General features: G+C 37.1%; 1 protein-coding gene across 1 annotated transcript; it reads left to right on the forward strand.

Moving 5' to 3' along the window:
- Positions 1 to 13,059: 13,059 nt before the first annotated feature.
- On the forward strand, positions 13,060 to 46,643 carry LOC150089780 (uncharacterized). Its single transcript, XM_090390098.1, has 6 exons — positions 13,060 to 13,165; positions 13,487 to 13,551; positions 24,175 to 24,303; positions 30,545 to 30,634; positions 31,712 to 31,801; positions 46,638 to 46,643. Exons 1-6 carry the CDS (start codon positions 13,060 to 13,062, stop codon positions 46,641 to 46,643), a joined length of 486 nt encoding a protein of 161 aa, XP_090246224.1.
- The last annotated feature ends 20,197 nt before the right edge of the window (positions 46,644 to 66,840 follow it).

Genomic DNA, 66,840 nt, shown 5'->3' on the forward strand with positions numbered 1-66,840 from the left:
GAAATTTTTGCCGAATGAAAACATGACATCCCCCATGGTTCTCAGCGGGTTTGTACACAACTTACCAACTTTCTGTCCTGGTTTCATTAAAGACAAGCTAACATCACTGGTCATTATTGAAGATCCATCCTGTGCTTGTGTGAGGCTGGAAAGCTAGCACCCTCTTATGTACGATTGTCCCCTGTACGAAGACCTTCGTTCTATTTTAATAACCAAAATAATGTACTTATCCAGAAATCAGGAATTCCACCTACTGGCCAATATACATGAGTATATGGCATTTGCAAATTTTGCTCAGCGGCTCTTTATAAGACGTAAAAATAGTCTTAACATCCACCCTAGGAACATAAATGACGAAGAGAAATCACTTAATAGGGAATAATATGCACTCAAGTGCTGATATCGAGACCAACCAATTGTGACAAATACCAGGATGCTATTAAATACCTTGACCTGACTAAAAACCCTAAACAATACCACACACTGGTAACCTCCAATTGTAACAAATACCTGCACCTGACTAAGACACCGAAGGGACTTGGTCGCCCAACCGTGACCTACACATTTGCATTTTCAACAGTTATTGGACGTGATTTTAAATTTGATCTGAGGGTTGTGGCGCAACAATGAAATTCCCTTTTTTGAAATTGAATGAGATAATTAAGTTGCACTTCAGATAATTTAATCAAAATGAAACTGCATGGTGGAAACTCCTGGTGCCGTTTGACACGAACACATTTTACACTTTACACACACACACACACACACACACTTTCTCTAAAATTGCAAAAAATAGATATTTATTTATAACTGAATATTGTTGTTCGAACTACCATTTTTTTTTTAAAGATTGCTATTTTGTCATTTATTGCTTATATACAGTTCTTTTAATACCTTTTAGATTGGGTAAAATTTATTATTACTGTTCTTAAATAATTCCGATGTATATTCGTTTATTTCGGTCAACAGAAGGAGTACAGCTTTAAAGTTTTTTTTTTAATAAAATTAAATAGATTTAATCGTAATATGTATGCTTCATTCTAAGCTTGATTCTCTCTATTTGATAGCTGTGTTAGGGTTAACTTCCTTAGAGATAACTGTCTTACAGTTATCTTTTCTCATACACTAGAATAATAAATAAATAAATTTCTGCAGCTTTCCCCTCCACTACAGGCTAAATGGGTTTAAATGTTGCCTTACATGTAACTTTCATTAGGCAGTTTTTAAACTCCTGTTTTTTTTTTTTTTTTGATAAAATACATATTTGTATGTTTTTGAACAACAAAGGGAGGGAGGGTAAAAATATGAATTGTCCTAATAAAACCCAAGAATGTCTGTTTTGTTTTAATAATCAGTTTCTACTTTTAAGATTGTGAAATAAAATCATAACCGCATGACTTTAATAAATATTGTATTTTTTAACCAGTATACACGTTAATTGTCATTATTGGAGAAAATAAATAAATATACGCTAAATGATTTAAATATACACCACCTCAGTCCTCTAATATTTTTTTTCATAAGTAGGTTTATCTATAAATAACGACTATGAAGTGTAGAAAATAATAATAAAAAAATAACTACTCTGAAAGACAGCACTTCAGAAAGTCCGTTCAAATTACTATAATTACTTACCTGAACTAAATCTGGACACATTAGAACAATGGAAAATTATAACGGATTAATATTTATGTGTAAGGTTTTAAAAAATACGATTTTATATAACGAATTGCTTTCATATATTTTTTTACAAAGTCCCTCACAAAATTCTAAGATCCTATATATGTTAATATTTCATCTAGGTTTTCGAAACGAGTGTAGGCACAATGGTCCTGCCCTCTGTCGATAGGAACATTGCTTTTAGATTCGTTGTACACTAATAATTCGGATTCCTTTTTGAACAAAATGATTTGTTAAAATATGTGAAAACACTGTTTGATATAAATAGTTTTCGAAATTATTGTTTAATCACTATTTTAAATTTATCTATATTACTCTGAGATCTTGATAATGCATTACTATAAGGTCATTACATGACTATGAGAACTTGATAATGCATTTAGTTATTTAAAATACTGTATAAGATGATATCTATAATACAAAAATTGTATAGCATTTTGCTGTTTTGCATGAAATAAATAAAATAATCTGTGTATTTAATATAAAATAAATGTACATTGTTTGGCATATTTTACAGCAAAGCATTACGACATGACTTCAAATTTCCAGTATTAAAAAAATAATAAATTATTTATTAAATAATAAACAATGTGCTTATTTATATTTATAAATAAGCATATATATAAATATCGGTTATAATATCATTAATTAAATAATTAAAACTATATTATGATATTAAAATATAATTTTTAATTTAAAATATCATATTTGTATTCATTTAACCTTGAAATCTTAGTTAGTTATTCGTGGGAGGTTGTAAAATATCAGTGGTTAATGAAGAGATTCTCATTTTGGAAAGTCATAATTAAGGCAGCGAATAAAATGAATTACTGTTTTTGTTTTCAATAATGCACTGAACTTTAAACAGATACAGTTAGAAGCATTATTTCAAATTGCTATAGAGGCAATCCTCGCACAACACGATACTTATATAACACGGTTTCCCTCTAACACGGTTAGAGAATTTCGAGAAACCTCGCATTAAAGGGTATTTTTGAGCTTTTGTGCGTGGAAAACCCTGCTATTATGTTGGATGTAATTTTTCAACATTTACACTATTTCCGAATTTTTTTTTTTTTTTTTTTTTTTATGAGAACCCCAAACACGACAGGTATTAGAACCTATAGTACTCAGTACCGTGCTTGGGTTGGAGGTTGGGAAGACGAAAGAAGATATTTGTTGATATTGGACTTCAACTCCTGTAGATTGTAATTTTCAGGAAATACGTATGAAGGAAGGTTGTTCCAGAAAACGGCAGTTGAATGAATAAACGAGGAAGATGAAAAGTTGGTTCTGTGGGTTTGAAGTTGGACAGTAAATGGATGTTGGCTGGTGGCGGCACGTGTTCGGACTGTTTTCAAAGAGAGAGCGGGATTTATAGAAGCCAATTCAGAAGAACAGTGGCCATGGAAGTATCTGTAGAAGAGGCATGCAGCAGAAACAGTGCGTCTATGAGAAAGCGAGTGGAGAGACTCTGTTAGAGCTGAATCATTAATTAACCTAACTGCCCTCTTCTGAATGGAATCAAGAAGCCTGAGAGAGGTTTTGGGGGCACCACCCCAGATGTGGGAACAATATTCCATGGCAGGGCGAATTTGCGATTTATACAGAGTGAGCAGCTGTTTGGAAGAAAAGTAACGCCGAGAGCGAAAGAGAAAACCAAGTTTCTTAGATGCAGAGGAAGCAATATTTGTAATGTGCTTGTGCCAAGAGAGATTAGAAGTCAGGGTAATCCCCAAAAGAGATATATCATTTTGCCTAGAAATCGGAGTGCCACTAAAGATAAGCATAGGAGCAGAAGAATCCTTTTTGCGAGATATAAGGCAAGATTGAGTTTTGGAAGGGTTGAAATGAACTAAGTTGTCTTTGCCCCACTGGAGAATTACATGAAGATCGGCATTTAAGGAATTGGCAGCAGATTTTCGAGAACTTGAAGCTGATTGAGCTGGACAAGGTTTTCAAAATGGAAAGTTGAATGAAATGTGCTATCATCGGCAAAACTATGGATAGGATTTCCAGTCAATGGAAGTAGGTCATTGATATACAAGAGGAAAAGAGTGGGGGAAAGAACTGAACCTTGGGGGACAACGGCATTAGTGGAGAAGTTAGAAGACAGAGAGCCATCTACCATCACCCTCAGTGAGCGATCAGAGAGAAAACTGGATAACCAATTACTAAAAACAGTTGGCAAACCATAAGATGGAAGCTTGTTTAGAAGACCTTTATGCCAAACACAATTAAAAGCCTTTGAGATGTCAAGAGCAACTACTTGTGTTTCACCGAACCTTTCCATTGAATTAGTCCATAAATGGGTAACATAAGCCAGAATATCACCAGTGGATCGACACTGACGGAATCCATACTGGCGATCATTGATCAGACGGAAGGTTTCTAGGTAGTTTAAGAGTTGGCGGTTAATTGATTTCTCCATTACTTTAGAAAGAGTAGAAGTAATTGCAATGGGACAATAATTGGATGGGAGGGATTTGTCACCCTTTTTAGGAACTGGCTGGATATGAGCAAATTTCCAAGCAGAAGGAAAAATACCTTTCGAATAAGAAAGTGAAAAAAGGCGGCAAAGAATAGAAGTAAGTTCAGGAGCACAGGTTTTGAGAACAAGTGGAGAAATACCATCAGGACCTGGAGCTTTCTTAGCATCAAGATTCATCAAACTCCTTCTGATATCCTTTTGACGGAAGACCACAGGAGGCATTGAATGGAGCGTGTTAGGAATGGTGGGACGTGTTTTAACAAGATCATTAATACATGAGCTCGAAGAAAAATGGGATGCTAGCAGGTCAGCTTTATCCTTGGCTGAAGTGACAACAGAACCATCTGGTTTGAACAGAGGTGGGAGCAGAGATGGGCAAAAGTTGCGGCCAATAGCTTTGGCAAGAGACCAGAATGCTCGGCTACCATTAAGGCAAGAAGCAAGTTTTCTACTCTTAGCCTGTTCAAAATCTAGTTTGGACTGGTTAATAACTGCTTTACAATTGTTGCGAGCTTTGGTGTAGGCAGAAAATGAAACTGAAGAATTAGAAACAAGCCAATTACGATATGCAACATTCTTCTCTTGAACAGCCTTAGCACATTTATTGGAAAACCAAGGTTTAGATAAAGGACGAGATTTTAAAGTGGAGTGTGGGATAAAGGATTCCATTCCTGCAAGAATAATTTCACTGACATGATCTGAGCAAACGTTGACATCAAAAGTTTTGAAACAGTAATCAGACCAAGGAAAAGAAGAAAAGTAGTCTCGCAGGTCATCCCATTTTGCATTCTTGTAATGCCAAACAAACGAGGTTGGGAATAGCCATGAGATAAAGGTTCCATTGGAGAAGAGACAATCACTAAGTTGTGATCTGAAGTGCCTAAAGGACCTCTCACTTCAACCTTGTACTTAGAAGGGTTGTTTGTGAGAAAAAGATCAAGCGTGTTGGGCCCATGATTGGGATTGTCCGCTATTCTTGTAGGTAAATGTACCATCTGTGCAAGGTCATTAGAAATTGCAAAAGCATCAGCATCTCGACCTGCTGGGTCGGTGTGACTAGAAAACGGAAGCCAGCTGGTGTTGTGAACATTAAAATCACCAAGAAAAATTACCTCACTGTTAGGAAAGTTGGACCGGAGAAAATCAAGTTGCAAAGACAGGAAGTCAAAGAGCTCCAAGTGATTAGTGGAGTTGGGAGAACGGTAGAAACAACAGATGAATTTTACACAATGAGGTAGAGAGATTTTAAACCAGAGAAGATCAAAGAGAGGAGATTCCAAATTGCCAAGTCTCTGACAGGGAATATCAGAACGGACATATGCACAAGTACCACCTTTGAGGCGAAAGGAATCATACAGAATTTGGACATCTGAGATGAGCAGTAGTTGAATCAACTGATAACTGAGATTCAGTCAGAAAAAGTACATGGGGTTTGGAAGACTGCAAGTGGAAATGGACATCGTTGACATTGAAATTGAGACCACGTATATTTGTGAAATGAATTCCCGCTGTTGTCTCGTTAATGAAAAAAAAAAAAAAAAATTAGAAATCTCTGTGTTTTATTTGTTCGGAAATCCCGTTATTACGTTCTGTGCTATATCCTGTGCTTTTTGAACTTGTGGAAAAATCTAGATTTCAAAGTTTTATTACAATTGGATGGCACACCGGGCCATGCAAAAGATTTCAGTCATCCAAACGTTCAAGTTATGTTCCTACCGCCACAGTTGTACTAGGTTAATACAACTTCTTTCATTCAGTCATTAGATCAAGGCATTATATCTACCTTTAAAACTCATTACAGCAGAAAATCGTTACAATGGATTTTGGAAAAAAATGATTCTGAATCTATTGAAGTAATGGAGGCATGAAAATATTTCTCAATTGTGGACTGTTTCAGAATCATAGATTTATCGCTGAAATAAGTAAAAACCTGGAATAATTAACTTTAAATGCGTGTGGAAAAATGTATGACCAGAGTCAGTTTATTCAGGAAATATGGTCGAATCTGCAGAAAACTGAATCGGTCCGAGTAGAACTTGCTACGTCGGTAGGAGGGGAAGGTTTTGATGATATGATTACTGAAGCCCTCGTGGGTAGAATCGCCCTTTTCCCCACACGGGGTGGAAAAGACCTCAGTTCGAATTCCGTCAATGACGGGAGGAATTTTATTGGGTCTCTTTCACAAAGTGGCTGAGTTAGTTGGGCTCACGCGAGGGTAACATGGTTTTTTCTCCCGGAAAATCGGATTTTGCGTCCAACAAAACAGAAAATCGACCTCGGAACGCTCAATTTATACACAATATACGAAGAGAAACATTACCTTCGTCGCCGACGCTCTTAAAAAATAATAATAACAAAAAAAATATGTGATTACTGAAGACGTTCAAGAATTACTGGTAGAAAAAGAGGCTGGCGAAGCGGATTTGGTGGAAATGGCATCGGACACCGATGCAATTAGAATTTTATTTTTTAAATGCAGATTCTTGAATGAAAAAATCTCAAAGTTCAAAAGGGAGCTTAAAAAATGATTAGTTCCATATGATGAAATTCAGAAAGATTTATCAAGCAAAAGCTAACAAAACCAGATTTCTGATATTTTAAAGAGAGTAGAAGTTACACGAAATCTAGAATGGTTATTTTTGTTAGTTTTGTTAACATTTTGTTAACGAAATAGTATATTTTTGTTAGCTTTTGGAACGTAATCCTCTTTTTGTACTTTTTCTTAGTCCCGTATAACACGGTTTCACACAACGCGACATTTTAGAGGAATCTAACTACCGTGTTATACGAGAGTTACCTGTACTCAATAAAATTTTATTGATTTTATCCATTATTTATGTTTCTTCTCTTTCTCCTAATAAAGTCATCAAGCAGAACACCCTGTTCTTCTTGGATTACTTCCTTCTTCGTTTGCCTTTCGGTAATCCTCACACTCGGAATAGGATTAACCGTAATTTGCCAGCTATGAAGACACAATTTCATCAACCGACTCCATACTCTTGCCACAGATGTCATCTCTGTGGTGTTCATCACAAAATATAATTTCTCCTCGTCCTACAACGGTGCATCAAATAAGTGACGTTCCCGCAGTATCTCCGTATGTCCGACAAACAGAAACCGTGAACTTCGACCTTAATTTAAAACCTGGAGAAACGCAAAAAATGCAGCATAATTTGCTGAAAGGATATGCTGTCAACATCTCTGCTTATTCTCAATATCCCCGAGGAGTATTTTTCTATATCGCTAAATGCAGAAAAATGTAGCGGATTGTATAGACAAAAACTTAAAAAGTGGGACAAATCAAGTGGAAATGACCTCAGCCTTAATAAATTGAAAAACAATTACAAAGTAGCAGGAAGAACAATTCACGAAGAAGGAATATTGCAAATGAAAGATGCCATGAAAAAGCAATCAACCAAAGGATTGATCTGCAGAAAGAATAAAAACAGCGACAGAAAAGGAAAGAGCGAATGACAAGAGTGTGATCAGCAATGCCATAGAACAAACGGAGCACCTTCGAAACAGGATGAGAGAAGCCGTGGACGAAGGTTGGTCAAATCTCAGAGATGCAGTGCGTAATGCCATCGACGAACATGAGGAGCTCAGAGATGTCGTGAGGGTAGCATTGAGAGATGGAATGTCAGACGTAACCGATTTTGTAACGCACATCTTAGGCGAGCATTCTGAACTGTGGAAACAAATAAAAGAGACGCTCCATGAAAACCGAAACAGTTTACAGGAACGCATCTCGGAAGCATTTCAGAAGAAAGGTGAATTTCAGGAAAAAATAAAAGAAGCGGTGTTGGAGCAGAGGACACGTATCAGGGAAATTACAGAAGAAGCGGTGGAAGAGAATTTGTAACTCCGAGATTCCATTCTAGAAGAAATTCAAGAAGGATGAGCAACAGTGTGGGATCACGTGCACAACGTTGTGAACCAAGAGCAAGACCTCCGTTAACAGATAAGGGAAGTACTGAAAGACAGAAAAAAGGACTTGAAGCATTTAGTTAAAGAGGAAATTGGCAAGAATATAGAGCTTCGGAAGAAGATAAAGAAAGACATTGCAGGTGGTAGAAAACAAATTCGTGATGCTGTTCTTGATGCTGTGAACACAGAGCTACACGACCTCATTAAGCAACAAAGCGTCCTTGGGTCTGTAATAAAATTGAAACTGCAATTAGACGGCAAAAGGGGTTGAGAGAAGCGATACAGGAAAATATAAAAGAGAAACGCTCAGATCTTGTAGATTTCATACGGAATGAAATTAATAATGACCTCCGACTTCGAAGGAAAATAAAAGATGCCGTTCTGGAAAGACGTCTGCAGATTCCTGAAGGATTAGAGGATGCCCTGAGGGACGTTGCTGAAATGCGAGACCTTGTAGGAGTCAAAGTACATGAAAAATGGGTGGACCCGCGTGATGAAATTGAAGAATTCCTAATTGAAGACGATGACCTTGAGAACAAAATAGAAGAATTGATAGCATTCGAGTACTCCACTAATCGGCAGTTAGGGAAAGAAGAATTCAAAGAAAATCGAACTTCGGAATAAAACAAGGGAATCAGTTTCCGAAAGATTTTATCTGCGTGAAGCGATTGTCAGTGTCATCAATCACACTATAGAACTCCGAGAGCTGATACAGCAAAATGTGGAAAGTGAGTGGAATAATGTGTGGGGGATGGTGGAAGATGCTGTAATGTGCCGCATGGAACTGCAAGAATAAATTAAGAACATTCTGAAAGAAGGAAGATAAAATCTTACAGATTTCTTTAATAAAGCCATTACGAAAATGCAGAACTAAGGAAAGAGATCAGAGACGTTGTAATCAACAAATCAAAACTAAGCAGAGCTATCAGAGATCTGATAGCTCTGCAAGTTCTTGCAATAGATCGCATTGCGCACCGACATCATCTTGTTGCAAAAAAAAAAAAAATATTAGTCCAGCTCTTTATCAATCTCTCAGTATAGTTATTAAAACTATCAAAAAATAAAGTCACATTGCAAATATCATCGCCTATTCAGAAAGTTTTGTGTGGAAAATGAAAAACAGTATGTGAGGCTTCTTTTGCATACAGTAGTCATATGGCTTACTAAAGGAAACTGTCTACAAGATTTGTAAACCTTTTTGATGGGATAATATTTTTCTTCAGAAAGCGAAGAAGACACAGATTTAGCAAAGGAGATCAGAAAACGCAAAAACAACATATACTATATGGTATTGTGCATGTTGAGAGTTTAACGGCTCAGCTGCCGGGCCCCTTAGCGGGGCCCGACGTTACCATACCCAGCGACGACGCTGGCTGGGTGTACCAATAAGACTAATTGTACTCTGGCAGGTCCTGCCACTTACTTTCCTGAGATTTCAGTGGTTTGGATTTTTTGAAAACTTAATGAATTATCACTTCAACTTCAAGAGAAATTAATTACGGTGATAGACTACAAATGCGTATTAAACGCCTTCACTGAAAAACTGGAAATATTTGAAAGCAATTTAATAAGAAAACAATTTCATGGTATGCAAGAGTTAGCTGAAATCAATGAATCTCTCACAGAGAATGATCTTAATAATTATTCAGATCATTTGTGTTCTTGAAAAGGTGAAATGAAAAATAGATTTTCAGATATGTTTTTTTTGAAGTGAAGCCATGGATGTTAGATCCAATTGGATACGATGCCGGGTCTGCCAATGAAGAAATTCAAGAACTCATTGAATTAAAATGTAACAAAGAATATAAATATATTATATAAATTCGAAAAAGGTGGAATAGTTATCAAAAACAACTAAACTTCTTTAACCAACAAAATGGTCTGATATGGCCAAAGTACTTCTTGTTTTCCGTTTTATATGGTTGAAAGTGGATTTAATTCAGTAAATAGAACATTAACAAAGAAAAGAAGCAGTATTGATATATGTTCAAGAGAAGACATCAGAATTAAACTTACGAACAACATACCGAACACTGAACTTTTAGATAAGAAGCATCAGGCTCAGGAATCCCATTGAATGAAAAGAGTAAGCATAAAGTATATTCTTGTTTAAAATTTCATGGGGGCGAACAGGAAACAATGAATAAAAAAGCCCCTTTAGTGGGCGATAATAATAAAACACAAAGGTTGAGAAACATTGGTCTAGATGATCCTGCAATGCTTCTTTAACCAGTGACTCCATTATTTTTTTTCAAGGAACAGAAGTTAACCTAATATGTCTATAATTACTCGTGTTACCCTTTGATCCCCCATTTGTGAATTGGAGATACATTTGCACATCTCCAGTCCGTGGGGACCTCCCCTTAGTCTAATGATGCCCTCATAATAATAGCTAAGGGTTTGCTTAATTCTTTTGTCGCCTCCTTTAATATAACTGGATAGATCCCATCCACCCCAGTCGCCTTTTTTATGTTTAACTTCAACAATTTCTTCTCCATTTTGCTCTCAGTTATGACAAAATCATTTAACTCCCTGTTAGAGATTGGTGAACTTCTGGTATTCCCCACCCTGAATGCCTCCTCATGGGTGAATATAGATGCAAAATAATCATTCAGTTTGGCAGCTATCTGAGCAGGATCATCTACAGTCAAACCATGGATATTAAGTGGACAAATCTGATTCATCCCCTTCCTTTTAGAGTTTAAAAGTTAGTTAACCCTTAACCATTACCGTATGATTTCAGGAACGTCAATACAAACATTCTGCCTGAAAGACACATTTTTTTTTTTGTTAAAGCATAAAAACGAGTACATATAATGAGAAGTAAACGTCTTCACTTCATGTCATATGCAATTCTTATCGATTACCAAACAAAACAGAAAACACCAATCATCAGTTTTTTTTAATTGCTTATAAATACAAATTAATATAAACTGATTGATCTGAAGGAGAATAGACAATATAGTGAAGGGAATCAGCGTTCACCCCCCCCCCTTTTTCACTCGATTCAACTGCAGGGCAGCCCATTAGAGGTTAAGGATTAAGATTGATAAATAAATAAAAAACAATTAAAATCAATTTAAAAGAATATCTGAATTCAGCACAGATGAGGAGGTACAGGCAGTAGGACGGGCCAGTGCTTCCTTCTTACCCTGAACCAACAACTCTGCTAAAGAATGAATGGACACAAATTTCTTAACAGTTATTTAAATTTAAATCAGACTTAAAGTTAAGGCAAACTGAAATTTGAAAATCAACAAAAATCAAACTAAAAGAAAATCTAAATGCATAATAAAATTCGTTTCGAATTTTATGCTGCTTTTAGATTGTTTTTGATGAAGCAGTGTTATTTTCATTTTTAGCATTATATAAACGTTTTAAGTTTAAGATTATAACAGCGCAAGTTTAAGAATAATGCAGAAATGTTAATCAGATTTTGTTGCAATAGATATACAAACAACCACTTCCGGATGTATATATTCCTGCGCCGTTACTAACACGGACGGGAAATTGCGCTCCCAGATAACTCTAGCACCCCACATCCCGAGATCCCGATATCACGGGATCTCAGGAACACGTGCAATTTGCAGACATAATATCTACGGCGCAAAGTCTAAGTCGCCAATGTTTCTAAAAGCTTACAACAACAACAACAGAAAACGTCGGGCCTTGTAATATGACTAATAAGAATGAGGTATTGTAGCAATAAAGGAATTAAAGGCATAAGAAATAACTGTACTTGTGTAGAACGATTAGAGGATTTTTTCGCTTAACTTACAAAATTAATTGGAATTGAATTATATGTAAGAAAAATTATGCGTTTTTAATAATAATTCTGATACGAGTTAAGACATGATTTTTAATCTAATTGAGAGAATATTTTTTAGTAAAGGAAAAAAAAGTAAAACATGACATTGAAATTTAAATGAAGGAAATTGCCAATTTAATTATAATGACTATCAATTATTATATATCCATGTAAATAGTTTTACTGGTACAATAAATGTATTATTTTATTTTTTATAGGTCTGCATATAAGTGCACACGAAATATTCAAATCTTGCTCTGTATAAATCAATTATTTCTATGTTCAATAAAAGAACAGTTCTTTTAATGTGAGAGCATGTCATTATTTACTGAGAACACTGTATGGAAGAATTTCTTGGAGGTTGCAATTGAATAATCTCCACATTTCGTGGATTTGAACTCCATGGGGATAGAATCCATTAGACATCCTACGTTGACACGTTACAGTTTTTATTCTATCTCCGATTAGAGTTCAGTTCTTCCAAACATCACTCATCAATTCTTCGATGGGGGCCATTCCATTAATATAACTTGATTCATCATTACATGTGTAATAATTACGTAATATACTGAGCCAGTATTATGAAAATTGGCTGAGTATATTAAAAAAAAACAAAAAAAAACAGCAACAACAACAGTTTCTGATAATAAAAAAATACCTTCTACGCAACCCTCGCCTGAGACCTTTTAACTGGGCCACGCCGTGAAAATGTCCATAAAATCTTTACTGTCATTGATATTCTTTTAACTCGGGCCTTTTCCAACAGATGTCAGATTGGATGGTGGTTATATCCACAATGCTACATGCAAGGAAATATGACGTAGCTGTTGGCATAATTAATTGATCTATTTAATGTGAGGTAATTAATCTTAGTTTCTGCATTGATATTTGAAGGATAATGCCGTACTAAAAAAACAAACTGGAACAAACAAAATACGAAAATAAAAATTATAGAAAGATAATAAGTATCGTTTAAACTTCCTGTCAGTTATGATAAAGAGCTATTAAATATGTTGCACTTTTATTTTTACAGGAAAACAAGCCAGCATACTGTGACCTTCGTCGTATTGCCGTTCAGTTAATTGCCATTCTTATTATATAAAAGAAAGAGAATGTATATTCTCCCTGTTTTCAGAACTGTTGAACAGAAACGATGAATGCCACAGTGATATTTTTGGTTCTCCTCTGCACAGCTTTACCTCATGACACATTTTCAGACATTTTAAATTTCATTGGAACTTCGCTGTGCAAGATATGTGGTGAGTGCAGTTTTCAAATTGATCTCTTCTTCCTTTAGTCGATAAGAGAATTAAGTCAGATTTAATTACTTTATATAATTTTCATATAAAATTTATGTAATTTTTCGCTGTTCTGTTGCTTATAGAATTTTCAAACTACCGCTGAACACAACGTGTCGGATTCCTACTAAGAACATAGCTACACATGTTCTTTAACTACATCAGTTAATGAAAACAAAAAACATTGCTGATGTGTGTTATTTTAAATGAGCATTTTAAAAAATAATAAATATTCTGCGTTTATAAATTAATTACCCATTAACATTTAATTTTTATTTTTAGCCCTTTCTCCAAAGGGGACTGGAAATTATTACTTATGCATGAACCGTGTGGGACCTCATATGGAGGTAAGTGGAAAGAAAAATAAAAACGGTTTAAAGCTTTCGATGAATTTCTGAAGTTATTATAGTTGTTCTACTCAAATGATACCGACGAATACATTTCCTGTAATACCAGAAATTTGTGAACTACTTTGTATCTTACATCTCCGCAGAATACATTAATTCTCCCTGAAATTTTACTTTCAAGATTCATTACTGATGAAGTACTTTAGAATAGATCCGTACAGCTAGCAACGTCGGTCTAATTTCTACCCATCCACACCTTATATTTGATATAGGCCTGAGCACAAATTTTGGTCTTTACGGGAGGTTTTGTTCATTCCATTGTGGATTTATGTGATCTCTGGATAACGATGATACATGTATCTCTTTTTTACCTGTAAACTTGGATTTTTCAATCAGGTTTCCACATCTGCTTTCAGCTCTTCATAATCTTTAAAATGAACTCCAGGAAATGAGCCTTGAACTTTCCGAACAAATAATTGCTCTTAGAGTTACATCTTCACTATAAGGATGATGATTTGATTATTTAAATCCACATTCATAAGTTTTAGCCTGTGCAATCTGATCTTTGTGCACAGGGGCATTTTCATGGAGAAGCAATCCCGGTGGTCAAACTTTCCCCGACTTTTTTCCCGAATTGCAGCTTTTAACTTTGACATCCGGTTGGCATATTAGTCCTCTGTTACTCTGATTGTAGTGCACAGTTATCAATAATCCATTGGTGTCCCAGAAAACTGAGGTCAACTGTTTTCCAGCTGATGGTTAGATTCGACAATTTTTCATCATTTGAGATCTCTTTTGCTTTCACAGAAAGCAAAAAACGCCTGAGTCCAAATTAGAACGAACGCTTTCTGGGTTCTAATTTGGGCTCAGGATCATAAATATGTAGCTAAATTTTACCATCAGTTACGAGTCGCGATAAAATCTATTCTTAATGGCAAGAGTTAATTGTAAATTCCTTTTTGATGACTCCACCCTCTGATCTTTATCATGAATGGAATAGTGTCTGAGAACCCATCTTGCACGAACTTTGGATATTCCCAAATCCTCACGTATTGTTAAAATGCTTCTGTAGGAAATGTTAAGTATGGTTTTCAGTTCGAAACACTTTGATTCTTCTGTTCTCTAAAATTTTCTATTCAACAAATGATATAATTCTGAGTTGATTGCTTCAGATGGCCCACCAGCACTCGGATCTCCTTCAAATGATCCCTGTCCTCTTTATGACCTCTACCGACCATTTTACAAGACTACCATAACTGGCTCGTACTTCTCTAAACACTCTAGTCATTCTTTATTTTCTTTAGCATTTCTGCCCTCTTGGGTCAAAAATTTGATTTCTGAGTGATGCTCGATTTGTTATTTTCCTCTTACACCGTCCAGCATAAAAAAAAAAAAATAATAAATTTTAGCAACTGCATAAGAAACTGACATCCAATTTTTTTCTTGTTACTTTATACGACATAAATATATCAAAATAACATATTGCATAATTTTTATAAGATTTGTATAGCCTGTTTTCAGAATTTTTTGATCACGCCTATTACCATAAATATCTGAACTGAATTGTAGGAAACAGTTTGGTATTCTCATTTGGTTGTGGAAGGGCAAGAGATAGGTGCTCTATATACTTTGTTCTTTAGTATCGTACTATTATAGTCTATCAAGTTGTGTCAAATAAACAGAATGAGAATGATAAGGGAAGACCATTATATTTTGAAACTAATTGCTACGAAAGTGAGCTGAAAAAGTTGAATTGTAGCTTTTATCGTATGAGGTATTCTTCTATTTTGTTGAAGCCAGTGAATTAAATCAAATTAGTACACTGTAGAAACATAGAAAGTATCTAGGAAGGCCACCAATAGAAGATGAAATCACCAATTCTCTCCAATAACCCCGGTTTTACATGAACAATATTAACCTCCACTGTTCGTTTAAAAGGAAGACAGCATATCGCAAGGAACAAGGAACTCCTACAAAGAATTGATCCTCAAGGTTGTACAAACATATCACAAGACTTTAGAAGCAGCCTAGTAAGTAATGGCCTACTCCTTGCATATCGGTATTGTAGCTATCAACAGCCTCCCAGCAGATGTGTAGTGAACACACATAATATGTCGGAATTCGTCATAAAATGTCTCAGTCCTTTTATATTTATTCCACGCCAGCATATTTATATTTATTCCACGCCAGCATATTTATATTTATTCCACGCCAGCATATTTATATTTATTCCACGCCAGCATATTTATAATTCCATGCTAAAAAAAAATTTAGAACCACCCGAGAACCAACTCATCTGCCATATAAATTGCGTCTGTTTTTGTGGATTAAAACCTCGAGTTTTCGTGAGAAACACCCTATCCTGAGACCGACTAACTCAGCCAAGGAGTAAAAAAAAAAACTCATGGAAGTTCCTCGCGTCATTGATGGTATTTAAACACTTAATAACGTTCAAAAAGACCGTCAGTGTAGTGTTGCGGTACTGTTGCCTCACAGCAGGTTCCAGTTGCAAAATGACGGCTACCGTGAGAGTGTGGTCCAGAACAGGTGTTCGCGACGTTATTCGTTTTTTGCAAGCAAAAGGGTCTTAATCAAGTGACATTCACAGTGAACTGGTTGCTGGTGTGTTTTTTGTGCAATGAATTTAAAGCGGGCCGTGTTGATATGGAAGATCGACATAAGGCGGGCAGGCCTTCATCGAGCAATGCAGCAGACAACATTTTGCCGTTAAGGGCATCGTTCTTGAAAACAAGCGAGAAACTGGGTGAAATTGCACAAATAGTGAACGTGAATAAGTTTACTGTTCATGATGTCCTTGCTTTCGAAAGATGAGCTGCCGCTCGGTGCCACGACAATTGTAAGAGGAGGACAAAGCAAAACGCATAGGGATGTGTCTGGAGAACCTGTTGCGATACAGCGATGAAGGAGAGGATCTTCTCGCTCTCATAGTCACAACAGATGAAACGAGGGTTTATCACTTTACCACGGAGAGCAAACAAGACTCCATAACCTGAAAACATCCACAGTCTCCTGTGCGCAAAAAATTAAAAACTGTTCCCAGTGTCCGAAAAGTCATGTCCACAGTGTTCTGGGATCGCCATGGCGTTCTGTTGGTGGATTTCTTGCCGAAGAGAGGAACAATAAATGCACGACTTTACTGTGCAACGTTGGAAAAACTGAAAGCCAACATTCAGATGTAGACGTTCGTCAGGCGGTGCGATGTTGGTTACTGCGTGTGGACACGGACTTCTTCAGTAATGGTATTGATAAACTGATCCATCGTTTGGATAAGTGCATCAATAACACTGGAGACTTTGTGGAAAAGTAGTTCATGTTCACTTATTTCTTGGTGTGTAATTTTAAGTTCGTATTATTAAACATCGAGAAATGTGTTACCTTATTTTTGAGAAAGCCCTCCTATATTAGGGGCATTCGAGAACGATTTCTTCTGCCCATATGTATTACGTTGTATTATGTATACAAAGTTGGTGTGTATGTATTTTATGGTTAATTTAGCTGTTAAACGAAAACATGAGAAAAATTTCAGTGGCAAGTTTTTCACTCAGTTTTCACTGAGTGAAAAACTCATTAAATATTTTCTCATAGTTGACGGTATTCCAACGCCGACCTTTTGATGATGATGGTGATTACAACCATGCTACCTGCGCAGACATTTTATGTTGAAAGAAATATTTTCCAGATACGTGGAACAAATATTCAATTTATCACCAACCGAGATCAACCAATTTCAGACCAATTGCTAAGTATTTCTCTTGTAGAAAATTATTGAAAAATGTTATTAATAGCAATTCTCTATTCACTTCATGTCTAACAAGCAGTTAGGACAAATCCACTGTGGGATTAATATGGATCGGCCAGCACAAGCCTATTGCGCTTACCAATGACAACTTGGTTGCTTTCATTGAAAATTCAAAATTAGCGATGACACATTTAATTACTTAAGAAGTTTTTAAAATTGCTGGTATCACTAGTTTGTTCTATCTTTGTAAATGACATTTCATCTTAAAATAGACATGCTCTTCCTCAAGAAAGGAAGCTGTTCTTAAAACTCGTAGTAAGTTAACGTGTGGGTTCATTAGGGATGGGATCCTCATGGCATCCTTTTCACGTTTCTGCTATTACCACTTGCCTTTGGCATTAAAGGCATTCTATACTATGCAATTGATAATAATCTGATGATACCTATCAATAGTAGTAGTAGTAGTAATTAGGATTAGGCGCCATCTGTGGTTTCCCACATCTGCGTCGTAAGTACCCTGTGATGGAATGCAGAAAACTACTGCATAATCCAGAAAAAAACTGTTGTGTCTGATGTATGCAGTATTGTGTTATGTTCTGTTGTTGTGTCTCTGGCTACTTGGACGCAGGGCCTCTCAGTGGAACCATACGTTGCCCGCCACCACCACTGGGAGTTGAGTCAGGCTGTCCATCATACTCTGACCGATCTCCGCCAGCGTCGCCTGAGCTTTCTGGACGGAGATCATATATAAAAAAAACAAGGAAGCGAGTGGGGAAGATAGTACAAGTGGTGGTGTCAAAGTAGGCAAAAGGAGGAGGATGAGGAAAGAATGCATCGTCCAGCGGAAAAAAGATATGGGAAGGGAGAAGTAAGAATCACCCCTGGTCTATGAACCAACCCAAGGCCAGAGAAAGGAAGACAGCTTGCAGAATAAGGAAGATCTGCAAAGTTCGGTATGTGCAATGGGAAGTGTGTGAGTTTTATTGCTTTCAGTTGAGTGCCGTAATTCCTAATAGGAGGATGTCCAGTTGGGTGTTCATTCAGTTCTGATTGTAGCAGTGATGAGGCAAGAGCAGGTAGGTTGTTGTTGTTGTTGTTTTTGGTTTTTAGGAGCATTAGCAACTAAGGCCATATTGTTCCGGGGATATGCGGTGGTCATTCCCTGACCTTTCCGCATCCTCCGTATTTGGTGGTCATGGGCTCGAACCCTGGTCTAATCAAGAAGCGTGTGCTACGCACTGTTGCTCCTGCCCACCTGGCTACGGAGGCGCCGAGCAGGTAGGAGGAGAGATCATAACGGTTTCAGGAATGTGTGGTCTGGATGTCTATATTGTAGAAATCCAGACCAGACATTTTGGATTGCAGCTGAGGCATAGCTGCAAAAGCTAAAAACGCTTCTTTTGATTTTAAGAGGTTGATCTCTGGAATTGTGGTGAAATTTATATCCAGTAACAGTTGATTACGTATGTCTAGGTAGAGGTTACATGAGTGCCTTACGTGGCGTCAGTCCTCCAGTTCTCCTCATACACAATGGGAGTCGTTTACAAGCCCAAAGTCCTGAAATCGCTTTTTGAATGACCCATGGCCTGTCAGAAGAAAGGCTGTATGTAAATTCTGGAAAAAAACAGCCAAATCTTTGTTTGTTGAGGTAGAAATAGCTAGAAATCACTAGGTAGAAATAGTTGGGTAGTACTGGCTTCGGTGGAATAACCCCAGCGGATTTGCCTGAGGGAAACAAGCTTCTGCCAAGTACGCCGGAGTTCTTGTTTCGGATCTGCATCGACAATAGATTTTATCCCCAGGAATTCAGTTTATTTGTTCTTTCTGAGAGCATGTGAAAGCCCTTGAAGGCCGCTTGGAGGTTAAGGGGGACACAGGCTGTTAATATTTGTAGTGCTGCTGTTGATGTCGTTCTACCTGCCGAGTCATTTGAATAACATTAACCGTTGTATCTACTGTATAAGGTTCCTACTGCTGATGATGGACGTATGGTGGAACCACACGCCAGCACCGTATGTTACGAACTTTACAAAAACAGCTGAATAAAGAAGGTGCAGTGCAGGCCCCTTAAAACCCCAGTCTTTGCGAGTGACGTGAGCAAGAATATTGATATAATTTTTGGCTTTCTCTTTCATGGATTTTAGATGTGGCATGAAAGTTCTGCGATCATCTAGGGCAGTAGTTTTCAACCTTTTTTTAATAACGGGACCCTTAAGTCATTTATTTTATTTTGCGGCACCACACTCAATTTTCTGCTTGTTAGATCCGATTCTCTGTGTGTGTGTGTATATATATATATATATATATATATATATATATATAGTATATAAAACAGGTGAAAAAGGTAAAGAAAGGAGAAGAAAAAGGTAAAGAAAGGAAAAGAAAAGAAAAAGAAAATAGAAAATAGATGTACCTGGACGCGCAAGGTTACAGAACAGGATACAACTATAAAATAAAACATAGAAATAAATGATAAAGGACATAGTAAGATGGGAAAGTTATTAACAACAACGTGCCATGCCTAATGGAAGATATGAGAAGAAAAGAATGTTAAGATCCTAATGAATTAAGTGGAAAAAGTGGCTGAATTGATAAGCCAAATCATATTTACAAAAGCTAGAAAAAAGTGGTAATTAATGCATATTAAAAAGTAGTAATAAATAGAAATGAAAATAATGAAAATAAAAATTGGTACATAGATCAGGTATTTCATCAGGGGACTACACCCGATCATGTACCAAAATACTGCGTTTCTATACAAACCCATGCCGATGGAGATAGCAATAAATTAAAAAAAAAAAAAAAAAAAAAAATTAAAAATTAAAAATTAAAATTTTTTTGAAACCTTCATAGACATGAGTGAGGTGAGGTGAGGTTATTACTACTTTTTAATATGCATTAATTACCACTTTTTTCTAGCTTTTGTAAATATGATTTGGCTTATCAATTCAGCCACTTTTTCCACTTAATTCATTAGGATCTTAACATTCTTTTCTTCTCATATCTTCCATTAGGCATGGCACGTTGTTGTTAATAACTTTCCCATCTTACTATGTCCTTTATCATTTATTTCTATGTTTTATATATATATATATGATAGTTATTACAATAATATAATTATAAAAATTACATTTCATAATACGAGTTATATATATATATATATATATACAGTATATAATAATTTTATTCTTTATATAGAGGAACTACGTAATTATAGATCACCACAAAATTAAAAAGATACTATACACCTTTTTATAATGAAATAAACTTATAAATAAAAATAGAAAAAAATATATATATATAAAAGTTTAAGTAACTTAAACCCAAATTACGTGGCACCCCTGAATTGTTGTTGCGGCACTCCAGTTGAAAACCCTAGATTCTAGGGTAACACCTAAATATTTGAATTAACGTTGATTCTTGAGTGCATGTCCTTTATAACGAATGCTTGGTGGTCGATTGATGTCAAGACGTCCTGTGAGAAGTAGAGTTCTACTTTTATCTGTAGAGATCTCTTCAGCCCAAACAGACAGGACATTCAAGACTGTGTTTGCTCTGGTCTCAATAGCTTTTCGAGCAGGTATCTCAACAACGATAACCAGGTCATCTGCATATGAGAGCTGTGTGGTTTTGGGGAAGTCCAGCAGTAGCCAATCATCCAAAATCATATTCCAAACAACTGGCCCCAGAACAGAGCCTTGCCAGCAGCCTCTGGCGAGTTGGCGGGAGATACTATGAAATTTTGTTTTCATGGTAACTTTTCTCTTAGAGAAGTAATCTGCAAGACATTTTAAGATGATGAAGGAGAAGCCAGATATTCTGGCTCGCCGCAGGATCCCTGGCCATCAGATGATATCAAAAGCTCTCTTAAAATCTATAAAAAGCGCCAGTACGTAACGGGCATCAGAGATATCTGCTAGCTGAGCTGGTTTTCAGGAGTGCATCAATAGTTGAGCACCCATGCTTGAAGCCAAACTGGAGTGGGGAGGCGAGTCCTTTAGTTTCATAGACAGACTGAAGAATTTTTCTGCGCGGGTAGCACAGTGGTATCATCCCCGTTCTCCCCACACAGGGTGGAAAAGGCCCGGGTTCAAATCCCGTCCATGACGCGAGGAAGTTTAATGTTTTTTTTCACTCCGTGACTGAGTTAGTCTGTCTCAGGCGTAGATGGCAAAATTTTTACCCCAGAAACTGGAGTTTTTTCGTCCAGCAAAACAGGCAAATCGGCCAGAGAACACACGCAATTTACAGACAAAATACATATATGGACATACTTGAGAAATAATGGGTGGCCCTAATATAATGGTTTGAGTCTGAGACAGACTGAAGACTGGTTAGATGTAACCTCTCAAATACTTTTCGTAATATTGATAATAGACCATTTGGATGGTATGCTTTATTCGTGACAACGCTCAACAATCAAAGAGAGTTCAAAGTTCGAATGAAATAAATCACAAACTTATCCCAGATTGCAGAAGCCATCGTCTAATTTGGACTGATAATCAATCCATATAAATCAGCTCTGGTACATGAACAACGCTATACTGAAAGCGCTCGTACTATATGGCACGCGGATCTGATTTTCACAGCATATGGATCTGGGCAAAACGTTGACCCAAAAGCAATGTCAATTCCTTTTGACATTGCTTTTGGGTCAACAAAAGAAAAATCAATTCCCCTGACTTCTGGGATATATGCCAGTGGCATGTTCCACTTCCGTCCTTACGAACCACCCCTCTTCTTCAGCTACAACGGAACAGGCTGAAGATCAGTGACAGATTCCTACCTGGACAAGTACTTCCTACAGTACAAGCCCTGCTAATGATCGGAGTTGACCTGCAGAAATTCGCTTCTGATCGCAATTACAGGCGCTCGTTGGCCGAACTTGTTCCCCTTTTGTTTGGCCCCTGATGTCGACTCATACTGATATCTCCATCTGCTATCTCCTATGGGGCGCATAACGGCACGTCGCAGGCAAATCGACGAACTGTCTTCACAAGAAAATGCAATACCGAACAATAATTTGGCACTGTGAAATATTCTGACTTGTGTGAATATGCTTAAATTTGTGCTTTGTACATATGAACGTGTACATACCTTGGTGTACTGTCTGCCTCACAACTGTGTACATACTCATATCTATTGAATGGCTAATGCTACGTTTTTAATTGTTATGTAATCTTTTATACTGCACAAATTTTTTTACTGTACATATTTTTATATTACCCTATATCATTGTCAAGCCCCTGGCCTCCTGGCTGTGGCGGGCACATTATTGTATCTTTACTGTACAATAAAGATTTTCTTCTTCAATGTTTTCACAATCCTATGGAAAGCCTGCACCTCAAACTATATCATCTGAGATGACTGAAGAAACAAGATTTACTATACCTATGTTATAGAGGGACACCAGGAATTATATTCAACCAATCCTATCTCCAGTAATTCTCTACAATGTCGAAATCTGGAGATCAGTGTCCCCACTACGTTTAAGTGCTTGTTTTCTAAGAAATGTTGGCTTCTCAGGTGGGAGCAACTAATTATTACAGTGAAGAAGATGCTCGCAGGGTAATCTCGACACGGAATGTATTGAATAAATATTGTTGGTGGATTCTCCTTGGTCTCCTCAGAGCTGGCTCTCAGCTTTGTAGAATGATGAGCAAGGCTCAACCTTGTAGATATATATATATTTTTTTTTTCAAATTAGTAACTACAAATGCTACAGGCTCTCGATGGTTTCAAAAGTTTGTAACCGATAAGGATTATTGGAGACATGCCTAGGGGAACACTTCCATAAGGTGGTCCAAGTTGGGACTAAAATGAACGAGAATCATTTCTAACCAACGATTCACTACTGCGCATGTGAACATCATTCATATCGCCCTGTGGTATGATTTGTACTGTACAGATCAGTTTTTGTTTCGTTGCAATCGGTTAAGTTTTGATCGAACTGTGTCTCCTTTATTGAATCAGTGATTTAACACTTCGGTGGAAAAATGAGTGATCTTAATTTAGAGAAAATAATTGTTAATACATTTTTGGATTCAGCGATAACAGGAGATGAATCCTGGGTCTTTCAGAATGATTCAGAAACCAAGCGTCAAGGCATGCATTGTCAAACTTTTTAAAAGTCATAAGAGGCAATTAACATTTCAATGAGCATAACCCTACATTACACTACATAAACCACATATCAATCACGTTATCTGGCGTTTACAAGGTACTGTATTCAACACAAGAGACCTGATCGAGCAGTTATGGGAAATCTTTGGTGCCTCTTAATCGCAAATGTTATGAACTATGCACTATATGCCCGCGTCACAGCTCATGGAGCATTACGACCCTTAGAACAGAATTGTATGGAGCGCTAAGTTTAGGAGGCGTCATGGAGCATTACGACCCTTAGAACAGAATTGTATGGAGCGCTAAGTTCAGGAGGAGTCATGGAACATACCATGATTTCAAGTAAAGGGTCGCCGTAAGGAAGAAAAATTAATTAATATCAATATCAAAATTTATAATATATAAAATATTCTGCTCGCTATCTAAGTATAGCACGTTTTCCAGAGCTAGTGTTGTTCAAAAGACCTTTCCAAATTATTATTAATTATATATTGAATGATACCCTTGACAATAAACGATACAATTCCATAGAATATAAATATGTATGTTTATGTTCTAAGCAGATTAATGGACGATGACATCCACTTTGATTAATACATTTACTCCCAAGTTTTACTTTATTTATCCTATATTTTAGGTACTTATTTATCCAATATTTTAGATACATTATTTATCCAAATTTATCTTATATTATTGATTACCTGAGCTTTTTATTCCATTTATTCTCTTTTTTTATTTAGTATATAGAGACTTACTCGAGGTGCATGTTTAAAACCACTAACTGTACACACTGGCCAAGCTTAGCTGAAGTAGCGAGTTTCACTTGTACTGGTCTTTGGAAGGACTGCAGTTGTGGCCACCTTCCTAAAGTAAGCAAGAGTTTTCATTATTTCAGAATTTACTCTGTCACCATATGAAGGTCACTCTGACTCCTTCTTATTGTCAGCGCAATATGTATATTTTATAAAATTAATTGTGACTGAAATGGCTTATTCATTAGAAAGCTTCCGCTTTTACTTTATGTCAACACTGACTTTAATGATAAAATAAATTTTATAAAATTAACTGTTATAATAATAATAATAATATTATTATTATAACATTTATTTTACATCATTTATTGTAAACGAATTCTCTTGATAAATAAAATTGTATTGTATTGTATTGTATTGTAAAAAAAACATAATATAATATAATAATAATAATATAATAATAATAATAATAATAATATTAATATTATTCTTATTATTATTATTATTATTATTATTATTATAACATTATAATTATTATAACATTATTATTATTGTTGTTGTTTTTATATTATATCATCCCAATGGGGGGTTCCACCACTTGATGGGTATTGCTACCAAGTGACAAAACCTACTATTACACATCCTATGAAGAAAGCTGGCTCCGTTTATCTCTTTATTCTCTTCTATCTACCTGTCATTATGTGCGGATAATATTTATATTTTACTTGATTGTGCTTCCATCTGAATGCTGTACGACTTCCCTAACTGATCATCAGAAGCTGCCGAAAAGAAAACCTTCCACAATCCAGTTTAAATTAGTTACATGGAAAGAAACACAACGACACTTTCCCTATAATTTTATTCATGGTCTATTATATCATTTATGCCAGTGAAAATTTCGACTTCGTTCGTTTTACTGTTCCTCTCAGAGCCTGATGCACCTCAGCTAGGTCCCCTCTGTGTGGTCAGGCTCTGTATTCCAGATATTCAAAGTCTTTACATTCACCGATGCCCTTTTCCATATCTCAACTTTCGGTCATATGACCTTTTGAAGAAGTTAGATGTTTTTTTTTAGGTAATTTTCGTATTTCGACATTGTACTGTAAGCGCGGCCTTACACTGTCCTTATAAAGTGGTATTATAACCACCTATCTCTTTAAAATATATCAAGACTCCGAATTCCTTTACTCCATTTTTTTTATTCAACCCCACCAAGTGTATAAGTTATTTTAGAGGTTATATTCCCAGAGTGTAAGATCTTGCATTTTTTTTGCATTAAAACGTAGATGACAATTTTCTGAAAATCATCGAAGCATATTCAACTCAGCCTGAAGGAGCACCGTTTTGCACTGATCATTAAACACCCTCCCGATCTTCACATCATTTGCCAAAAATTTTTGACATCACTCCCTCCCGCCTTCCCTCTTTTCCTCCTTCGATGTCATTTATAAAAATCAAAAACAAAAGTAATTTCAGAACTGATCCTTTGTGAACCACAATATTAACGCTAGACCAAACTGACGAGAAACGTTTAATGTTAACCGACTGTCTTCTGCTCAACAGCCCCACTGCGATCTACGTATCTTAGCATCTTACCATGAATCCAGCAGGTTCTAGTTTATTCAGTGCCCGCTCGTGATACAACAAGTCAAATACTTTGCTAAAGAAACAAAATCCAAATAAGTAAAGTCAAAATTATTTCCTACATCCAGCTTAGGAGAACTAAGTAAAGGTAGATAAGTAGGATAGGTAATCCTGGTTGTCCTTAATAAAACCGTATTGTATGCCTTTCTGAGTTTCATTTCTATTTAAACTTCACTGTGTTGCATTCGTAATTATTCCCTCCATGATTCTTTCCTATCTCTGAAATCAGATTAACTGATCTGATGGTTTCAATTTCCCTTTTAGAATCTCCTTTATATATTGGCCATACACAGGCATTTCGTTAATCCAGATTATTCCCTCCCGATTCTAACCATGCTCTCGTAATTAATCTTAAGCTTCAGTGCAATTTCTAGTTATCTCCTTCAACAAGGCTGCATGCTGTCGACTCCAGGTGCATTTTTCGCCACATTAGGTTTGAAAGGTTTCCGATTAAGTCCTGAACTGTAGCATTCATATCGATAATTTAATACTGCTCAGCTTCACCCGCAAGCTCTTACTCGCATCGAAGGTTCTTTCAACTGAAAAGATCGACGCGAACTGTTGAATTCATCCTGTAAACAGTCATTCCGGTAGGACGGATTGACTGTTTAAAGAGTGAATAGTTGTTTGAAAGATATGTAACACCAAGAGCGATAGGGAAAACCAAGTTTTTTAGATGCAGACTAAGCAATATTTGTGATGTGCTTATGCCAGGAGAGATTATAAGTCAGGGTAATCTCCTATGGAGATGTCTGTTCTTGTCTAGAAATCAGAGTATTATCGAAGATAAGTAAAGGAGCAGAAGAAGCCTTTTTTTTTTGCAAACCTAAAATAGGACCTAGTTTTAGAAGGATTCAAATCAACTAAGTCATCTTTGCGAAACTGGACAATTACCTGGAGTTCTGCAACTAAGGAATTAATAGTAGATTATCGAGATATAGAAGCTGTTTGTGCAAGGCACGGTTTGAGAAACTTGAAGGTTAAATGCAATGCGCTATCATCAGCAAAACTGTGGTAGGATTTCCGATCAATGGAAGGACATTAATATACAAACAAAATAGTGGGAGAAGAATTGATCCTTGGGGAACACTTGCATTAGTGGAGAAATTAATTGATAGTCAGCCATTTCCCGAGGTAAACGGTGAGAGACAAAACTGGATACCAATTACAAAAAAAAACTGCGGACAAACCATAAGATGAAAGATAATTTACAAAATCTTTATGAAACATACTAACAAAGGCCATTGAAATGTGAAAAGCAACAGCTTGAGTTTCACCAAACGTTTCGTTGAATTTGTCCATAGATGGATAAGAGAAACCACTATATCGCTACCGGAGTGACATTGATGGAATCAATACTGGTAATCAATGATTAGATGGAAGGTGGCTCCATCGTTTAATAGTTGGTGGTTAATTGATTTCTCCATTATTTTAGAAAGAGTAGAATTTAGTGCAAGGACGATAGTTTGTAGCTATAGATTTGTCAACCTTTCTAGGAACTCGCTGATATAAGCAAATTTCCAAGCGGATGCGAAAGCCCTTGTAGAAGAAGAAAGTGAAAAACGTCAACACAGTAAAGGAATAAGTTGAAGTCCTGACAGCAGGACCTGAGCTTACTCTTGTTCTGTGTGAAGAAATACCATCAAGACCTAAAGCTTTCTAACATCAGGATTGTTAAAAATCCATCTGATATTCTTTTGACGGAAGACCACAGCAGGAATTGAATGGGGCGTGCAGGGAATGAAAAGGAAGTAGTTTACCAAGAACATCACTACACCAGTCAGAAGAAAGGTGGGTTGCTTTATCTGATTTTGGCAGAGGTGGAAAATAGAGATAGGAAAAATATTGTGGCCTGTAGCTTTCCAAGAGCCCAGAATGCTCAACTACCAGTTGGACAAAAAGCAAGTTTCCTACTCTTGGCTTGTTCGAAATCTAGTTTGGACTGGTCAGTAACTGCTTTCCAGTTATTTTGGTATTTGGTATGTTGAGGGTCTTGCGGATTCTGGGATTTCTCCCATCTCCGCGGTGTTCTCTGTATCGAGTGACAGTACCCTGTCAAGTCAGAGATTTAAAGTGTGTGGATCGTGTATAGTGTTGTCTGTTGTGCCCATTGTTCATCTGGCTTATTGGCCATGGGGCCCCTGATGGGACGCGACGTTGCCCATACAGCGCCACGTGGAGGCTAGCCAGGTGTTACCAGTAAGGAATCAGTACTCTGGCAGGTCCTGCCACCTACTTTTCTCAGATTTCAATGGCTAGGACCTATAAAAAAAAAAAAAAAAAGACAATTCTTTAACGCTGTTGGTGCTTTGTTTGGTCATAGAGATTTGCTTTAAGAGCGAAAATTGATTGTACGCTGGATGAGTTTTATTTTTGGCCGAAAAGGGTCGGGCAAGCAATTTTGGTGTAGTTACAATTTTGACATGTGGGGCTGTGCGCTGTGAAGGTAGACAGATTTGTGTGGGGAGAAGGAAGGCTGGAGGGTAGAAAAAGAAGAAAGGGACCGATAGAGAAGGTGGCCCCCAAATGTTCAGTGGGCATGTCCATGCCACACCAGAGGGAAAGTGGGTTTTCCAGGGAGAGGAGAAGACAGGGGTGCCCCCCCCCCGCCAGGAAAAGGAGATAAAGCAGGCCCGGAAAGGTGTCGGATCTGGGTCGCCATTTGGTTAGTTGGCAGCAAGGCTGCAATCTAAGTTTTTCACTTTGACTCTCCAGGTGGTGGACTTAGTCTCGGCAGAGGATAGGATGCATCACCTGCACGTGACAGGCCAACTACATCTAGGTCCCAGTGTTTGGTCCCATCCAGTTAGGACTCAGTTGTCTTTCAGTTGCTGTAGCTTGTCCCCACCACTTGTGTTCAAGTGCTGTAGTCACTCAGCTGGTCGTCTGGAAGTGCTCTTTGCCTCGCGAAGAGATTTTGAGCTTTCCAGTTATTATGAGCTTTGGTTTCGGTAGAAAATAAACTCTGAGATTTGGATACAAGCCAGTTACTATATGCAATATTGTTAACTTGAACAGCCGCAGCACATTTATTGGAAAACCAAGGTTTAGATAAAGGAAGAGATTTTAAGGTGGTATTTGGAATAAAGGGGTTCATTCTGACAAGATTAATTTCACTGGCGCGATCTGAGCAAATGTCGACATTCGAAGATTCCAAACAGTAATTGGACTAAGGAAGAGAAGAAAACAAATCTTGTAGATCATCCCATTTTTCATTCCTGTAAGGCCAAACAACACTAGGTTGAGGATGGCTACGAGAAAAGGCTCCTTTGGAGAAGGGAGCATCACCAAGTTGTGATGTGGGGTGCTTAGACTACTCCCTTCATCCAGGTACTTAGAAGGGTTATTAGTGAGAAAAAGATCAAGCATGTTTGCTGTGTGGTTATCATTGTCTGGTATTCTGGTAGGTGAATAAAACAATCTTTGTTTGGCTATTAGGAATTAGAAAAGCCTCAGGGTCCGCGTGACTACAAAATGGAAAACAGCTGAAGTTGAGAACATTAAAATCATGAAGGAAAATTACCTCACTTTTAGGAACGCTGTAGAGAGAAAGTCAAGATATAGGAAGTCAAACAGTTTTAAGTGATTAATGGAGTAGGGAGAAAGACAGAGACAAAAGTTGATCATTATCTTATTGTGAGAGGAAAGTATTCCAAGTTGCATAAACTTAAAGTCCCGATTTTGGGGTTCAGGATATCATCCCTGTACTTCTGTGGAGGGATTATTTCTTCTTAAAAACTTATTCTGGTTGAAACATCCATCAAAAAGGTGCTTGCTAAATCAGAGTACTCCCTACAAAAGATTACCTTGCAATGATGGTATGGAGGGAATTTCATGTGACTCTATTCTCCAAATAAATACATATCTTGAATTAATATATACAGGAAATCTGAATTCATCAATAAATAATACAAACTGCTTTTTGTACTGTATTCATAACCCATGGTTAATACCACGTCATTTTGTCGATCCTGCGAAGTAAGAAAAGAGAAACGCATACCATCCGCTCGTTTAGCATAGAGAACACCATAATGCAACAACTGGTATGAAATAAAAGTAACAAAGATGTTCCAGTAGCTGATTGGAGACCCTGCCACTTCGAATTTAGCTCATAATCCATGCCCTTTTTTCAGTAGTTCAAGGTCCGTTTTCATTCAGTTCTGTTGTTCTAAGTCAACCTGTACAGGTGTTCTGGTGCCAGTCACTGATTCTTCCATCCTTATCGAAACACTGCGAACAATCACACAGAGCATATCTAGCTATCTGCTGGACCTTGGCCATCTGCAAATACACGCCACTGCAAAGTGGCGTGTAATATATAAATATTCGGGCAGGTCGTTCATTTCAGAAATGTTTAACAAATAGGCAGCCCTCGCAATACTGGATTGTTCTAGAATGCGCACTCTCCTAATTGCTTCATTGAAACATCTGGCGGCTGAATGGGGTACATTAGCAACCGAGTTGTTTGGTAATCTAAGAAATAATTTTGCTCATATATGTTTTAAAATTGTGGGAAACTTTCTTGGTATGCAGGACGCTGTATTGCAAAACAAAGAGAAAATTAAGTAATAGTAGTTATTTAATATTTATATTTGTGTTATGTTTATATTAAGGAAACAGCAGTGGTCTCCTGGACTACGTTAGAAAGCTTGAATTATTGATAAAAAATAGGTAAAATAATGAATTAATTGTACGGATTTTTTGTGACTTGTAGGAGCAGAAAGAAGTCACGGAGTGTTTCGTGAAGAATCTCCCGGCAGCTGATTATAAACAGTTAGCTGAAATTATGAGCAGACATAGTAAGGTAAGTTTATTTGTAAATAGCCATGCTTTCGATTGAAAATACAAGGCGTGTGTTAAGAGAATATTTGTAATTAATTGCTGCACACTTGACTTTAATTAAAGAGCAAAACAAAATCATCATTTATTCTCCATCTCAATGGAGAACCTCTTGTTCGGAAAAATAAACTGCAGCGAATTCAACTAGTCGAATGTTATTTAGCAAAGCTATGCGATTTATTAGCATCTACTGTAGACTCCCATTTGAACACTTGGCGTTTCTAAAATTCAATTAAACTGTTTGAGACACTCAATATCATGTTTAATAATGAACATTTAATTTGTTTTCTACACCATTAGAAGATTCAAAGCTCTTGCATCAAATTGGAGAAAAGTAAAGAAGAAAAAAAATCTATCCTACTAAGACCACTGGAAATTATTTCTTCGATCGTAAATTCAGTGTTTTCTATATTTCTGGACAAAAGAGCAGGGTTTCCGGGTGGGAGAATTCTAGTTCTCGCCTGGGACCAACTAACTGAAAAAAAAAAGACCATAAAAGTTTCCTCCTGTGATTGACGGGATTCGAAACAGGTTCTCTTCCATCTACTGAATTACAGTTACCCAGCTACCCGTGAATACTGCTATAAGCAAAGCTCCCCTTATATATAAAATTTTAAATTCAAGTTATTTGAATGTTACTTTAACACTTTGATTTTATTTCTTGCAATTCTGTATTGAATTACTTTTGTTATTCCGGATATGCGGAATCAATGTAGATCCAAATGAGTGTTATTTGTATAATTCATAATATTCGACTATCATTTTTCTCTCAGAGGTAAGAATACATTTAAGACACGTGAAAAAATGAAAAAAAAAATGATATTTTTAATCATTAACTTTATATATTTTTGAGTTCTTGTATGATTAACTATATAACGATTTGTTCAATCGGGTCGTTTTAAATACAAAAAAAAAATCAAATGAAAAACAGTATATAATAACAGATAAGTAACACTTATAAATACAAAAATAAGTTACGTATGATTTAATTTAATTATTATATAATGTAATTTATTTTTTTATGGTTTTTTTTTTTTTTCAGATGTATAAAGGAAGGAAATATCTGATGAGAGAAAAAAAAATAGGCTTAGCTGGAGCTTTCGGTATAAGAACAGTAGTAGGGATGATGAAAGTATTTTGGATTACTGTATATCATTTTTTTCACAATTCTAATATATTCCAAGAAAATTTCGAGTTAATCTGAGATTCGAAATATTTTTAATTTTGTAATTTATTATTACCAAATTGTTCAAACTACTGCAGATATTTTGATTTTGTAGAAACTTAGTGAACATAAAAATTGATGAAAAGTTTGTTCATTATTTGTTTTGATTTTATGTAAATCAAATTTATCTGGAAACCTAATCAGTTCTGCACCCTTTGAAATATAACTTTACTGATCATTTTTCGATCAGTGTAACGTAGATGCAAGAACTCCGCCTAGTTTATCGTAATAAAGAAGAAATGAATTTCTCAGTTTCACTCTGATCATAATCTTTAAATTTTAATCTATAGATATATTAAAAATTTCGATCCTTATAAAGTAATGGGAATCGGAACCATTTATTATGTGATTATTCTCTATTAAAATAGTCAAGAACGGATCTAATCTTTAACGGCTTAGTTCTTTCGATGAGGTAACTTGTATAGAAACTCAAGGAAGAACTAAAGTATAATTTAGCACAAAATTGTATCACATGACACGCTTGAGGGAAGAAAAAAGTGAAAGATTTTAGAGAGGAACAACGAATGGTTTAATGGCAACAGAAATCTGGTTTTAAGTTAGCCAAAATTAACCTAAGTTAGGGAACAGTGCCGAGAATACTGACTAAAATGCAAAAGTCAAAAGAATATTTTATTAAGACTCAATAGGAGAAACTTTAACGAACTAATATTTTCAGCAATAACAAACATATAATCAAATAAAAGACTAACAAGTTCAAAATCGGTGAAATGTACTTTAACGTTTTGGCAAATACCATCATCCGGAGGGATGCTTTAATGGTTACTCTTTAGATCGAGCTACTGCAAAAGGCTGGGCGTTGAAGGATGGGTGATGGAACGTTTTGTTTCTGATTTTTCAAACGACATTAAGGAACAGTTGAAGAGAGTTATATCAAAATTTGAAAATGGTGATGTGTGAAGATTGGAAGAGTAGCCAATGATCAGAATCAAGTAACTTTAATTTAGTATGACTTGGACAGGCAACTGAAATGACGAAAACAGTGATATCTATGTCTTATCTTATTAAACTTATTATGAAAGAGTCCAAATGGATTAATAAATAATGAAATTGACGTCATTCTCACTAACTGAAGATATATCGTGAATGGTGTTACCGTCCTGAATAAGGTAAATGTTGGAAGTGATCGCAGAATGGTAAGATGCACACTAGATATAGATGTAGGAAAGGAAAGGAAAAAACTGACTCGAGTAAATAATACAAAGGTCTTTGAAATAACAGAGGAGGAGAAAAAGCAGTATGTACTGGAACTTAAGAACACGTTGGAGCTTCTGCAGACTGCTCTGGACCAAGATATCGATGAGGAGTATTACAACTTTCTGAAAGTGATAAAGCCCAAGAAATCTATAGGTAAAAACAAATCCAAAGAAGAAAAAATTAGTCAAGAAACACTTGTCATGATGAACCGAATACTACAAAGAAGAGGAAAATAAAGGAGAAAATTGAGTATACTGAGTTATGCAAAGTTATTAAACAGAGACGCATAAAGAACATAAGAAGATTTAACACAAGAAAGGTAGAACAAGCTTTAAGGAAAAAACAAAGGACTTAAATAAGCAGCCATGAGCAGTAATACAGAAAGACAAATGATACTGAAACTGAAGAATAGCGATGGTGTACTTATAAAGAGCAGAGAAGGCATAATTCAAATAGCAGAAGACTACTATAAAGAATTATACAAGGAGCGAGGGAATGATACCAGCAGTGGGGAAGGTGGATCGCAAATTAGTAACACATACGACATACCCGATATTTTTCTTGATGAGGTAGAACATGCATTGAATAAAATGAAGAATCAGAAAGCCCCGGGGGAACATGAAGTTACTGTAGAGTTGTTAAAATTGGAAGGAAGAGACATAACACAAAAACTGGCAACGCTCTTCACAAAGTGCATTAGAAAAGATGTGACGCCTAAGCAGTGGAATAATGGAATCATTGTTTTGCTGCATAAGAAAGGAGATAAATCAGAAATTGGAAATTATAGACCAATTAGCTAGTTGTTCACAAGGTTCATTACTAACAGATTAGAAAGAATACTTGATGAGAATCAACCGAAAGAGCAAGCTGGCTTTAGGACAGGATTCTCAACTATGGATCACCTTCACGTAATATCACAGCTAATGGAGAAAGCAAATGATTATAAAACACCATTATGCCTGGCATTTGTGGATTAAGAAAAGGCATTTGACGCCATACAGCATAAGGCAATGTTTCGGGCACAGGAAAGACATGGCATAGATACCCCGTATATTATGATTTTTAAGAAAATATATAAGAATGCTACCTCCTTTATTAGACTAGACAAAGAGAGTAGGAAATTTAAAATTGAGAAATGATTTCGACAAGAAGACACAATATCTCCAAAGTTGTTTGCTGCTGCCGTTGAGGAAGCTTTCAGAAGATTAGACTGGTCGCAGAAAGGAGTCAGTGTGAATGGAGAGTACCTAAACCATTTATGATTTTCAGATGACATTGTGGTCATAAGCCACGATCCCAAAGAATTAGAGGAAAATCTTAATCAGTTATGTACAGTTAATAAGGATTTTGGACTAAAGATGAATATGGCAAAAACAAAAGTAATGATGAAAGGTATGCCACAGAAAGGAATATAATGATTGAAGGAACAGTAATTGAACAGGTGGAGTCATATACTTATCTGAGACAAGTTATTAGCTGTAATAATGATAAATGGCTGGAAGTTAAGAGAAGAATATATTTTGGATGGATAGCATTCAGAAAATATAGTCACATACTCAGGAGCAATATCCCAGTTTGTCTGAAACGTAAAAGAATGAACCAATGTATACTCCCTACCATGTAGGGAGTATACATTGGTTCATTATTTTACGTTCAGTGACTTATGGAAGTGAAACTTGGACACTCACCAAAAGAATGGAAGAGAAGCTGAAAACGAGACAGCGAAGAATGGAACGAATTATATTGGGAATCAGACTGTTAGACAAGAAGAGAAACACATGGATTAGGCAGCAAACTCCAATAAAGGACATTCTTATCAAAACTAAAAAACTAAAATGGTCTTGGGCTCGAATATATAGCTCGAAGACACTATGACAGATGGACTAAGAAAATAACAGAATGATATCCAAGAGGAACAAAGAGAAAACCTGGAAGACAACAACGGAGATGGACAGATGAAATGAATGAATTTGTGGGTAGTAAATGGATGGCCACTGAACAAAACAGAAGGAACTGTAAAGTTGCTGGAGAGGTCTTCATCCTGCATTCGATTGAAAATGGCTGATGTTGATGATGGACTCAGCCACATAATGAAAACAGCCCATAAAAATTCCTTCGTCACTAATGGAGTCGAACTTAGCCATGAAACATAGTCATGAACTTCTTATTCAAATTTTTAGAAGATGTAAAGTTAGTTCCTCTTAATAGACAATAAGGTTGCTCCTCATAGAATGAAATTGTTTGATGGAGTTGTTCAGAGTTAGTATATTTTTTTTTGGCGAGACTACCATATTGTACAACCCACTCAATTTTGTTGAGCATGTACCGCACTGAGGAGATAAATTATGGAGTTTTCAATTTAATCTAGCTTCGCACTCTCCTGAAATGAACATCTTTCGAAATTTCATCCCACCAGAATAAATTGTTCTCTTATTGAAGGACACAGTTTTGGACATAGAGGATTGACCGAAATGCTACTCAGGTCATACTCAAATTATAACTGACCCCGGCTTAAAACTGTTTCCGTAAGCCCGTCCATTGCGTAGATGAGATTAACGGCAGTAGTCCTTTTGTCCGCGCAGACTTTGTTAAGAACTAAAATTCCATGTGTCAAGTTACGATTTGCAGTATAGCGCTACCCTGCAAAAAGTTTTCCACTTAATTTTTTTTTCAAATTAATATTTAATGTTAATTAGTTAATATGCCTTAAGGTTTAGCGCTTGATTCACTGCTCTTTCTTCTTCAACTCACAAAAAAATTAAGAACAATATCAGGACTATTTCTGTGAAACCTACGCCCCTTGCCAAAAGTTGTTTTGTTCTGTGAACATCATTGGTTTACTTAAATTTAGTAGCTGACACGTTGAGGGTGCCACAATATATTTTCAAATATAAATTTTTCATCCTGTTGAAAATAAGGAAATTATTTTAAGCTGTATTCTCCGTAATTGTATTAAGCTTAACATGAACCATTCTTGGTTTGAATATATCCCAAATATTTTTATAAACAACTTTTTACGCGAAACCTGCTCAGATTACAAAATGATCCACGTCTGTCTTCGTTATTATCTCCATCGCTTTTGTCTTCGAGGTAAAACAGTGGTTACAATCGTTGTCCACCCCACATTGGCTGGAAAATTCGAAGGTTCCAGTCCAATCGGAATATAGATGATTCAAATATATTAAGATGATATTCACCTTGAATCTCAGTAGCATAATTTTTTTTTATCCATTGAAGAACTTGTTTGCTTAATAACAGGAAACAAAAGTATTTTTGCATGGAAATAGTGAGGACTATTATCGTATCTAAGACACGGTCCACATGACAAGCACGTAATACAGTTGACATCTCGGTACGCTGAATATTCATTAACCTGTTTTATCCTTGATTTAACGAGGAAAACTAGAAGAAATAATTTAATTTAAAAGAAATGGTAAGATAACACCACACCCATGTTTTAATAATTCCGTTTCTATTTAGAAAGTAAGAAAAATATAAGTATTATTTTTTCTTTCTTTTCCCTAATTTTCCGTTTCTAAATTATAGCAGCGAACATTTCAATTTAGCTTAAATTGATATCATCTACGAGAATAATGCAGGATAACAGATCGGTAAGGGGTCCTTTCAACCGATATTTTCGGCAGAAAAATCTAAGGCGCTCTCTTACATGTATTTTAATGTTAAGAGAATTGTAAATAAATTTGGTGACTTTGAAGTATTGAATAAATCATAAAATGCAGACATTGTAGGAATAGCTGAAATATGGGGTCCCTCAGACATAGGTCATGCTGAATTTGAATATAAGGAATACAATGTATACAGCAAGGACAGACAGGATAGAAGATGAGGAGGAGATATCCTCTTAGTTGCGAAGCGATTAAATCTAAGGCAGTGCATACAGTTGACCTGGGTGAAGAGCACAATGTCGATTCAGTTTGGTGGGTTACAAGCACTAGGGAAAACAAAATTGAAAATACAAGTGTGTTATAAGCCTAATGATTCTGATGAGTATACCAAACAGTCCTGCAGAGAAATAGAGTGGGCCAGCAAATTAGAATGTCTCATGTTTGGAGGATTTTAATTTTTTAGATGTTGACTAGAATTGGTGGTTGGTCACTCAAACACTAGCAAGAGGCTTTTGTGGATTTCTTGGATGACTTTTCTAGAGTAGCACATTAGAGATGCAACAGAATAGAAGTAATATTCTTGATTCTGTTATCAGCCGTGAGTCTTTATACATTAAGAGTCTGTAGGTTAAAGAACCACTGGGTGGCAGCGATCACACAATGCTAATGTGGAATTTAATGTTACAATCACGAGAAAAGGGAAAAGCTTTTGCTTTCGTAACTGCAGTAGTATCAGACAGTTTTTAAATTCTGCGCAGTACAACAAACTGATTATGTTACCAATCTAAAATTCTAAACGAGAAGTATTCAATGAAGAAATCAAAGACCCTACTAGAATTTTTATACCAACGAAGAAATACTGTTCAATGCTTAGACCTAAATGGATATCCTTTGGTAGTTATAAATTATCTGTATTCAAGTCACGAAAGATTTCAGTCTAGTTAAAGCAGCTCATGAGAAGTCTCTTGGCAAAGAATGCAAATGAAAACAGCAAAGACTTCTGTGCTATTATTAACAGCAGAAGAAAGTGGTTGAATGACATCAGGCCACTTGATATTTATGGGTCAACTGTTGATGACCCTATTCAGGTTGCAGACAAACTGAATACATATTTTGCATCTAATTCACACATGAAGAATTCTTTTAGGGAAGGGGATGCCAGACGTTTTTTAAACTCTCTGATGAGGCGCAAATACGTTTTTGTAATAACTGAAAGGAAAGTAGAGAGGAAATTGTGGAAGATGGAGATAAAAAAGGCGCATGCGTTGGCAAAATCTATCCAATTATATTAAAGACAGCAAAGGAGTAAAGCAAAACATTAATCATAATTGTGAGATCAACTTTGGAATCAGGAGTCATCCCTATAGGTTGGAGATGTCTGAATCTATGCCCAATTCAGAAAGGACAATCAAAAGGCGACAGGAATATAGTAGTAGTAGTAGTAGTAGTAGTGGCACTTGATGCAAGAAAGCAAGTGTAGGAGCTTATGCAGCATCAGCCAAAAAAAAAAAAAAAAAAAAAAATCACACCATACCCTCCAATTGCCTGTCCAGTTCCTCCTTAAATTTATTTAACCTATCAACTTCCACAACGACAGATGGAAGTTTGTTCCAGCAATTAACCACCCGCTGGCTAAAGGCAAATTTCCGCACATCTATTCTACATCTATCCTTTCTTAATTTGAATTTATGTCCCCGTAGGTTCGTATTCTGAACAAGTGGGAGGATCCCATCAGAATTCAGCGTGCTCAACCCATTCAAGGCCTTATAGACCTCAATCAGATCACCGCGCAGGTGCCTAGTCTCCAGCCACTGCAATTTGCAGAACTTAAGCCTCTCTTGGTAAGAGGATCCCTTCATTCCCCTCACCAGTCGTGTTGCTCTTCTCTGTACACGCTCAAGCAAATCTACATCCTTCCTAAAATGAGGCCTCCAGACCTGTACGCAGTACTCAAGGCGTGGCCTGACCATTGCCTTATACAGAGGGACAATCACCTCCTTTTCCCTGCTAGCAAAATTCCTATATATCATTGACAAAACCCCATGACCTGCCCTAGCAGCCTGTCTACATTGCTCAGAAAACTTCATATCTGACTGCACAATTACTCCCAGGTCTTTTTCATTTTCTACCACCTTAAGTGTAGTACCACACAGTTGGTACGTTTCTCTGGGGTTACTTCTACCCATATGCAGTACTTTGCATTTGTCAAGGTTAAACTTCAGTTGCCACTTCTTAGCCCATCTGCCCAAATTATCTAGATCCTGTTGCAGTAGCACACTGCCATTACTGTCATTAACAACCCTGCCAACCTTCGTGTCATCTGCAAACTTCGACATTAAGCCTGATATACCTTCATCAATATCATTGATAAATATACAAAACAACAGTGGACCCAACACCGAACCCTGTGGGACTCCACTAATAACATTAGTCCACGAAGAGCAGCACCCATTGATTACCACCCTCTGTCTTCTCCCACTTAACCATCCTTTTATCCATTGTAGCAACTTACCCTTAATACCATTCTGCTCCAATTTGTACAGTAGTCTTCCATGCGCAACAGTGTCAAAAGCTTTCCTGAAATCCAAGTATATGATATCAAAATTATTTTTTGCATCCAGTTCCTTTGTGACCACATCATAATAACCAATCAAATTTGTCAGACAAGACTTTCCCTTAACAAACCCATGCTGTGTCTGAATTATTGCTGCAGTCTTGTCTAGATGATCCTGCAATGCATCTTTAACCAGTGACTCCATTATTTTACCCGGAACAGAAGTTAAACTAACTGGTCTGTAATTATTCGTGTCACCCTTCGAACCTCCTTTGTGAATTGGGGATACATTTGCACATCTCCAGTCCGTGGGAACCTCCCCTGAATCCAAGGATGCTCTCATAATTATGGCTAAGGGTTTGCTTAGTTGCTTAGCCGCCTCCTTTAATATAACTGGATAGATCCTATCCGCCCCAGGTGCCTTTCTTATGTTTAACTTAAACAATTTCTCCTCCACTTTGCTCTCAGTTATTACAAAATCATTAAGCACACTGCTACAATTTGATAACCTTCTTCCATTTTCAAACTGTAATGATTCCTCACGTGTGAATGTAGATGCAAAATACTCATTCAGTTTGTTTGCTATCTGAGCAGGATCATCAACAGTCGAACCATCGATGTCAAGTGGACCAATCATATTCACCCCTTCCTTTTAGAGTTTATATAAGTAAAGAAATCCTTGCTGTTTTTCTTAGCATCTTTTGCCAAAGATTTCTCGTAATCCGCCTTTGCCTGCCGAACCTCCTTTGTGACCTGATTACAGACTAGCTTATATCTGCTACAGGCTTCTGCGTCGCCTGATAATTTATATGCATCCCATGCATTTTTCTTCTCTGTCACGAGTCTCATTAGTTCATTTGATAACCATTTAGGCCTAAACCTTGAACAATATTTCTTCATCGGTATGAAAAGTCTAGTAGCTTCCACGATTAATTCCTTGAATGCTTCCCACTTAGAATTTACTGTTTGTAACATCGTCAGTCGATCCCACTGTACAGAATTTAAAAACTGTCTGAGACCACTGTACTCCCCTTTACGGAAGCAAAAACCCTTTCCTTTACCCCTGACGGTAGTTACCTCTTTGAGTAAATCCCACTTCAGCACACTGTGATCACTGCCACCTAGTGGTTCCTTTATCTGCAAATTCTTAATACACGAATGATCACTGCTGATAACCAGATCAAGAGTATTACTTTCTCTGGTTGCCTCTCGAACATGCTGCTGCAGAAAACAATCATCCAATAAATCCACAAAAGTCTGACTAGTGTGTGAGTGACCAACCCACAAGTTCCAGTCAATATCTGGGAAGTTAAAATCCCCCATTATAAGACATTCTGATTTACTGGCCCACTCTATTTCTCTGTACAATTGTTCATTGTACTCATTCGAGTCATTAGGCCTATAACACACTCCTACTCTTATTTTTGCTTTCGCAGTGCTTATGTCACGCCAAACTGACTCAACAGTGCACTGTTCATCTATATCAACTGGATGCACTTCTTTTGATTTTATGTTTTTCTTAATTAACAGCATAACACCTCCTCCCTTTCTGTCCTGTCTATCCTTTCTGTACACATTGTACTCCCCAAATTCCAGTTCTGCATTACTTATATCTTTGTGACACCACGTCTCTGCTATCCCAACAATATCCGCCTTTGATGTCTTGACCAACACTTCAAATTCATCAAATTTATTTACTATACTTCTAGCATTGGTATACATGCAAGCATACATGCTCCTATGCCTATTCCTTGTTACCCTAACACATCCCATATACCCAACTATTCCAGGATGACTGCCATCCGTCCCTGAAACCCCCAACACCCCTCGCTCCAGGTCGCTTCTTATTCTAATAGAAGTTGTGCAAGAATCACCTTCACCTCTGCCTGCTAAACTATTAGTCTTTGTATCCCCCCCAAGCTAGCAGGTTTCCGACCCACCTAACACTGCCTCGATAGCATCAGCAAATATTCTTGCACCCTTTCTATTTAAGTGTATCCCATCCCTGTAGAAGCAATCTCTCCTGTTAACAAGTACAGTCCAGGATGAAAAAAATTCAACCCCTTGAGCCTTGCACAATCTTTCCAGGGCCGAATTGATCGACAAGGCTCTCATCATATACTCCCTCCTATCGTGTCTGGGCAGAATTGCAGACACTTTCAAATTCAACCCTAATTCTCGGCTTTTTTTCAACAGTGACCTGTACTTGTTGAGTAATTCTGCCGGTCTCCTACTCTTAATATCATTAGTGCCAACGTGTACAACTATATGTACAACGTGTACAACAAAAGCGTACAGATCTGAGAAGATACAGGACATGTACCACCACATAAAACTGTAGAAGTTTCCTGATTATCTCCTTCAGGATGGAATCTCCCATGAACTCTACTTTGCTGAGGAATTAATTTGTTTTAAATCATTATGTGTTTTGTATGTATATGTATTGGCGGTATATGCACACATTAGGACGCGTATGTGTTTATATGTCTCTACCTTTTGCTCATGTCACTGTATATATTTTTATCCGCTATATTTGCTCACTTTAGATGTTATTTCGTTGGAAAAAGAAACTAATGTATATAATATTATATAGAAACTGTTTCTATAAAATAGAAATAATAATAATATGCGTAATTTATGTACGACTTCTATGTTTGCTGTCTAAGTTATAATGTACAAATGTATATAGGCACCCTCCTAGCTGAAGGCTGTTCAGGGGTGAAGCATATGGAATAAATTGAATTGAATATATCACCTTTTGTGCCCTTGAAAGATGATATCCGCTCTACAACGTCATCAACCTTTGCCCCTGGCAGACATACCCTGGTCCTGTTCCACCTATCCTTTTTACATAGCATGTTCCCCGTTTCCCTGACAATAGAGTCACCAACAACTAATAGTTCCTGTGGGACCAGCGCATTCTGCCTTGGGGGTTGCCGCTGTGTTGCGTGATGACCAAGTGCAAGCTCTGGCGTTGATGTGGGCAGCTGAGAGCTTGATGGGCCCCTCAATTTATTTCCTTCGAGGGCATCCACCCTGTCCTTCAAACTCTCATATAGGCCCATAACAACGCTGAGTTGTCGCCTGATTTCCTTACACTCCTTACATCGCGCACACACAAAGACATCCCCCATGGCAATATCATGTTCCGTTCCAGAGAGTTCGGCAAACATTTCACAAGTTGCACATTTTTTTAGGCTGTGACATGTTGGAGAATCGCCCCCCTCAGTTCTCCCCCGAGTCACAACACTCCTGCCACTTTGTGCCCGTTGCTTTGCTGCTCTAGTTCGGGGCATGGTAGTTTAAGTTAATAAAATCAATAAATTAAATGTCAGTAGTATTTGAATAGAAACTATGAAATAGAAACAGTGAATCGTATTACTATATAATTATGCGTTAGAGCTACCTCAATTAAAAAATTTGAATTCCCTACAAAAACTTTGAATTCCCTATATACAAAAACAATGGCTACAAAAATCGAACAAAAATAACGGTTTTACCTATCGTAAGTAAAATCCACAAAAACACTTTATCTAAATTAAAATAAAAAATAACCAGCGTAACTATAACTATATGACTACGTATTAAGTACAATATAAAACAACAATCATGTAAATAAAAGGCAAACACTTATCGTTTTTGCGGAGCCTGTAACTGTCAGCTGTAACTTTTAAATATTGCAAATCTATGAGTTTAACGTCTGTTCCAGAGAAAATTATGAAATGACTAATTCATATGTCCGTTCTGATATTCCCTGTCAGAGACTTGGCAATTTGGAATCTCCTCTCTTTGATCTTCTCTGGCTTAAAATCTCTCTACCTCATTGTGTCAAATTCATCTGTTGTCTCTACCGTTCTCCCAATTCCACTAATTACTTGGAGCTCTTTGGTTTCCTCTCTTTTCAACTTGACTTTCTCCAGTCCAGCTTTCCTAACAGTGAGGTAATTTTCCTTGGTGATTTTAATGTTCAAAACTCCAACTGGCTTCCGTTTTCTAGTCACACCGACCCAGCTGGTTGAGATGCCGAGACTTTTGCAATTACTAATGACCTTGCATTTACCTACAAGAATACCGGACAATCATAATCATACAGCCAATACGCTTGATCTTTTTCTCACAACAACACTTCTAAGTACACGGTTGAAGTGAGAGGTCCTTTAGGCGCTTCAGATCACAACTTGGTGATTATCTCTTCTCCAATGGAACCTTTATCTCATGGGTATTCCCAACCTCGTGTTCTTTGGCATTACAAGAATGCAAAATGGGATGACCTGCGAGACTTTTCTTCTTTTCTTTGGTCGGATTACTGTTTCAAAACTTCTGATGTCAACGATTGCTCAGATCGTGTCAGTGAAATTATTCTTGCATGAATGGAATCCTTTATCCCACAGTACACTTTAAAATCTCTTCCTTTATCTAAACCTTGGTTTTCCAATAAATGTGCTAAGGCTGTTCAAGAGAAGAATGTTGCATATCCGTAATTGGCTTGTTTCTAATTCTCCAGTTTCATTTTCTGCCTACACCAAAGCTCGCAACAATTGTAAAGCAGTTATTAATCAGTCCAAACTAGAGTTTGAACAGACTAACAGTAGAAAATTTGTTTCTTGCCCTAATGGTAGCCGAGAATTGTGGTCTCTTGCCAACGCTATTGGTCGTAACTTTTGCCCATCTCTGCTCCCACCTCTGTCAAAACCAGATGGTTCTGTTGTCACTTCAGCCAAGGATAAAGCTGACCTACTAGCATCCCATTTTTCTTCCAACTCATGTATTAATGATCTTGGTAAAACACTTCCCACCATTCCCAACACCCTCCATTCAATGCCTCCTGTGGTCTTCCGTCAAAAGGATGTCAGAAGGATTTTGAAGAATCTTGATGCTAAGAAAGCTCCAGGTCCCGATGTTATTTCTCCACTTGTTCTCAAAACTTGTGTGTGCTCCTGAACTTACTCCTATTCTTTGCCGCCTTTTTTCACTTTCTTATTCCAAAGATGTTTTTCCTTCTGCTTGGAAATTTGCTCATATCCAGCCAATTCCTCAAAACAGTGACAAATCCCTCCTATCCAATTATCGTTCCAATGCAATTACTTCTACTCTTTCTAAAGTATTGGAGAAATCAATTAACCGCCAACTCTTAAACTACGTAGAAACCTTCCGTTTGATTAACGATCGCCAGTATCGATTCCGTCAGTGTCGATCCACTGGTATTATTCTGGCTTATGTTACCCATTTATGGACTAATTCAATGGAGAGGTTCGGGGAAACACAAGTAGTTGCTCTTGACATCTCAAAGGTCAAAGGTTTTGGATCGTGTTTGGCATAAAGGTCTTTTAAACAAGATTTCATCTTTTGGTTTGCCAAGGAATTTTAGTAATTGGTTATCCAGTTTTCTCTCTGATCGCTCACTGAGGGTGATGGTAGATGGCTCTCTGTCTTCTAACTTCTCCACTAATGCCAGTGTCCCCCAAGGTTCATTTCTTTCCCCCACTCTTTTCCTCTTATATATTAATAACCTTCTTCCATTGACTGAATATCCTATCCATAGTTTTGCTGATGATAGCACATTGCATTCCACTTTGCATTTTGAGAAACCTTGTCCTGCTCAATCAGCGTAAATTTCTCGAAAATCTGCTAGCAATTCCTTAAATGCCGATCTTCAGGTAATTCTCAAGTGGGGCAAAGACAACTTAGTTGATATCAACCCTTCTAAAACTCAGTCTTGTCTTATATCTCGCAAAAAGGATTCTTCTGCTCCTATGCTTATATTTAGTGACACTCCGATTTCTAGACATAATGATATATCTCTTTTGGGGATTACCCTGACTTTTAATCTCTCTTGGCACAAGCTCATTACAAATATTGCTTCCTCTACATCTAAAAACTTGGTTTTCTCTTTCGCTGTCGGCGTTACTTTTCTTCCAAACAGCTATCCACTCTGTACAAATTGCAAATCCGCCCTGTCATGGAATATTGTTGCCACATCTGGGGTGGTGCTCCCAAAACCTCTGTCAGCCTTCTTGATTCCATTCAGAAGAGGGCAGTTAGGTTAATTAATGATTCATCTCTAACAGAGTCTATCCACTGGCTTTCTCATAGACGTACTGTTTCTGCTGCATGCCTCTTCTACAGATTCTTCCATGGGCACTGTTCTTCTGAATTGGCTTCTATAATTCCCACTCTATTTTTCTAAACCGTCCGAAGATGTGCTGCCACCAGCCAACATCCATTTAATGTCCAAATTCAAACTCACAGAACCAACTTTCCATCTTCCTCGTTTATTCATTCAACTGCTGTTTCCTGGAACAACCTTCCTTCATACATATTTCCTGAAAATTACAATCCACAGAAGTTCAAGTCCAATGTCAACAAATATCTTCTTTCGTCTTCTCAACCTCCAACCCAAGCACGGCACTAAGTACTATAGGTTCTAATACCTCTCGTGTTTGGGGTTTACATAAAAAAAAAAAAAAACCAAAGAAGAATCAATGTTTTATTGTTCCATTGTAGTTGGATTTTAGGAACATCAGCAACTAAACCTCTATTGCTCCGTGTGTACGTTCTGTAAATGTGAGTACAGTTAATTCATATAAATGCATATGATGGTGTCGTAGTACTTATGTGTAAAAGAATTCTGTCTGTAATCTGTATATATTTTATATAAATATGTGTCATATTAAAATTGCTATTTATCTAAAATTGATGTTGTTGGTCTTTATATACTCCAGAACAAGCAAGCTATTATTCAAAAGAAAAAAAATAATAATAAACGTGGCTGAACAGACCACAACTGGCGTAAGAATATATATATACGGGCGAGCTCTGTCTGAAAGACACCCGATATTTATTTTTTGTTAAAGCATAAAACTACGCACATATAATGAAAAGTAAAATTATTCCTGTGTGTTGTATACAGTTCTCATCGATTACACTAGCCAACACGATTTTTACCTCCAACAACTTAAATGCTGTTTTTAACCAATTTTTATGCGTAATTTCGAAAATCACTATGATAGTTTCACATCACGTCGCAGTTATTAAATATGGAGGGAGTTACGTTTTACCGAAATATGCCAATTTCGCATAATATAGCCATTAATATATAACATACTGATTTATTTTAACAGATATAAGCTAATTCCCTTAATTTTAGCAATCCATCTGGCCTCGGTTTTCTTGTGATAAACATAAATTTCGATGCAACAATTTACAATTTGAAGAACTTAGGGTTTTTCGTGAGACAAGGCGGTGACAAGGTTTTCCAAGTTTTAACTGATCGTGTTCTCATAGTTGAAAATATATCCGCCAAACGTATAATAGAACGTATAATGTTTTTTTTACTCTTGTATTACAGACTTGAATTATATATCCCTTTTTCCTTTTACATACAAGGGGGTATCAAAAAGTTCGTACCCATACCTAGAAATAATAGTCATTTTCTATGTACTCTACATGTATTGGAGTAACACATTTCTCCCATCTGCGTGTCAGTTGTTTAATGACTTGATCATAGACGTCTGTAAGGACCCGTCCTTACATTAATTAATAAAATTTGTTAAATATTATGTGAATTTAACTGTGATACGAATAGTGGTTTTCTGATAAAAACAACATGGGTTAAGAAGCTCTGGAATTCAAAAATACCTTCCAGTCACTCCCTGTTTAGTTGTAGTTTGTTTGTATGGAAATTCTTTGACGAGTCAGTAAAAGTAAATAACCGTGACAAATCCCCATTAAGACAGAGGCAGATGCACCATAGTAAGGGCCAAGAGCACTTAAGTTGGCTCTCTTAGAAATTTCACAGTGGAACGCCATTAGAGGTGGGCGACGTCACCAGGTGTGCGCGCGTGAGGTCACGGGAAGAGCTGTGACGTTTCTCAGTTAACCTGAACTTCCGCCTCTCGTTCTAGATGGTTCTCGTATATTCTAGGCCACGGAAGTTGGGAAGAAGACCCGCCCACGGAAGATGAGAGGAGACAAATGAGAGCACAGGTAAAGGGATGCGCAGATCTCCTATTGGCCAGGAAGAAAGTGGAGGGAATTTTGAGAGGGAGATTAGGAAGAAGTTTTCGTGGCATTCAGGGAGAAGCTTTCGTGGCATTCGGAAGAAGTTTCGTGGGATTCGGAAGAAGTTTTCGGAGGAGTCGGAAGAAGTTCTCGAAGCGGTCTGGAGAATGATTTGAATGAGTTGGAGAACGATACAAAGCAGAGCAGTAGTCTACTTTGGGTGATAGCTGCAGCCCTGAGGTAGATGGAAGCAACGATAGAAATTCTGCGTATCCCGACAGCCCGTAGGAATGTTCACCTGTAAGCATGGAAGCCGTAGCAAGGAAGAATCACATCCTGAAAATTATATAGGCAAAGCCAGTCTAATGAGTGGTCGAACCATTGACCTACTAGACAACTCTATCCACGGAAGACGAAATGCTGACCGGTAAAGAATATACGACCCTGATTGATTCCAGCCACGCAGTATCCGTTAGGGAGACACCATAAATCACCGAGATCCCCAAAAGAGCGCCCCCGCATTCCAGTACCTGAATGACCGATATGAAAGGAAGCCGAGCAGAGAGGAAAGTTCCAGGCCAAACATGTAAGTGCTATAGAGTCTACCGAAATAGGTGTACTTAATTTATTAAGGAGAGGACTTTAGGAGAAATATGTATATATAATTAAAGAGGGGGATTTAAGCAATGAATATATGTATAAAAGTGTAATGTATTTAAGACGGACGTAGCCTATAATTTGAAGTGAAGCTCCTCATAATAATGCTTGATGGAAGGAGAGGGTATAATAGATAACTGAGAATTGTTTAAGGTTGGGAAAGTTTCTTTATATTATATATGAAGTTAAAGGTTGAAATTTTGATTTATAATGAGTTGATTTGTGGAGAGTATTTCTGATTTGAGTAGGGGCTACTTAAAAGTGATATATATAAAGGTATAGAGGATTAACGGTCCTGAAGGGTAATGTTAAATTGAATTGATTAATATTTCCTGTTAACCTGATTGCAGTAAAGGTGTCTAATTGAATAAATGAAATTTTCTTACAAATTGAGACACGAACTCTGAAGGTTTTTGTGAGCCAGTTCATTGGCTGGTAGTTGTTGGTGTATTATATAGACTGTTCAGAAGAAGAGTTGGAAGAATCTATGTAAAGTGTATGCCACGACCTATCGAAGTCCCTGTGAAGAACATGAAGAGACACCATAGCATAATAAATAATAATGTGTATTAGAATAGGATATCTGATGATGAAACATTTGAGTTTGAACAAGATATTTACACATATAAAGGTTAATGAAATAACAAGTCACTATTATTCGTTTCTGTATGATATGTTAATAAACATTGTTTTATTTTACATTCATGTGTTGGAGTCTGTCATTCCGAAACTCAGCCAATCCTGTGGAGAAATACTTAAAATAATTAAGGTCCCCTACGAGTCAGGTAATCTTCTGAGAACAAACAAGTCAGATGCTAAGTGGGAGGATTGGACTACGGGGATATACATATATAAAGAGGGGATATAAGTAATAAAAAAAAATTAAAATATTAATACAAAAGGAAGATATACAAAAAAAATAACCCCATAAGTAATAAACGTTACCCCGCCCCCCACAATTGGCGAGCGAAAGCCAGGATAATTCTGCACAACGGAAGGCTGAGTTCAGAACGACAGGAAAATAGATATACATGTATATATATGTAATCCAGTTGCTGAAACTGATAGAAAAAATTCAGCTGGCGAGCCAGAAAGCGTAAGTTAGAATTATATATGTATTACTGAGTTGATTATTGTTGAATGAATTTTAGATGGAACAGGTAAATAACGGTGGATTTTAGAGACAAGTATTGATTTAGCGTTGAACTGGAAATTATTATTTATGTACAATTGAATTAATTAGTGAGACCGGACAGGGAAACCTCAAGGATAGATAGGTAAAAATTAATAAGTTTTATAATTATTGGGTGTTGAAATTTTACTAATTGATTATTGATCAAGCAGGTAAATGTTAATGGTAAATTGAATTAGATTATCTAATATAGTTAAAGAATTCTAGAAAGATTAATCGGCAGACATATTAATTAGTTAAGGTTGATAGCTAGAGATTAATAGATATAAAATAAAAATGCCAAGAAAGGGTAGGAAACGCGGCGAGGACTGCGAAAATTTTTGGGGCCACAGTGACGAACATGAAGGCCAAGAAAAACCGGAGGTGAGAATAGTAAGCGGGGTAGCAAAGGGGTCAGGACAAATCAAATACAGCAAGTATTTGAAACCATTTAAGGGGGAATCAAGTGAAAGAGTGGAAAAATTTATTAATAAATTAAAACTAATTAAGGATAAGGAAGAGTTAAGCGATATGGATGTCATAACTATAGGGGAATTTAAACTAGAAGGACAGGCATTAGAAAAATACAGGCAGGCTACAGTGGCAGAAGAAATAGTAACGCTCCACAGATTCACTGAGACATTAAGAAAAATATTTGGGAAAAAGAATGACTTGTTAACAAGCGTAGGAAAGTTGGGAGGATACACGCAAACCACTCGCGAAACAGTAAGCGAATTCCACCAGCGCCTCCTAAATTTAAAACTAAACACAGAAACATCGGAATCGGAGAAACAGGCATTCGAAAAAATACTAACTGGGCAGTTCATCACAGGGCTCAGGCACAATTTTAAAAAAGAAGTACTAAGAAAAAATCCAGAAACATTAACAGACGCGTACACCCACTCATTAGAGGAAGAAAGGCTTGAGAACTTTAGCAAAAATACGGGGGCAAAGGAGATAAACGCGATAACCGACAGAAAGCAGCCTGAAACAGAAAAGGAATCGAGGGAGTGGGGAAGCGAAATCGAAGGGTTAGCTAAACATTTAAATAGCATCGAAAGAAAGATGGAGTGGATGATGGAAAGGCTCTCCTTAAGCAATGATGCTAGAGAAATTCAGCAACAAACGGAAGTGAAACAAAGATTGGGTATAGTTTCACGAACAAACGAGGGGGGAGACAAGGACGGCGGTCGTAAATGGTGTTATAAGTGCCAGAACTCAGACCATTGGACCCGCTACTGCAAAGTGAAACAGGGTGCTAAAGAAAGCTGGGAAAGGGAAGAGTATTGGGAACGAGACAGGTACCCACACGTAAAAAACCCCAGAAACATGGACAAGCACAGGGAGGAAAGGCATTGCGCAAAACAAGGGGGGTATCGGAATGAACGAGAGCGCATTAACAATGCCGTAGTCAAGAGACATGGATCTTTTAGACATGCCCGCTGCGGGAGGCCATCATTACACTTAAACACCGCCAAAGGAAAGGCCATATCTTTAGGTGCGGTAAGTGCTAAGGGCAGTAGAAACGACCTGTTATATGTGAGAGGCAGCTTAGGAGGGGTACCAGGTAAGTTTCTGGTGGACACAGGAGCCTCGAGGTCTATTTTAATGTGGGACTACCTCATTAAATACTGCAAAAGGCCGAGTAAGGGAGATATAAGATGTTGCCGCGATTTTCTTGTGGAGGGGGTAGGTGCTGGAGAAATTCACACCGATTACATTGTCAGAGACAAGGTAAGAATACAGGGGTGTGATAACTTGGTGGCCCATTCATATTTTGTGGCAAACAGAATAAACAGTCGTCGACACGACGCAATACTAGGCACGGACCTCCTAAGGAAGTTAAGAGCCAAGATAGATGTGAGAAATGGCCGCATTACCTTCGGCAGTAATACCCAGGCGAGTCCAAAGGTAGACAGGAGGCGAAAGGCAGGCGTCAGAGCCCAGTATGAGCCAGAGAAAGGGGAAACTCCAAAGGAAGCTAGTGGGGAAGAATTAGAAGGGTGTAAGGCAAGCACAGATAATAAAGTTCTGGTTACACAAAACAAATGGAAATTAAATAAGAACACCAAAACAAATAGGAATAATGAGGGAAGGTGCCAAGAGAAGGGGAGGGTGTTACACGTAGGAATTTTGGAAACGAGAGAAAGGGTCGGTTTACATTCGGGAGAGAAAACACATGAAGGGGGAGAGAATGGCTGTGATGAGAAGGATCGCAAATTAAATGGAGCAACAGAAATTAAAGGAATCGAAGGATTAGGAAATTACAGAACTGAAGCTTCCAGTGAGGAGAAGGCACACAAACTGAAGGAAATAAACAGGATGCAGCAAATGTATCTAGGAGCAGTATTCGACGAAAATATGGGATGGGAGTAGTTAATGAAGCTTAATATAAGTTTAAGTAATGTCTGGTATATAAGTGTAATTAGAAAATATAAAAAGGCAATTAGAGGAGATTGGCTGTCGATTAAGTGGATCTGGGATAAAGGAAAATCCGTCTGAGGACAGAAAGAAAGAAAAAAATTTACATATGGAATATAAATTTTTTAGGGGAAGAGGAATGCTATGTAAGGACCCGTCCTTACATTAATTAATAAAATTTGTTAAATATTATGTGAATTTAACTGTGATACGAATAGTGGTTTTCTGATAAAAACAACATGGGTTAAGAAGCTCTGGAATTCAAAAATACCTTCCAGTCACTCCCTGTTTAGTTGTAGTTTGTTTGTATGGAAATTCTTTGACGAGTCAGTAAAAGTAAATAACCGTGACAAATCCCCATTAAGACAGAGGCAGATGCACCATAGTAAGGGCCAAGAGCACTTAAGTTGGCTCTCTTAGAAATTTCACAGTGGAACGCCATTAGAGGTGGGCGACGTCACCAGGTGTGCGCGCGTGAGGTCACGGGAAGAGCTGTGACGTTTCTCAGTTAACCTGAACTTCCGCCTCTCGTTCTAGATGGTTCTCGTATATTCTAGGCCACGGAAGTTGGGAAGAAGACCCGCCCACGGAAGATGAGAGGAGACAAATGAGAGCACAGGTAAAGGGATGCGCAGATCTCCTATTGGCCAGGAAGAAAGTGGAGGGAATTTTGAGAGGGAGATTAGGAAGAAGTTTTCGTGGCATTCAGGGAGAAGCTTTCGTGGCATTCGGAAGAAGTTTCGTGGGATTCGGAAGAAGTTTTCGGAGGAGTCGGAAGAAGTTCTCGAAGCGGTCTGGAGAATGATTTGAATGAGTTGGAGAACGATACAAAGCAGAGCAGTAGTCTACTTTGGGTGATAGCTGCAGCCCTGAGGTAGATGGAAGCAACGATAGAAATTCTGCGTATCCCGACAGCCCGTAGGAATGTTCACCTGTAAGCATGGAAGCCGTAGCAAGGAAGAATCACATCCTGAAAATTATATAGGCAAAGCCAGTCTAATGAGTGGTCGAACCATTGACCTACTAGACAACTCTATCCACGGAAGACGAAATGCTGACCGGTAAAGAATATACGACCCTGATTGATTCCAGCCACGCAGTATCCGTTAGGGAGACACCATAAATCACCGAGATCCCCAAAAGAGCGCCCCCGCATTCCAGTACCTGAATGACCGATATGAAAGGAAGCCGAGCAGAGAGGAAAGTTCCAGGCCAAACATGTAAGTGCTATAGAGTCTACCGAAATAGGTGTACTTAATTTATTAAGGAGAGGACTTTAGGAGAAATATGTATATATAATTAAAGAGGGGGATTTAAGCAATGAATATATGTATAAAAGTGTAATGTATTTAAGACGGACGTAGCCTATAATTTGAAGTGAAGCTCCTCATAATAATGCTTGATGGAAGGAGAGGGTATAATAGATAACTGAGAATTGTTTAAGGTTGGGAAAGTTTCTTTATATTATATATGAAGTTAAAGGTTGAAATTTTGATTTATAATGAGTTGATTTGTGGAGAGTATTTCTGATTTGAGTAGGGGCTACTTAAAAGTGATATATATAAAGGTATAGAGGATTAACGGTCCTGAAGGGTAATGTTAAATTGAATTGATTAATATTTCCTGTTAACCTGATTGCAGTAAAGGTGTCTAATTGAATAAATGAAATTTTCTTACAAATTGAGACACGAACTCTGAAGGTTTTTGTGAGCCAGTTCATTGGCTGGTAGTTGTTGGTGTATTATATAGACTGTTCAGAAGAAGAGTTGGAAGAATCTATGTAAAGTGTATGCCACGACCTATCGAAGTCCCTGTGAAGAACATGAAGAGACACCATAGCATAATAAATAATAATGTGTATTAGAATAGGATATCTGATGATGAAACATTTGAGTTTGAACAAGATATTTACACATATAAAGGTTAATGAAATAACAAGTCACTATTATTCGTTTCTGTATGATATGTTAATAAACATTGTTTTATTTTACATTCATGTGTTGGAGTCTGTCATTCCGAAACTCAGCCAATCCTGTGGAGAAATACTTAAAATAATTAAGGTCCCCTACGAGTCAGGTAATCTTCTGAGAACAAACAAGTCAGATGCTAAGTGGGAGGATTGGACTACGGGGATATACATATATAAAGAGGGGATATAAGTAATAAAAAAAAATTAAAATATTAATACAAAAGGAAGATATACAAAAAAAATAACCCCATAAGTAATAAACGTTACCCCGCCCCCCACACGTCCGCACTTTTTGCCTGAATCCACGATTCCACTTCATTGATGACTTCTTGAGATGAATCAAAGAGGCGTCCTCGCAATGGTTTGTTCATTTCTCAAAACAAGAAGTCCGACGGTGCTAGGTCAGGAGAATAGGGTGAGTGCAGCAGTAGTTCAAAGCCGCAATGGGCAACAAAGTTGGTGGTGGCAACGGCCATGTGAGGCGGTGCATTGTCTAACAGAAGACGGACACATTTGGTTAATATTCCACGCCTTTTCACCTTCAGAGCATCGCGTGACTTTTTCCAAAGATTTCTGTGGTATTCTGCGGTACGTATTAGTAGTATTAGTATTAGTAATGGCCGTATGGTGCAAGAAAGCCTATGGCTTATGCTGCACCAGCCAAAAAAAAAAAAAAAAACCCGAATAAAACAATGATAAAAAAATATAACTAATAATTAATAAAAGAAAAGGAAATTAAACTTATCATCTTTTCCCTCACCCGAAGGTGACCTTTGAATTTCCAGATGACCTTTGAATTTCCCCAAACTGCCAGCCTCTACCACCGATGTAGGCAACTTATTCCAGTAATTTATAACTCGCTGGCTAAAATAAAACTTAATGCAGCCCAATCTAAATATCTCCTCACGTAACTTGAATTTATGTCCCCTAGTTCTAGCATCATTTATATCTTGAAAATTTCGTTCTCATTCATTTTACTGATGCCTCTCACAGCCTTAAACACCTCAATCAAATCTCCTCTAAGGTGTCTAGTTTCCAAACTCTGCAACCCACATATTCGAAGTCTTTCTTCATAAGGACGCCCTTTTGCCGATCTCACCAGGCGAGTTTACCCTTCTTTGCACCCTTTCAAGAAGCTCGATGTCTTTCTTTAGGTGCGGTCTCCATACTTGAACACAGTATTCCAAGTGTCGCCTAACAAAAGTCTTATAAAATGGGATTATCACGTCCCTATTTCTACATTCAAAAGTTCGATTGATCATCGATAGGACACCATGGGCCTTCCTTGCAACCTGTTTACAATGCTCAGAGAATTTCATGTGTGACCGTATCGAAACATCCAAGTCCCTTTCCTCCAGTACTGGGTTTAGTTAAACTCCACCAAGTGAATAAGTTATTTTGGGATTACTGTTTCTTAAGTGTAATACTTTACACTTTGTTGGATTAAAGCATAGCTGCCATTTTTCTGACCATTCCAGAAGAAGCTCAGCTTGATAGTGGTTATCAACTTCTCTACCAATTTTAACATCATCTGCAAATTTAGACATCATGTTCTCTAGATTCCAGGATTAATTCCATCATCGGAAGGCTGTGTTCAGGACGACAAAGCAATTTTAGAACAGTTGCCGAAACTGACAAAAATTCAGCTGGGGAGCCAGATCAAAAGTAATTGATCAACTGGAGATTGATAAAGATAGAGGCGAATTCATATAGATGTGGATTATTCAAAAACGATTATGGATTAATTGTATGGTAAATTGAATATTGATAGCATATTATTGTTAATTGAAAGTCAGTTAATAAGTTATAGATTGATTAAAGGAGGTTGATTAATATTGATGATTTAAGTGTGAAGTGAATTATTATTAATTGATTAATGGTAGTTGATTATTATTGATTAATAAATTGTAATTGATTATTGATGATTGCTTAATTGTGGTTAATAAGTATTGAGTGATAAATTGTAATTGAGTATTGATGAGTGCTTAGTTGTGATTAATAAGTATTGAGTGATAAATTGTAGTTGATTATTGACGATTACTTTATGGTGGTTGATTACTGTTGATTGACAAATTGGGGTTGAATTAGCATTGATCATTTAGTGAAGCTGATGAGTATTGATTGTTTAAATTGAAGATGATTAGTATTGATTGTTTAATTGGTTAGTCATAGTAGATTACTGTTTAATTGGAATAATCGATAAGATTATAATTTTTGGAGGGTATATATTGTAACAATGCTTCTAAGATTACAGATGGCTACTAGTGAAAATAGAAATATAAGGAAGGAATCCCTAAGGGCAAAACTCCAGCATAGGGAATAGTTTAAACGGGTCCATAAAGTTAAGTAAGTATTTAAGAAACTTAATAGGGATCTGTAAAAGGGATAAGAAATTAGAATATTTAGAAAAACAGATAGCTGAGATCGTAGTCAAATTAGCAAAACTGTTAAGAGAATTCTGCTCCAGGAGGTAACATAGTTTAAATTGTATATATTGTATATAGTAGGAATATAGTAGTCTATAGTGTATTTAGTAGGAATATAGTAGTCTATAGTGTATTTAGTAGGAATATAGTAGTCTATAGTGTATTTAGTAGGAATATAGTAGTCTATAGTGTATTTAGTAGGAATATAGTAGTCTATAGTGTATTTAGTAGGAATATAGTAGTCTATAGTGTATTTAGTAGGAATATGAATTACATGTAGATAGAAAATTTTCGGAGAGAAGGGAGTATTATAAAAAAATTTACACAAGTATAAATTTTTTTTGGAGGGCGGAAGGTATGTAAGAGGTAAAATCTTACATGTTTAATATTTAAAAAAAAAAAAAAAGTGAGATTTATGTAAAATAAAGATTAGGAAATGGCAATATGGGGGAGCGAACCTTACAAGCCAAGGGATTAAATTAGACAACGTCTGTACAAGGGGAGCGGTAAGTGGAAAGCTATTAGCAACCTGGGTATACTCGATTCCCAGCTCACACAGACAAACCAAAACAATAGAAGCGCGTAACTACTGCTATTAGCAGAAGGTGGCAAATCTGGTAAACAATAGCGCCGTGGAACATGCTACTGTCAGGACATTTCTTTAATCGTGACACCTGGAGAAGAGAAGATAGTATATACGGAACGAAATGCTGGGAATTAGATTTAAGGCTGGCGGCTGGCTGTCGTGATGGCAAAGTTGTTAGATCGTCGGAAATTAGTGTCTGCCACAGTATAACTATAGGCGGCTGACTTCAAAGGTACAGACAGCCTGAGAAAATTTACAAAGTTCTTAAAATAAGAAGGGATAGGGCACAAAACGGACACCGTGAGAAAGATTAAAATTAGCTCTGAAAATACATACAGCTTGAGAAATTTTAAAGGAACGAATAGAAAATAGGGAAAGTTGATAAAATGAATAAGATTGGTTAACTGAAAATTAGAGCGGATTTGACATATGTAGGCGGCACAGAAATTGAGATGAACAAAAAGTGAGTGAAGAGGGTGAGTTAGACATCAGACCCCGCAGTTGAGCATTAGGTGGATGGTTATGGAAACGAGTTAGGCGTCAGATCCCGTAGTTGAGCTTTATGCGGGTGTTTACGAAAATGAGTTAGGGGAAGACAAAGTGAGATTCTTGTGGGTGTTTGGGGAAACGAGTTAAGAATGACAAAGTCGAGATTCTTGTCAGAGTTGTAAAAAATGAGTTAGAACAGACAGTTGGGTTTTTCGTCGATATAGGTAAAAATGTGTTAGTAACATGTACAGTTGAGAGTTCTGTTGTAGTAGAAAATATGTGTGTCAGTTAACATTTGAGCGTTCGGTCGTGTTGGAAAAATGAGAAGGGTAGCGCCCTGGGAAGCTTTCTTCTTGAAAGAGTTTTAATAGGTGGAGCGGAAAAAGCGAGGGTAGCCCCTATGAGCTTTCTCCTTGTGAAAGGTTTTAATAAGGTGGAGAAAAAAGAGCGAAAACTGCAGAATTAGTAGCTCGATGGAGGAGCGAAATCCGCAGAATCAGTAGCTCGTGAAGGAGCGAAAACTCGGAATTAGTAGCTCAATGAGAAGGAAGGAAGCAGTGAATGGAAGGTAGCCGAATAAAGTGGAGGAAGGACGCCAGATCCATGCAGCAAGAAGTTCCTGATAATTATCTATAGCAGTTCCAGGTGAAAGCAGATGAAGGAGAACCTCAGTGAGACAAAAATGGAAGTTTGAAACCTCCCCGGAAAGGAAAGAAAAAACGATAATAGTAAGTAATGTAAGTTAACAAGGACTGTTAGGAAACAGTATCGTGATTAATTAAAATGAAAAAGAGTGGTAGCACTAGAAGTAAATTGATAGATAAATTATCTCTGAAGTAAATTATAGATATACAAACAGAGTTTAATTATGTAGAAAAGGCTATTGTAGAATGCAAGATAAACAAAAGATAAGTAATAGATTAGATTGTTGTCAAATGATTATATAATGTGTTTGGAGGATAGTAAAGTTAATATGAGAAGGTTTTATAATGTTTTAAGGATAGATAATTGTATATAGTGATTGTATTAATGAAGAATTGTTGGTTCAAAGATAGATAATTGAATTGAATTCAATTAGATAATTGAATGTTTTAAGGATAAATAATTGAATATATAGTGTTTGTATTGATGAAGAATTGTTGGTTCTAAGATAGATAAATGAATGGATAGTAAAGTTTATATGAGAAGGTTTGATTATGTTTTAAGGATAGACAATTGAATATATAGTGTTTGTATTGATGAAGAATTGTTGTTCCAACTGAAAGACTAATAACAAATAGGGACTTTAGGAAAGTTATGATTGATCTTCAGTTATTGTAACAGAATGGTGAGAACACAGAGTATAATGATGAAAATAGCATATTGATTGTTAATATAAGAATAATATATGCAAGGTATCCTATATTTAACTTTGTATGCATATTACATGTTTTTTATTCAATTGCATATTATGTTGTATATATATATATATATATATATATATATATATATATGTAAATAAACTTTGTTGCTTATTAAAATGTGTTGTTTGTTATTCCTGAACACTCAGCCCTTCCGAAGGGAATTATAATTAATTGAGAAGTTCCCTTGAATTTGGAATTCTCCTGTAAAGTAAAGTCAGATGTGTAAGTGGGGAAATTAAAATAGGGTGGATAAACAACTCATATAAGGGAACAAATAATAATTAAAATAAATATAAAATATATATATCATCAAGCTTAAAATTCCACCCCCCACACCCTTCATCGATGTCGTTTATGAAAATTAAAAACAACAGTGGTCCTAATACTGATCCTTAGGGGGTCCCACTTCCTACATCAACCCAATCTGAGAAATAGCCATTTATCACAACCCTCTGCCTCCTCCCTTAAGCCATCCTGCTATCCATCTAAGGATTTTCCCAGTGATTCCAACCTGTTCCAGCTTATAAAGCAACCGGCCATGTGGGACTGAGTCAGAAACTTTGCTGAAATCTAAATAAACAACGTTGAAATCATTCCCTAAATCCAGATCATGAGTGACCCTTTCAAAATAGCGAACCAGATATATTAAATATGATTTTCCCTTTACAAAACCATGCTAAGTATCCTTGAGAATTTCAATTCGATCCAAACGATTCTGAATTCCACCCTTGATCATTGCCTCCATGATTTTCCCTACTACTGAAGGCAGAACGACCCGTCGATAATTTCCCACTTCATTCTTAGAACCACCCTTATGTATGGGAAATACATTGGCACATTTTCAATCCAAGGGAAACTCCCCAGAGTCTAGTGATGCTCGCATAAATATCCCCAATGGTTCCTCAAAAGTTTTTTTATTAAATAATCTTGAGAAATTTCAATATCATTAATTACATATTTTTCAATTTCACTCCCACAATTTCCTGTTGCCACAAAAGGTTTTTCATTTGTAAATATCATTGTAAATTTTTGTCAAGGCAATACGTATATTTTATAAAATTAATTCTGACTGAAGTGGCTTACAAATTAGGATAACGTTTTTACATTATGTCAACGATAAGGTTAATAATAAAATTAATTATATAAAACTAAATGGTATAAAGTTGTAATTATTATTATTGTTTTTTCTCCCTGATTGTAGGGTTCTGACACAGTGACGAGTACTGCTACCATGTACAAGGAGGATTTTTATATCTGGTGCTATTTTTGGTCGAGAAGCACTCTGACTATCCTGCAGGTGTTCAGGATTGCGACTTTCTGGAGTTTCCTGACAATGATGTTCACAGGGAGACCTATTTCTGCTAGGCTGTTAGGTTGGATCTTTGGCATTATACCGGTAGATGAACAATGATCGGGATGGTCATTACTTCTTGCATATGCCACATTTCTTTGATTTCCTGGCTTATGTTTGTGTCTGTTGTGCAGGATTGTCTTACCCATGATTATTATGCCCCAGTCAAAGTACAGCTTATGGGTTGGGGTCTCTAGTATTGTCTGGTATTCGTAGTTGTAGTACAGTGCACTTCCTTTGTTCAACTGGTATTTTCTCGCCAGCTTCTGATGTGTTCTCCTGGATACTGGGTCGTGTCTACGAGTGTACTCATTCTGGATGACCACCTTGCATCCTGCCGTGACGTATTTTCCCTGATGAAATCTGATGGATCGTATCTGAAGCCAGATGGCGTCGTCTACATGCCATCTCACACTCTGGGCTCCTTGGCGGAGTATTTTCTATAGTTTCTAATATTGTTTACCTGGCCTTAGATGGGAATGATGAATCGATCAGTCTCGGGGAAGAGCGTTTCGCTCGTGAGCCACGCATCGGAATCCATTTTATCTATGTGATTTTGATGGAGGCCATTGTAGTGCCTGCCATTGAGTGTCTTCTTTGCCCATTTTCTAACTTCATTTGTGCTGTCTGGGCGAGAGGGGACTCCTCTCCTAAATTGTGTGGGATATGTCGCTTGTCTAACTTCCTTATAGCCTGGTAGATGCTGCTGCGCTTTTCTGTAAGTAATCCTTCAGGTCAGCTACCGTTGTTTTCTCTTGCTCAGAGACAGGCCACTCCTCCCCTATTTCCCTGCTTCTGTGAGTTTCCACGGCTGACTTCGGGTGATGTTGGCAGCTCTTGTTAAACATTTTCCCTGCCTTTTTCATGATATCCTCCAGATTGCTATTAGTCCAAAACTATAATGCAGAAGGAGCATGTTCGCACTGGGAATGCATAGGTGTTTATGGCTTTAACTGTGTACCCAATGTTCTGCTTTGTTTTCAGCAGGCCTCTGAGTGGCTGATGGTATTTTTCTGTTAGTGCGACCTTGATTCCTTCTGCTATAAATGTTGAGCCCGCATCATACTTTCTATTTGTAGGTCTTTCCCTTTGTTGTGGCATCGATCTCGTATTCAGTGTGCAGCTGGCAGTTTTGGTCGACTTATTTTCCCTGATGAAATCTGTTGGCCTTGCATTGGTCTAAACAAAATTCCATCCTGATGTCATTGCTGAATTCTTCGGTGATGCGGAGTCGTTGCTGGGATTGTTTCTCAGTTGCTGCGTAGAGCTTGATTTCATTCACGTACCTTAGGTGGCAGAGGGTGTACAACTTTTTACTTACTTCTTTGGGGTTATATCCATATTTGTCCATACTTTCTGCTGTTGAACAAGGCGGATAGCGGGTTGAGTTCTAGACAGAATCACAGTGGGCTCCAGGCATTTCCCTGAAAGATTCCTCTCCTGATGGGGATCGGTCTGGTTGTGATGTTCTCGACCGCGATGGTTGTACTACATTTCGACATGGTTGCTTCTACGAAGTTGATCACTACGGAATTGACTTTGTAGTTCTTCAGCGTCTCTGATAGCTATAAAGCACGGAGCCGAAGGGCTCGCCGTAATCGGTGTAGGCTCCAGAACTGCTAGATTGTTTTCTGCTCGGGTGGTCCGTTTCCGTCTTTACCGCCTCCTCCGTCTGCGCACGTAGAACAGCGGTATCGTTACCGCCCTCCCCACACCGGTTCGAAAAGACCAGGGTTCGAATCCTGTCGCTGACGGTAGGAATTTTAGTGGTTTTTTTTCACTCCCTGGCTGAGTTAGTCGGTCTCAGGCGTAGATAGCAAGGTTTTTCCACAGAAAATGGGTTATTTTCGTCCGCCATAACGGGCAAAGAACACACGCAATTTATTCTTGCAGGAATGGAATCCTTTATCCCACACTCCACATTAAAATTTCTTCCTTTATCTAAACCGTGGTTTTCCAATAAATGTGCTAAGGCTGTTCAAGAGAAGAATGTTGCATATCGTAATTGGCTTGTTTCTAATCCTTCAGTTTCGTTTTCTGCCTACACCAAAGCGCGCACCAATTGGAAAGCAGTTATTAATCAGTCCAAAGTAGAGTTTGAACAGGCTAAGAGTAGAAACCTTGCTTCTTGCCCTATGGTAGCCGAGCATGCTGGTCTCTTGCCAAAGCTATTGGCCGCAACTTTCGCCCATCTCTGCTCACACCTCTGTCCAAACCAGATTGTTCTGTTTTCACTTCAGCCAACTATAAAGCTGACCTGCTAGCATCCCATTTTTTTTTCCAACTCATGTACTAATGATCTTGGTAAAACAGCTCCCACCATTCCCAACACGCTCCATTCAATGCTTCCTGTGGCCTTCCATCGAAAGGGTGTCAGAATAATTTTGACGAATCTTGATGCTAAGAAAGGTTCAGTTCCCGATGGTATTTCTCCAATGTTTTCAAGACCTGTGTTCCTGAACTTACTCCAATTCTTTGCCGCCTTTTTTCACTTTCTTATTCTAAAGGTGTTTTTCCTTCTGCTTGGAAATATGCTCATATCCAGCCAATTCTTAAAAAGGGTGACAAATCCCTCCCATCCAATTATCGTCCCATTGCAATTATTTCTACTCTTTCTAAAATAATGGAGAAATCAATTAACCGCCAACTCTTAAACTACCTAGAAACCTTCAGTCTGAACAACGATCACCAGTATGGATTCCGTCAGTGTCGATCCACTGGTGATATTCTCGCTTATGTGCCCATTTATGGACTAATTCAATGGAAAGGTTCAATGAAACAGAGATAGTTACACTTCACATTCCAAAGGCTTTCGATCGTGTTTGGCCTAAAGGTCTTCTAAACAAGTTTCCATCTTTTGGTTTGCCAAGTAATTTTAGTAATTGGTTATCCAGTTTTCTCTCTGATCGCTCACTGAGGGTGATGGTAGTTGGCTCTCTGTCTTCTAACTTCTCCACTAATGCCGGTGTCCCACCAAGGCTCAGGTCTTTCCCCTCTCTTTTCCTCTTGTGTATTAATGACCTTCTTCTATTGACTGGAAATCCTGTCCATATTTTTTCCGATGAAAACACATTACATTCTACTTTCCATTTTGAGAAAACTTGCCGTGCTCAATCAGCTTCAACATCTCGAATATCCTCTACCAATTCCTTAAATACCGATCTCCAGGTATTTCTCCGGTGGGGCAAAGACAACTTAGTTTATTTCAACCCTTCTAAAACTCAGTCTTGTCTTATATCTCGCAAAAAGGATTCTTTTGCTCCTATGCTTATCTTTAGTGACACTCCGATATCTACGCAAAATGATATATCGCTTTTGGAGATTACTCTGACTTCTAATCTCTCTTGGCACAAGCACATTACAAATATTCCTTCCTCTGCATCTAAAAAACTTGGTTTTCTCTTTCGCTGTCGGCGTTATTTTTCTTCCAAATAGCTGTTCACTCTGTACAAATGCTTTGACATGTCTTTAGTCTCTGGATCATACTGGTACACCCAGCATTCCTCATTTGTCACCAACCGATCAAAATATTCTCAACCTCCGCATTACGAAATTCCAACTACTGGCTCTCACATTACATTGGATATTGCTTCTGCAATCGTGGAACCCATCGTGCAGAGACCTTAGACATGTGGAAATGGTCACGGAAAATGGTCTGCGTGGGTTGTACAATGGTATTGTCACCATCCTCTTCAATACCAGGTGGAGAAGACCCGGTTCATATTCCGTCGAAGACGCCAGGTATTTTAATGTGTTTTTTTTTCTCAGTGGCTGAGTTTGTCTATCTCAGGCGTAGATAGCAAGTTTTTTCCCCCCAACAACTCGTGTTTTTCGTCCAGCAAATAGGCAATTCCACCAGAGAACACGCGCAATTTAGAGACAAAATAAATACAGTATATGGACATAAATTTCTGAAGAGTGATTTAAATTTAAATCAGCTTTAAAACAAAGAAAAATTGAAATTTGAAAACAAAAGAAAAAAAAAAAACTAATCTCAAAGAAAATCTAAATGAAACTTAATATTTGCTTCGAATTTTATGCTGCATTGTTTCTTTTGATTTCGAAAGGAACTTTTTCTTTTCGACATTTGGAGTTCATATAAGGCGACATATGTGCTTTTGAAAAAGGAAAACACATTCGTATTATCATCATTCTCTCCGGGTAAACACACGACGACAATACTCCAAAAAGGAGAACAGAATTTGATGTTCCTTTAATTGTTAATTTTGTCTATAATTTATTTTAATTGTATTAAGATGACAAGAGAAATATCTCCAAAAGATCAACTCCAACTCTTTATTTTAAAGAAAAAATGAACTCTTGTCATTTCTTTTCCAATTTTGAAAAAGGAGAAATATTCGAATAGAAAAATATGGTTAATGATGGATGATAATAATTGTAACAGGAATACTGTTAAGTACTTGGTATTTTCGACTATTTTTGGCAGCTGTTAATTGGTCGATAAAATTAAAGAGAAATGTACTGTAAATTGAACGCTTCAAACAATAAACCATTTCTAATTGATTTATACCGGAACGTTCATCTATAGCAGTTGCTTTCAATTTTACAAGTGTTAAACATTGAAAATAATAAAAAGAAAAAAAAAACCGTTTTGTATTCGTATATCTCCATAGAGTGAAATGCAATATACTCATCATTATAATCTTTATCATCATCACCCACATGTTCTCTTCTGTATATCAGTTCCACGAATTATACCCTGCTAAATGTAATCGGTCAAAGTGAAATAAATGCAAAGCACAGAACATGTTTTAAAGTGGAATGTTTTAAAGTGAACATAACCAGAATGGGTCATGTCAAATATATCAGAGAACACGTGCAATTTACAGACATAATCTACACGGTGCAATGCGGGCTAAGTCGCTAAAGCGTCTAAAGCCCTACAACAACAACAGCAACTTCGGGCCATGTAATATGCATAATGAGAATGAGATATGGTGATAATAAAGGGATAGGTATTAAAAATAAAACAAAATAAGAAATAACTGTACTTTGGTGGAATAATTAGTGGAATAATAAGGAATAATATCTAAAAATATATATATATAACCTATTATTTTTTAGGACACCCGAATAATTAAATTCATCTGCCGTGTTATGGCTGTTAATTGCATGTGTGCTTCGGTCGATTTGTCTGTTTTTCTGGACGAAAAACCCCAGCTTCTGGGAGAAAAACCTTGCTGTCCACGCCTGATACCGACTAACTCAGCCATGGAGTGATAAAAAAGACCATTAAGTTCCTCACGTCACCGATCGGATTTGAACCTGGGCCTGTTCCACTCAGTGTGGGGAGGACGGTGACCACACCATTATGCTACCTTCCCGCGCAGTCTAGTCCTTTTACTGTTTAACTTCAAACTCACGCAACCAACTTTTCTACTGCCTCATTCATTTGTTTAACTTCCGTTCTCCGGAACAACTTTCCATCATATATGTATTTCTGAGAAATACAATCTACAGTAATTCAAGTTTAATATCAACAAGTATCTTCTTTCATTTTCTCAACCTTCAACCCTTGCAAGGTACTATTCACTGCAGGTTCAAATACTTCTCCTGTTTGGGATGTTCATAAAAAAAAGACATGATTATTAATATAATTAATTATTTTTATGAAGAATAATTACTGTTCTTAATAACATCTCTTACACCAAGTGAAATTAATAATATAGTCTATTAACCTTATAGCCCAAACCACTGTACATTTAAGGTGACGTTTCAGGAACCTTAAATGCATAGTGGTTTGGAGTATAAACTTAGTAAAATAAATTATTATTAATTTCACGTGGTATAAGAGTGATTATTAAATATAGTAATTAATTTTCATTGAAAACAACATCGTACCGTCTTTCCCTAACTATATTAGATTACCTTTAGTGAAAGAAAGTTAAATTATATCATTGAAATTTAAATGCAGAAGGAAATTGAACATTAAATTATAATGACTACCAATTATTATATATCAGTGTAAATAGTTTTACTTGTATAATAAATGTTTTATTTTATATTTCGTAAGTCTGCATCTAAGTACTAATGAAACAGTCACATCTTGTTCTATATATACAATTATGAGTACGATTCTCATTTCCTGGGATTTCCTGATCAGTATTAAAATCAATAAGAACACATCAGAGAGCAAGTATATCTCGCAGCCAACTATTTAGGAGTAGGATACGGATTCGTCGAGCCATCAAAATATACGGATGCTCTGACCGCCTATTTAATGGAAGGTGTAGGAATATAAAAAGATAAATACTTCATATTATTGTGTTCAATTATTTCTATGTTCTATAAACAAAGTTTTTCTTAATGCGAGTGCATGCCGTTGTTTACTCAGAACACTGTGTGGAAGAATTGCTTGGTGGTTCCAAATGAATTGTCTACACATTTCTTTCTTATCTGGATTTGAACTCCATGTAGATACAATCCATCAGACATTCTAGATTCGCACGGTACAGTTTCTATTCCAGTTCCAATAAGTTTAGTTCTTCGAAACATCACTCATCAATTCTTTGATGGTCCATCTGATGAGCCATTCAATGAAGATCACTTTGATTCATCATTACATGAGTTGGTAATTTAAATTTCTTCAAACCTTTATGATACAGATATATACAGAGCCAATGTTATGAGGAAATGAGGTTTTGATTTTTTACAGCACTTTCTATTTGCCAATTTTGAGTGTGTCGTTCTAAAATTTTAAACAAAAACATAATCGGAAAAGTGATGAGCCAGAAGCAAAATGTAATCTCTAATATTAAACAGAATAGATCACTTAGGTTGGATGTGCATTGAGCACCAAACATCGCTAAGGCGCCAGTCTGTGTTTTTTTTTTTTTTTTGCTGAGAGAAAAAGCAGAGTTTTCGAGAGAAAAAATGCAGCCCGCCCCCTGAAAGCCTCTTCTCTGAGACTTAACTCGGTGACGTATCGAACATGTCCATAAAAATCCCTATCTTCATTGACAGGATTCTAATTCGTGTCTTTACCACCATATGGTAGAAGGAATATTGATTGTATCCACATTGCTATCCGCAAGGACATATGATGTAGCCGTCGGC

This window comes from Mastigoproctus giganteus, chromosome 2 (assembly GCF_048544385.1).
Source record: "Mastigoproctus giganteus isolate SK-2022 chromosome 2, ASM4854438v1, whole genome shotgun sequence".
NCBI classification, from domain to species: Eukaryota; Metazoa; Arthropoda; class Arachnida; order Uropygi; family Thelyphonidae; genus Mastigoproctus; species Mastigoproctus giganteus.

Excerpts from the sequence above, each read along its gene's own strand:
- LOC150089780 (XM_090390098.1), top strand. The coding sequence starts at position 13,060 with ATGAATGCCACAGTGATATTTTTGGTTCTCCTCTGCACAGCTTTACCT. Across the intron at positions 13,552-24,174 it reads GTGTGGGACCTCATATGGAG|TATATAGAGACTTACTCGAG; the intron begins GTAAGTGGAAAG and ends TTTTTTATTTAG. Across the intron at positions 30,635-31,711 it reads TTATGAGCAGACATAGTAAG|ATGTATAAAGGAAGGAAATA; the intron begins GTAAGTTTATTT and ends TTTTTTTTTCAG.